This window comes from Entelurus aequoreus, linkage group LG26, assembly GCF_033978785.1.
Source record: "Entelurus aequoreus isolate RoL-2023_Sb linkage group LG26, RoL_Eaeq_v1.1, whole genome shotgun sequence".
In the NCBI taxonomy this organism is placed as follows: domain Eukaryota; kingdom Metazoa; phylum Chordata; class Actinopteri; order Syngnathiformes; family Syngnathidae; genus Entelurus; species Entelurus aequoreus.
Genome location: NC_084756.1, coordinates 16,947,109 through 17,008,056, shown reverse-complemented (window position 1 = coordinate 17,008,056; position 60,948 = coordinate 16,947,109). Strand labels below are relative to the sequence as shown.

General features: G+C 39.3%; 2 protein-coding genes across 2 annotated transcripts in view; both read left to right on the top strand.

The window, feature by feature from the left end:
- The first annotated feature begins 327 nt into the window (after positions 1-327).
- Positions 328-30,412, top strand: acad9 (acyl-CoA dehydrogenase family, member 9). The gene is made up of 18 exons (XM_062038324.1): positions 328-613; positions 914-1,007; positions 1,788-1,889; positions 3,520-3,626; positions 3,695-3,795; positions 8,174-8,252; positions 8,318-8,489; positions 8,605-8,678; positions 15,175-15,250; positions 15,639-15,709; positions 15,795-15,914; positions 18,919-19,047; positions 21,298-21,377; positions 22,578-22,704; positions 22,780-22,857; positions 26,051-26,179; positions 29,912-29,984; positions 30,141-30,412. Exons 1-18 carry the CDS (start codon positions 428-430, stop codon positions 30,239-30,241), a joined length of 1,899 nt encoding a protein of 632 aa, XP_061894308.1. The 5' UTR covers positions 328-427; the 3' UTR covers positions 30,242-30,412.
- A 6,653-nt stretch (positions 30,413-37,065) lies between these two features.
- The window catches only part of cfap57 (cilia and flagella associated protein 57), a 51,084-nt gene continuing 27,201 nt past the window's right edge, over positions 37,066-60,948 (top strand). The window contains exons 1-6 of the mRNA XM_062038290.1: positions 37,066-37,290; positions 41,302-41,615; positions 41,699-41,949; positions 55,034-55,208; positions 55,279-55,431; positions 56,977-57,116. Of these exons, the coding sequence (XP_061894274.1) occupies positions 37,137-37,290; positions 41,302-41,615; positions 41,699-41,949; positions 55,034-55,208; positions 55,279-55,431; positions 56,977-57,116 (1,187 nt within the window). The 5' untranslated portion in view covers positions 37,066-37,136. The remainder of the gene's footprint in view (positions 37,291-41,301; positions 41,616-41,698; positions 41,950-55,033; positions 55,209-55,278; positions 55,432-56,976; positions 57,117-60,948) is intronic.

The window sequence follows — 60,948 nt, the reverse complement described above, 5'->3', positions numbered from 1 at the left end:
AGCCAATGCTGCGTCTACTTATACGATGTCTATGGTGAAAACAGCCTACAATAAAACCACATAGAAACCAACAACTCGCCCTCGATCATTCTACAGCTGCCAGTTATTTATTCGTTTTTGGCTGTCATTTATCTAATAGTTTTCTGGATAAATATTTGATAAAAACTAGAGTATTTTGTACAACACGTGACAATTATTACTTAACTTAAAACACAAACAAAAAGTAAACATTAACACAATTTGTTTGTTTCCCTCACTAGTTTATGTATGCTGATGGAAATTATATTTGGACAGTAAGGCCGCAGTACACTTCCACTCCGCGCGGTTGCGGTAATGTACCGAGCAAGTTGATCGTTGCCACAAGAAGAAAAAAGACAAGGAAGTAGTAGTAGACGTCCGCAGTGTCTTGCTTGAAAAGCAAATAAAGATGAATTTAAGTAGAATACGCTTCCTAATTAATACTATTGGTAGTGTTCAAATGAGGAAACACTTATTGGACAGTAAAACATACCTAAGATACACAGTATGTTGTTTGCCGCTGCAGAGGTCAATTAAAAGTGACTCGGCAAAGCTCTCTTACGCAAAGGATTTATTTCTTGGTCAAGTCAACAAGGTAACTTTCTACTTCATATCATCATTTATTATTGTTCTCTTCGCCTTCTCTTTCAACCCACTAACGTCTAATTGAAGGAAACTAGAGGAAAATGAAACGCAGATATATGTTTTACATGATCATTTTGTTACAAACATGCTTAATTTAGTCTGTTGTTTCAATAAACAGTTGTATTCCTAAATAAAAACAAACAGTTAGTTTCGCTGTTCATATTTGGTCATGTATGTTCTATTTGTCCTTGACGGAATTATTACCTTTTCCATGTTCATATTTGGTCATGTATGTTTCTATTTGTTCTAGACGGAAGTATTCCCTTATCCACAAATAGAAAATGAAGAATTGGAAGAAATCAACCAGCTTGTTGCTCCTGTGGAAAAATTCTTCAAAGAGGAAGGTATTAATAAAATATATTCACACGTCTGTGCACTTAAGTTTACTTTTAGCCAGTTTTTTATCCCATTTTGTTCAAAGGGGACTGCACTTTTTTTAGTAGCTTTGCCTATCATTCACAATCAATATGCATGACAAGAGTACACATGTTTTTCTTTTTTGTTTGCATTGTTAACTAGTAAATAAATAAACTCTAGCAAAAGTCAGCTAAGTGGCTTCATTTTGCCTATAAAGCACTCTATAAAACCTCCAAAAACCTCCATCATCTTTAAACACTATATTGCCAACAGTATTTGGCCACCCATCCAAATGATCAGAATCAGGTGTCCTAATCACTTGGCCTGGCCACATGGATGAAAGAGTCTGGTGTGGATGAACTTGACTCGCCTGCACAGAGTCCTGACCTGAACCCGATGGAACACCTTTGGGATGAATTAGAACGGAGACTGAGAGCCAGGCCTTCTCGACCAACATCAGTGTGTGACCTCACCAATGCGCTTTTGGAAGATAGGTCGAAAATTTCTATAAACAAAAAGTGCAGTTTCCTTTTAAACATTCTGTGATCCACTCAGTTCGTAGAGGTTCGAAGAACAATAATATGTTGTATATAGAGCATGTAAGTTAAGGAGTTGTTAAGTTTCCAAAAACATTGTGTCAACTCTACTTATGTGGTCAATATTTGCTTCAAGGGAGGAACACACACGTACAAACACATATCATATTGTTTAGAATAAAATGGTCACATACCTTCAAAATTATGCCATCTTTTGTCTTGTCATGACAGTCGACTCGGCAAAAATTGACCGAGAAGCAAACATACCCACTGAGACGTTAAATGGGTTAAAAGAACTCGGACTGTTTGGAATCCAGATCCCCGAGGAGTATGGTAAGACTTTTCTGTCCCCACATCACATGCTTTCATTTAGTGATGTACCGATCAAGGTTTTATTCTGCCGATTTTGATACCAATCATCCAAGAGTGAGATCGACTATTACCAAGCACATTTAACTGTACATTTTAAAATGTATTTATGGTGAGTTCTATTGACAGTTTAATAATATCAACACATTATTTAAACTAGTTCCTTGTTCTCTTTTACCACATACAATTGTTTTGAGCAAAACAAAGTAATTAGTGCACAATAACTATCCACTACTCAATTAAATAATTTAGTTTTTGCCCCTAAGGTCCTTTTGTGTTCATGGAATTATTCCCTAAGTTTGTAAACATTACCAAAAACAACAAAATAATTATTTTAAGAAAATGAAAATCTTGATTTGATAACTGGAGTATTAATCCGTATCGGCACCTAATTAATGGATGGGTCTGACCCTCCTCTTACATGTCAGGTACAGACTGTGACAATGTTGACACACCAAGAAGTTGTTGTTCTATTAGCCCGTATCTAACACTTACTAATCTTTTTAAAGGGCACATAATATGCATAACCAACTTTCCTTACCTATTGGTACCTGTTTGTGTGTATTTGGGATCTGCATAAGTCCAAAAAATATGCAATGCAACCATGGAGGCATGGCGGAGATATTTATAATTTTGCCTTCTTTCACACTTCTTCCAGATTTTCCCCAAGTGTGACGTTTTTACCATTTGTGACGTCCTATGGTCCGGAAAATACGCTAATCATTTTGAAACAACGGTCACTTTTAATGTACCGTATTTTTCGGAGTATAAGTCGCTCCGGCCGAAAATGCATATTAAAGAAGGAAAAAAACATATATAAGTCGCACTGGAGTATAAGTCGCATTTTTTGGGGAAATTGATTTGATAAAACCCAACACCAAGAATAGACATTTGAAAGGCAATTTAAAATAAATAAAGAATAGTGAACAACAGGCTGAATAAGTGTACGTTATATGAGGCATAAATAACCAACTGAGAACGTGCCTGGTATGTTAACATAACATATTATGGTAAGAGTCATTCAAATAACTATAACATATAGAACATGCTTTACGTTTACCAAACAATCTGTCACTCCTAATCGCTAAATCCCATGAAATCTTATACGTCTAATCTCTTACGTGAATGAGCTAAATAATATTATTTGATATTTTACGGTAATGTGTTACTAATTTCACACATAAGTCGCTCCTGAGTATAAGTCGCACCCCCTATCAAAAAAACTGTGACTTATAGTCCGTAAATACGGTACATCAAACATCATCAGTCATTCATCACAACGTTACCAAGGGTGATTAGTAGAAAACTATTCATTAGGAGGGAAAACTTGTTAGCTACGTTAAAAAAATGTTTTATATTCAAGAATAACGTACAGATAAAATGGAACAACTTTAATATTTGTAGTGCCTCTTGGTGTGCAATAATAGTTTATTAAAAACATTTTGTTTGTATGTAGTTAAGTGTTTATCGTCGATTGGATAGTTTTTTTTTAATAGATGTAAAAACAATCCTCCTATTAGTTTTGTATTTGTGGTACGTGTGCATTTGATGCTGATTGTAAGGTTGAAGAGAAGTTGTTTTGTTTGCATGTTAGGAGGTCTTGGACTGTCCAACACCATGTATGCAAGACTCGCAGAGATCATCTCATTGGACGCATCCATTGCTGTCACACTGGCTGCTCATCAAGCCATCGGACTCAAAGTAAACATTCAATCCACACTCCTCAAGTGGAAACCTTATTTTTTCTTTACAGTTGTTTTTTGTCTTAGGGTATTCTTATCGCAGGGAATAAATCCCAGAAGAACAAGTATCTGCCCAAGCTTGCCACTGGAGAACATATTGCAGCTTTTTGCTTGACTGAACCTGGAAGGTACGAAATTCTCAATTCTTTCAACAATCACTACTACTACATCTTGTCAGCCTGCAATATTTGGGCGCCAATCATTGTCTAGTTGGGAGTTTCAGTCGTCTTGTTGTTGATGTGAGGTGAAGTTGTGAAGATAAAGTATTAGGAGTTAGTTCATAGTGGCATCCATCCACGCTGTACTACTGACAGCAAGACCAGGATCCACCATGATTGACAGCTCAATGTTCTTCTGCAAACATGTTCTTGTAATTGGGGTCAAATAACTCAAGCTTTGTCTCGTCTGAACATCAAACTTCTGTCCACAAGGTACTAGTACACGCCAGGTCTTGTCCATGTGGACAACTAATGTCAATCCTTCTTCCTGGTCAGCACCCCCTCAGTCCATGGTGACGTAAAAGTGTATTTAATGAGTTCGTGGTGACGTTAATGTTTATTTATTAATTGTGAACTATACTTTATGGTGACGTCATAGTTAGGGCTGCAACAACTAATCGATTAAAATCGATTATAAAAATAGTTGACGATTCATTTAGTCATCGATTCGTTGGATCTATGCTATGCGCATGCGCTGAGGCTACATTTTTTATTTTTTTTTTATTTTTTTTACCTTTATTTATAAACTGCAACATTTACAAACAGCTGAGAAACAATAATCAAAATAATAGGGGTGTAACGGTACGTGTATTTGTATCGAACCGTTTCGGTACGGGGGTTTCGGTTCGGTGCGTAGGTGTACCGAACGACTTTCCATACAGACATTAAGTAGCGTACTGCACGTTGTGTAAACAATACTCAAAATGCCGGACATTTGAGGCATTTAAGAAACTCCGCCCTGACAGCTCCGCAAAAGAGGACATGTCCGGTGAAAAGAGGACGTATGGTCAGTCTATCCTAGCCCGTTAGCTGCTAGAATGCTAGCAAAAGAGGACATGTCCGGTGATAGACTGACCATACGTCCTCTTTTCAACGGACATGTCCTCTTTTGCGGGGCTGTCCGGGCGGTGTTTCTTAAATGCCTCAAATGTCCTGCATTTTGAGTTATGGTTGCGTGTATTAACAATATACGTTCAGGGTTAAGAAGGGGTTAAAAACTAAACAAATTGTGTGCGCAGCAGTATTCGTGAGGGAGGGGCAGAGCGAGAGAGTTATGATAAACACGCATGCGTCGCCAGGCTCTGCTTTTTATTGATAGATTTATCAGATTTAATTTTTTATTATCTATAGCAAAAGTGTGCATTTTTGTAACATTTTCCTTGTTTATGTGGCAAGTTGAAAGAACATGGCACCAGTATGCTGTTTTTTTTCAATAAAATACTGGAAAGGATAGAAATGTAGTTGGTCTCTTTTATCCGATTATTAATCGATTAATCGAAGTAATAATCGACAGATTAATCGATTATCTAATTAATCGTTAGTTGCAGCCCTAGTCATAGTGTATTACAGTAATTGTGGACTACACTTCAAGGTGACATAAAAGTTTGATTATGGACTACACTTAAAGGCCTACTGAAATGATTTTTTTTAATTTAAACGGGAACAGCAGATCCATTCTATGTGTCATACTTGATCATTTCGCGATATTGGCATATTTTTGCTGAAAGGATTTAGTAGAGAAAATCGACGATAAAGTTCGCAACTTTTGCTCGCTGATAAAAAAAGCCTTGCCTGTACCGGAAGTAGCGTGACATCACAAGCGGTAGTGCTGCTCACAATTCCCCGTTGTTTACAATGGAGCTAGAGAGATTCGGACCGAGAAAGTGACGATTACCCCATTAATTTGAGCGAGGATGAAAGATTCGTAGATGAGGAACGTTACAGTGAAGGACTTGAGAGGCAGTGATGGACGTATCTTTTTTCGCTCTGACCGTAACTTAGGTACAAGCTGGCTCATTGGATTCCACACTCTCTCCTTTTTCTATTGTGCATCACAGATTTGTATTTTAAACCATCTCAGATACTATATCCTCTTGAAAATGAGAGTCGAGAACGCGAAATGGACATTCACAGTGACTGAACATGTAAATACACGATTAATAATTCAGCTTTGCGAAGCTAAAAAAATACAAGCTAACCTAGCTATGTAGCCAACGTGATAGCATCAGTCTCAAATGCAGATAGAAACTAAATTAAAAAAAAACCTGACTGGATGGATAGACAGAAGATCAATAATACTATTAAACCATGAACATGTAAATACACGATTAATAATATTCCGCTTGGCGAAGCTAAAAAAACAGAAGCTAACCTAGCTACGTAGCCAACGTGATAGCGTCAGTCTCAAATGCAGATAGAAACTAAATTTAAAAAAAACCTGACTGGATGGATAGACAGAAGATCAATAATACTATTAAACCATGAACATGTAAATACACGATTAATAATATTCTGCTTGGCGAAGCTAAAAAAACAGAAGCTAACTTAGATGCGGCAGCGGGCGTTGTACGCTTTTGACGACACCCCGGCCGCCATCAGAGTCGGCAAGAAACATATATTTCCCCAAAGTTACGTACGTCACATGCACATATCGACACGCACGTACGGGCAAGCGATCAAATGTTTGGAAGCCAAAGCTAGACTCACCGTAGTGCGTCTGTTATCCTGCTCAAAACACAACACAACCTCCTGGTGTTGGTGTTGCTGTAGTCCGCCGCTCCACCGATCGCACCTACAACTTTCTTATTTGGAGTCTCCATTGTCCATTAAACAAATTGCAAAAGATTCACCAACACAGATGTCCAGAATACTGTGGAATTTTGTCGAAGAAAACAAGAAGCTTTTCTATCGGGTCCGACGGGGTCCAACCACTTCCGTTGCTTTTGTGACGTCACGCGCATAAATCATATCCAAATGAGTTTTTCAACCGGAAGTGTGGCGGGAATTTTAAAATTGCACTTTATAAGTTAACCCGGCTGTATTGGCATGTGTTGCAATGTTAAGATTTCATCATTGATATATACACTATCAGACTGCGTGGTTGGTAGTAGTGGGTTTCAGTAGGCCTTTAAAGGTCACATAAAAGTGTATATAATCAGTTCATGGTGACGTAAACATGTATGTATTAATTGTGGACAACACTTCATGGTTACGTAATAATTTATTAATTGTGGAAAACACTTCTTGGTGACGTAAAAGTATATTTAATGAGTTCATTGTGACGTAAACGTGTATTTTCCTAATTTTGGACTAAACCGTTACATAAAAGTGTATTTGATGAGTTCATGGTGACGTAAAAATGTATTTATAATTGTGGACTACACTTCATGGTGACGTAATAGTTTATTTATTAATTATGGACTACACTTTATGGTGACGTAATAGTTTATTTATTAATTGAAGTATTTTTTACTTGATTGAAGTAAACTTGTATATATTATTCGCTGGGCCCGAGCTTATCTAAGATGGACTGATGCAAAGTGGAAATCTGTTCTGTGGTCTGACGTGTCCACATTTAAAATTGTTTTTGGAAACTGTTGACGTCGTGTCCTCCGGACCAAAGAGGAAAAGAACCTTTCGGATTGTTGTAGGGGCAACGTTCAAAAGTCAGCATCTGTGATGGTATGGGGGTGTATTAGTGCCCAAGGCATGGGTAACTTACACATCTGTGAAGGCACCATTAATGCTAAAAGGTACATACAGGTTTTGGAGCAACATACGTTGCCATCCAAGCATCGTCTTTTTCATGGACGCCCCTGCTTATTTCAGCAAGACAATGCCAAGCCACGTGTTACAACAGCGTGGCTTAGTAGTAAAAGAGTGCGGGTATTAGACCGGCCAGCCTTTAGTCCAGACCTGTCTCCCATTGAAAATGTGTGGCACAATATGAAGCCTAAAATACGACAGCGGAAACCCCGAACTGTTGAACAACTTAAACTGTACATCAAGCAAGAATGGGAAAGAATTCCACCTGAAAAGCTTCACAAATTGGTCTCCTTAGTTCCCAAACGTTTACTGAGTGTTGTTAGAAGGAAAGGCCATGTAACACAGTGGTAAAAATGCCACTGTGGCAACTTTTTTGCAATGTGTTGCTGCCATTAAATACTAAGTTAATGATTATTTGCTCAGTCTCTCACTTCAAAGATTAATTATCATGTCTTTACAGTCTATTCAATTGAATATACGTTTTGGATTTTGTAATATATAATTATTTTGTGTTATATTGCCACCAAGTCAGTTGTGGTTGCCTTTTCAGGTTTTTGATCAAGTAAACATCACACTTGGTGAATGTGTTTGTGACGGGTTTTTTTTACCACCAGAGGGGTGAAAAGGCGTTTGAAAATATCTATGTTAGTGTGGACATGCCGTGAATTGATGATTAAAAAATAAAAGCAAATCCAGGGCAGAATTCCACTTTCTTGTGAGCTGATTTGTCTTTCTGTTTCAGTGGAAGTGATGCAGCGTCCATTCAGACACGAGCAACATTGTCAGAGGATGGAAAACATTACTTAATTAATGGTTCCAAGGTAAGAACATTGTCCTCTTAAGTACAGTATATGTTTATATTTTAAGTCTGTTGGCTGTCCATCAGATCTGGATCTCAAACGGAGCAATGGCTGACATCATGACAGTGTTTGCGCGCACTGAGGTGGAAATAGAAGGCGTCAAGAAGGATAAGATTTCTGCTTTTATTGTTGAGAGATCTTTTGGAGGAGTCATCAGTGGAAAGCCTGAGGACAAACTTGGCATCCGAGGCTCGAACAGTAAATATGACTTCTTTGACATTTAAATTAATTTGTAAATTAATTTCTAACATAATTTCTAATCTATAATCTGATTCTAATTATTCACGGGTATGTTTCTATTCATCTTTTTCAGCTTGTGAAGTCACTTTCGACAATGTTCCAGTGCCGTTGGACAATATAATTGGACAATTAGGTGATGGCTTCAAGGTAATATTTCCTCTGCCTTACTTGACCAAACATTACTATTTTATACATTATATTTTTTTAATCTGACTATTTCAAACCTTGAACACCAAAGCTGGTGAGAGTGACAGGATTTGCAATGCTATATTGTAACTACCATTATTTTAGAGCAGTGTTGCCAACTCCTCAGGACGGAAAGTAGCTATTGGCTGTCCTAAAAGTGGCTAGATGACGTCATCGCCTCATTTACATATTTGATTGCAATGGACACTATGGGAGACATACAAAAGTGAGTTTAAAAAATATATTAATATATAAAATATATTATATATTAATAAATATGATTAGAACTGCCGATTAACGTTCTACTTTTGATTTCTAATTTTTAAATACATTTTGTTCTGCATTGTTAAATCTTCAATTTTGATCAAAAGAATGAAGGGTTGTTATATTCACTAACAAACCTAATTTAATGATTGGCTAATTGAACATGAACAGTGGCCTAGGGGTTAGAGCAGGGGTGGGCAATTAATTTTTACCGGGGGCCGCATGAGCTACCCGAGCACTGCTGGAGGGCCACATCGACAATATTTCAATTACATTTTGCTCAATATTATTTTTGATATATACCGTAAGATAAATAATAATAATAATAGTAATACTTCAACATAGTGTGTGTAACAGCATTCCATGACTAATATATATAAATTAACATTAATAATAAATGACAGTAAAATAAGCACACGTATGACTGAGGAGTCATAGTGTAACTTTGTGTGGTGTTTGAGTTGTCCGACTTTTTGTGTGGCCTTAAACGCACCAGTGGTTTAGTGCTATGCGTGTTGGTGACAGATGACAAGTTGGTTTTGGCCTGGTTTGTACGGCAGAAAATGACTAGTTTTTCGAGATAGAATTGTTTTACTCATGTTTTTGGTGTGGTTATGTCCGAATATAAACAGTTTTGTTCAATAAAGTGATCGATATAATTCCTGTCCTCGAAGCATCTCGATAGACGTTACAATAATTGAACGGTGTTCAATTGAACGGTGTTGACGAACACCGTTAGGGCCGCTGGTTGTCACTGTCACTCAAAGTTGCATTGCAAAATTCCATAGAATAAATATGTTTATTTTGTTTAGAATTCAGATGGGATTTGATTTGGTGCGCGGCATATACTTGCTGCGCGCAGCGGACGCTTGAGCAGTGCGCAATTGCGCAGGCACGCACCTTAGGTGAGGGGACGTTGCTTTGCAGTTCATGTGTTGTTGAAAACACGGCATTCCTCATCAACTTTTCTCTTTTTGGCGTCTCGGGTGTAAACCGTGCATCACTTGTCGCTGCATGTGCACCTTCACTCGCAGGTTACACACGGACACACGCCCATAAATAATACTTTTCAAAATAAAAGCAGCACAGTTGTATTGCGCGCAGGACATAGATGTTTTTTCAACTTTATTTTGTAATTGCAGTTGTTCACATTCACTCACAATCGCGCATACGTCCACACGGAAGTAATACAAATAACGATTTTCAAAACAAAAGCAGCACCGTTGTATTGCACACTCGACATAGATACTTTTTAAAATTTATTTTGTAATTTATAATTGGCCTCACGCGGGCCGGACAGGGACGCACAAAGGGCCGGATGCGGACCACGGGCCGCAGAATGCCCAGGTCTGGGTTAGAGTGTCTGCCCTGAGATCGGTAGGTTGTGAGTTCAAATCCTGGCCGAGTCATACCAAAGACTATAAAAATGGGACCCATTACCTCTGTGCTTGGCACTCAGCAACAAGGGTTGGAATTGGGGGTTAAATCACCAAAAATAATTCCCTCACCTCCCAGGCGTGATCAAGGGGATGGGTCAAATGCAGAGGACAAATTTCACCACACCTAGTGTGTGTGTGACAATCATTGGTACTTTAACTTTAACAATGGAATTGGGACGTTGCAGTGATTTATATTAGCTTGACATGACAGTGAAGAAATATTTACATTTACATCTCGCTTTGTAAACCAAGGCATAAAAAGTGGCAGCTTTGCACATGCGCATTACATTCGCAGTTAATGGGGGTCTCCTCTCTGCACTGACTGACATTGTACGAAAGCCAGATGTTCAACTTTTGTCACAGGGAGACACACAGTAACTTTCCCCCCTTGTAGGTGAGCAAGTTACTGAGGCTTTGTTCAGTAGGCAAATCAAATTCAGTGATGTATTTAAATGTGACAGTAAAGAAACATTTACATTTAAAATTCCAGTCAAAACATCCGGCAAGGAACTGGGAAATTCCGACGACCCACTACAAATGGAACGCACCATAAAAGTCCAGATGGCAAATGATTTGCTCATGCACGAACCGCTGCAATTTCAGCCCCGTGCAAGCAGCACCAGTTGACCGGCAGCACCCGTCACAGTGACAGCTCCGTGCTTTCAGCTCAGAATCTCCAAGACACACAAAGTTCCCAATATCACCGGAAAAAGTCGCTAGATTTGTCGCTAGTAGATGTTTACAAAAAATGTTGCCAAGAGGTTTGAAAAGTCGCCAGATTTAGCGACAAAGTTGCCAAATTGGCAACACTGATCTGTGCTTTCCCATGATACATGTCACTACGTTAATCACAGTGTCATTACGGTAATCTAAGCGTGATTTACAGTTATCTGAGTACTACAGTAATGAGAGTCTAATTATGGTAATCTAAGTAGTAATTCTAGTGTCATTAAGGTTATGCAAATATTACCGTAATCCAAGTGTCATCATGGTAATTAAGTATAATTACGGTAATACGAGCGCCTTTACGGTAATCCGAGTGTCATTACGGAAATCCAAGTATTACAATAATTCCAGTGTCATTACTGTGATACAAGTATTATGATAATCCGAGTTTCTTCATTGTAATCTAAGTGTCATTACGATAATCCCAGCATCATTACGATAATCCAAGTATTATTACATTTCTCTAAGTACTACAGTCATTAGGAAAATGCTGATTCCCGCAAAAGTTTAACGTTAAAAATGTGAATACAATACAAATTGATGCTTGGCCTCGCAGGCATCAAATATATTTCCGGGTGGTTTATCAAGTTCCTTCTCATATAATTTAGGTTCCCCGCAGTGTCACCAAACTTTTTTTTTTGTCCGCACTGCCGCATTTCCTACTTAAAACATGGACAACAAATCCATTTAAACCACGAGTTGATTCATTGTTATTGGAAAAAAATGTGAATTAAAACATCACAACTTCTGACTGGTTTTATGTATCGTCTTAGAAACACTCTAGACGAAAGCGGCGACATTGCCTTGCAGTATGTACACCAGGGGGGCCCATTATCTTGATGGCGAGCTACCGGTCGATGGGGGAGGGTGTGTCCGCCAGCCAGGCATTAAAAAAATAGACATAAAAATGAGCGATCATCAATCTTCACCAAGACGTCACTTTCGTCACTTGATTGACATTCTCTACACCCGAGGGTCTTGTGAGATGACGCTGGCTGCTGCAAGATAATTATTAAGAAAAAATGACCGACAGGAAGTCAACAAACACTTTTTATTCCAACAGACTCTCTGCCTTACCTGCTGTCAAAACTCTAAAGACCGACTGCACAGTTCCTACCTTCGCAAAAAAAACGGTGCTTCATCCTGCCTGCGCTAACAAAATAAGAGTCTCAGAAAGCTGGCGTGCACAAGCTAGCAAGCTACGGAGTTTGCCGCCAATGTATTTCTTGTAAAGCGTATAATAACAAGTATAGACGCTGGACAAATAAGATGGCAAAAACCAACCACTTTCATGTGGTATTGGACAGAAAGGAGGACTTTTTTTCTCCTCCATTTGAAAATGTGGATGTCATCAGCACTACTGTCTGATTCCAATTAAAGCAAGTCATCAGAATCAGGTAATACACCAACTTATATTCTTGTCTTCATGAAAGAAAGGAATCCATATGTGTTAAACATGCTTGTGTTATCATTAAACACCTTTAACTTGTTAACAAAAACGTCTCTTTCATGAATAAATAAATATAAATTATATATATTGGGGCGGCGTGGCGAAGTTGGTAGAGTGGCCGTGCCAGCAATCGGAGGGTTGCTGGTTACTGGGGTTCAATCCCCACCTTCTACCTTCCTAGTCATGTCCGTTGTGTCCTTGGGCAAGACACTTCACCCTTGCTCCTGATGGCTGCTGGTTAGCGCCTTGCATGGCAGCTCCCGCCATCAGTGTGTGAATGTGTGTGTGAATGGGTGAATGTGGAAATACTGTCAAAGCGCTTTGAGTACCTTGAAGGTAGAAAAGCGCTATACAAGTATAACCCATTTATCATTTATTATTTATATATATGAATGAGGTAGATCCCCTCGACTTGGTCAATTGAAAAGTAGCTCGCCTGCAGAAAAAGTGTGGGCACCCCTGATGTAGACCAAGAAGTTGTTTTCGCCAGGGTTTTTTCTGTCTGTCTGTTAGCAACATAACTCAAAAAGTTATGTATAGATTTTAATGAAAACATCCTTTCTCTCCTTTACGACCTCCCAGACACGCACCTCGCATACCAGCTACGCAGGGAATTGTGGGAGATTCCACACCGGCCAATTCAGAAGTGCCAGCAAAAAACTACATTGACCCAAGTTTTTTTATTTCCGTCAACACGTCACGGAATTATGGTGATGATTTTGATACTGATATACTGCAGTATTTATAGTACCGTTACACCCCTAGTAATCCAAGCATTACAGTAATCCTAATGTCATTATGGTGATACAGCTATTAGGGTAATCTAAATGTCATTACGGTAATCTAAGTGTGTTAACGCTAATCCAGGTGTCTACAATAATTCGGGTGGCATTACGGTAATATAAGTGGCATTATGTTTGAAGTAATCTGAGTGTCATCCAGATGATCCAAGTTTCAGTACCATTATTCAAGTGTCATTACGTTAATATAAGTTTCATTACGGTAACCCGGGTGTCTTTACGGTAATTCAAGTGGCATTACGGTCATATCACTGGCATTACAGTTGAAGTAATCAGAGTGTCATTACGGTAATTCAAATGTCACTACGGTAATTCAAGTGGAATTACAATAAACCACGTGTCATTACGATAATCCAAGTATTACACAAATCAATTTGTCATTATGGCGATTCAACTATTACAGTAATTACAGGGGTCTTTTCTTCTATTTTAGTCAAGTCATTAACAAAATGTAAACATTGTAGTCTGTTGGGTCCTAGGAGCTAGCAGCTACACAACAGATAAGCATTAATATGAGTAGCATTATGTTTGAAGTAATCTGAGTGTCATCAACATACTTGCCAACATTGAGACCTCCGAATTCGGGAGATATGGGGAGTTGCGGGGTTGGGGCGGTGGGGTTGAGGTGCAGGCAGCATACCCCTTCCCTTTCGAGCTTTTCTGGATGAAATGAAATTATTTTTTCCAATCATTTTGGAACTTGCAAGCGTATTTCTTCTTCTTACTCGTCGTCGCCTTGTCTCTTCTTCGTTCTTCTGCTTCGTCTCCTTCTTGTTGTGTGTGCAGTTGTGCACTGAGCTCCTCAAGCCGTAGATGTTATTGTAGCGTCCCGGAAGAGTTAGTGCTGCAAGGGATTCTGGATGTTTGTTCTGTTGTGTTTATGTTGTGTTACGGTGCGGATGTTCTCCCGAAATGTGTTTGTCATTCTTGTTTGGTGTGGGTTCACAGTGTGGCGCATATTTGTAACAGTGTTAAAGTTGTTTATACGGTCACCGTCATTGTGACCTGTATGGATGTTGACCAAGTATGCCTTGCGTTATCATTAAACCAGTTAATTGATCATACAACGTGTCAGCATTTCTTGACATCTTTGAGTAAAGATCATTGTTAAACCCGTCCAACGCTACATTATTATGTGACTGGGCCGGTACGTTGTTTATATGGAGGAAAAGCGGACGCCTGGACAGAATGCGGCTGTTAAGGGGTGAAGGTTTCAGGTGAGAGAGGATGTTAAAGGCAGTGTCTTTAAGGCACGTCCCCAATATTGTTGTCCGGGTGGAAATCGGGAGAAATTCGGGAGAATGGCTACCCCGGGAGATTTTCGGGAGGGGCACTGAAATTCGTGAGTCTCCCGGGAAAATCGGGAGGGTTGGCAAGTATGGTCATCAAGGTGATCCAAGTTTCATTACCATAATTCAAGTGTCATTATGTTAATCCAAAAATCATTACGGTAATCCGGGTGTTTTTACGGTAATTCAAGTGGCCTTATGGTAACATGACTAGCATCACGGTCGAAGTAATTCGAGTGTCATCCAGGTGATCCATGGTTCATTACGATAATACAACTCTAATTACGGTAAAGTGGCACTGCCGTATTTAAAGGGTCGTTACAGTAATACAAGAATTACGGTACTCCAAGTGTCACTACAGTTATAGAAGGGATTTCGTCACAGCAGCTCCCAGAAGACGAGGCTTTGATGCAAAGCAAAGAGCGGGAGTCTGCGTGATTGAAGATGCAGGTTGGTCTGGTTTGATGTTTTTATGCCTTTTTTTGACAGATCGCCATGAACATCCTCAACTCTGGAAGATTCAGCATGGGAAGTTCCTCAGCTGGAATGATTAAAAAACTGATCGGTAATAGTTTTCCTGAGGGAACTCTCCTGAAGGAATCAAAGTATCTATCTATCTATCTATCTATCTATCTATCTATCTATCTATCTATCTATCTATCTATCTATCTATCCATCCATCCATCCATCCATCCATCCATCCATCCATCCATCCATCCATCCATCCATCCATCCATCCATCCATCCATCCATCCATCTATCCATCTATCCATCTATCCATCTATCCATCTATCTATCTATCTATCTATCTATCTATCTATCTATCTATCTATCTATCTATCTATCTATCCATCCATCCATCCATCCATCTAGTGCTTGTGTAATTAAGGACTGATTGATATCAGTCAAGTTCAGGTACTGTTAATCATTTATAAATGTTTGTGTTGCTTTAGAACTGTCGTCTGAGTATGCTGCAACAAGGAAGCAGTTTAACAAAAGCCTGAGTGAATTTGGTATGATACAGGTACAGTATCATACATTATTATAATAATATCATTTTGATAGTATGACCAAAAGTGTCAAAGTTGCTGTTTGCTGTGTCCATGCAGGAGAAGTTTGCAATCATGGCCTTGAATGCTTTTGTAATGGAGAGCATGGCCTACCTGACTGCAGGTATGATGGACAGACCTGGACTTCCTGATTGTTCTTTGGAAGCTGCTATGGTCAAGGTTAGACAAATACTTATTTTCACCCAAAATAATCAATTACATTTCATATCAAGTGACGGAGGATATAACATTGTAAATAGTAATTTATATTAAGCATCTTGTGATACCTCGCCTACAAGTTTAATTGGTTCTTTGAAGAAGAAACTACAGTAGTGTTATGAAGCAATGTTTTAATAATGTACTGTAGGATCTCGATTTACAAACTTTTCAGTTTACAAAATTTTAGATCGTACCCAATATCCCTCTGTGTGCGAACCATGTCTCTGTGTACAAACGCTTCATTCCGGTGGGGAGGCTCGTAACACAATTTTTTTGCTAGGGATCTAAAGCTAAAAATTAACTGAGACAACTCGTATCCCCAAAAAACTTGTGAGCTGTGGCACTCATAAGCCGAGGTACCACTGTATGTGACATTGTTAATACATATATTTAAATGTATTCTTATATTGACACTTTAAGGGGAACTGCACATTTTGGGGGAATTTTACCTATCGTTCACAATCATTATGAAAGACATGACGACGGATGGATTTTTAAAAATACATTCTAAATGTTAAATAAACGTAATTAAAAGTCCGCTTACAGCTCCACTATTCTGCCCATAAAATCTGAAAAATAACCATTCAAAAAGTGCCAACAATACTCCCATTTACATTTTGTGACTTGAATAATAACCAAGTATTAGTGATATTAATAATATATGCGCTCAGCAGATGAACTATTTGTAGCGGCGCCATGATCACTTCCTGTGTGCCTATGTTTACATCATGGACTGGTCTGCTGCTTCCTTGCTCCCTGTAAGTTTATTCTAGATCATAAATCATGCATCTCACCTGGACTGAAGGTGGCTGTCCACATAACCCGACAAGTTGTGACACGTTGACAGCCATTTAGGATCTGAAACTGACGAGGATGACACAAAAAGCACTTGTTCCCGCACCTTGTTTCTTCGTGAGGATTATGAGACATTTTACATCTAAATGGGAATATACGAACATCTTAGCAGTAGGCATCCTAATGACAGCAGACCTTGCACAGTAAGTGATGTTTTATTATGGTTGTTGACTTTCATAAAGTCTGCAGTGATGAAAGAAGAAAAAAAAGCAAACTGTGTAATGCGTTTTTAAAATGAATGCGCTGCGTATGCTTAAAATGATCAAAATACGTAAATATTTAATGTTATTACAAATGTGCCCATTACTACATTACATATATACTTACATCATGTATATAAAACCCTAATGGAGGTTTTTTTAGGGGCTCTATAGGCAGAATTGAACGGCTCCCATAGACTCCCATTGTAAGCAGACTTTTGATCTAATTTATTTAATATTTAGAATGCATTAAAAAAATCCATCTGTTGTCATGTCTTTCATAATAATTGTGAATAGGCACAATTCCAAAAAAAGTGCAGTTCCCCTTTAAAGGCCTACTGAAATGAATTTTTTAAATTTAAACGGGGATAGCAGATCCATTCTATGTGTCATACTTGATCATTTCGCAATATTGCCATATTTTTGCTGAAAGGATTTAGTAGAGAACATCGACGATAAAGTTTGCAACTTTTGGTCGCTGATAAAAAAAGCCTTGCCTGTACCGGAAGTAGCGTGACGTCACAGGTTGAAAGGCTCCTCACATTTCCCCATTGTTTACACCATCAGCGAGAGCGATTCGGACCGAGAAAGCGACGATTACCCCATTAATTTGAGCCATGATGAAAGATTCGTGGATGAGGAACGTGAGAGTGAAGGACTAGAGTGCAGTGCAGGACGCATCTTTTTTCGCTCTGACTGTAACTTAGGTACAAGCTGGCTCATTGGATTCTACACTCTCTCCTTTTTCTATTCTGGATCACGGACTTGTATTTTAAACCACCTTGGATACTATATCCTCTTGAAAATGAGAGTCGAGAACGCGAAATGGACATTCACAGTGACTTTAATCTCCACGACAATACATCGGCGAAGCACTTTAGCTACGGAGCTAAAGTGATAGCATCGGGCTTAACTGCAGATAGAAACAAAATAAATAAACACCTGACTGGAAGGATAGACTGAAAATCAACAATACTATTAAACCATGGACATGTAACTACACGGTTAATGCTTTCCAGCCTGGCGAAGCTTAACAATGCTGTTGCTAACGACGCCATTGAAGCTAACTTAGCAACGGGACCTCACAGAGCTATGCTAAAAACATTAGCTATCCACCTACGCCAGCCAGCCCTCATCTGCTCATCAACACCCGTGCTGACCTGCGTTCCAGCCATCGACGGAGCAACGAAGGACTTCACCCGATCATAGATGTGGTCGGCGGCTAGCGCGTCTGCTATCCAAGTCAAAGTCCTCCTGGTTGTGTTGCTGCAGCCAGCCGCTAATACACCGATCCCACCTACAACTTTCTTCTTTGCAGTCTTCATTGTTCATTAAACAAATTGCAAAAGATTCACCAACACAGATGTCCAGAATACTGTGGAATTTTGCGATGAAAACCGAGCTTTTTGTATTGGATACAATGTGTCCGAATACTTCCGTTTCAACGATTGACGTCACGCACATACGTCATCATACATAGACGTTTTCAAACGGAAGATTAGCGGGAAATTTAAAATTGCACTTTATAAGTTAACCCGGCCGTATTGGCATGTGTTGCAATGTTAAGATTTCATCATTGATATATAAACTATCAGACTGCGTGGTCGGTAGTTGTGGGTTTCAGTAGGCCTTTAAGTTTAGTACAAATGCATTTTAAATAGAAAAATAACAAATATTTATGTAAAAATCATTGAGGGTCTTATCTTTGTTATTGTGGCGTCAGGTTTTCTATAGTAATTTTAATGCAAATAGTTTAAAATTTTACTGTTTTTTTTTTTTCTAAAAAATCATTGACGAAATCTAGTTGGATTGTAATATTTGACACACTGTCAGGGCATTACAATTGTTACATGCATTGAAATAATGAGCTAGTTTACATTTAACGTGATGTCATTGTGTGTCGTGTGAAGGTGTTCAGCTCCGAGGGAGGTTGGATTTGTGTGAGTGAAGCTCTTCAGGTGCTTGGCGGTCTGGGTTATACTAAGAACTACCCGTACGAGCGATACCTCAGGGACTGTCGCATCCTGCCAATATTCGAGGTAACCTTACTTTCAGAGGACATGAAGTTTCTTGCACAAGTGATCTCACATTTTAGCAAGCATTTTATTTTTATTTATTTTTTATTTATTTATTTATTTCAGGCAATGACATAAAAAAATAATATTTTTTTTAAAAAGTACAAAGTTGACAACACATAATAATATAAATTAATATAGTGCCAAAGGTAATGTATAGTATGTAATACATGATTGTCCAGTTTTGCCTGAAAGGGAGTGGGAAGAAGATAATTTATTTAATCCCACCCCCAGTTCTCCATTCAGTGATTATTCACATGAGTTTCACTGTTACTTTGTTTAAGGATTATAATACAAATGTTGTATCATAGTGGCATTACCACAGGTAACAATAATTATTACACTGTAACAATTTGTATCAACAATGTAGGAAGAATGAATATACCAACAATGGTAATAGACAAAATACCAACAATGGTAATAGACAACATAGCAATAATGGTAATAGACAACATAGCAATAATGGTAAGGAAACATTGAGCACATGATAACACTTTGAGACAGAGTACAACAGCAGGTTAAATTAAAGACCCTTATCTCTATATTTGAACCAGACCCAATGTTTGTATAATAGTTTAAAATCGATTAATAGTGTGGCATTGCGTGTGTTGTAAATCCAGTTTGTTCCATAGTTTTACTCCGCATACAGACACCAAAAACGTTTACAAGTGGTTTGAGCTCTCGGCAATGAGAAATATCCAAAGCCTCTCAAGTTATGAGCCTGCACTCGTCTTATAATAAAACGTCGTAGATTAGGCAGCAATAATTTGTTAAATGCTTTATATAAGATTATTAATGTATTATATTTAACAAGGTCATCAAATTTGAGCAACTTTGATTGCATAAACAGATTATGAGTATGTTCTAAATAACCAACGTTGTGAATGATCCGCACTGCTTTTTTCTGTAATATGATCGGAGGATGAATTGTGTTGTGGTAAGTATTCCCCCATACTTCAACGCAGTATGTAAGGTATGGGAGTACCAAGGTGCAGTATAGAGTACAGAGTGCATTTTCATTGAGGCATAGTTTTGCTTTGTTTATAATTGAGAGGCTTTTGGAGATTTTTGTTTTAATGTTTCTGACATGAGGTTTCCATGATAGTTTACTATCAATTATTACTCCCAAAAATGTATTCTCATTTACGATTTCAATTTGGGTACCATCAATACTTATTTACTGTTCAGACGTTATGTTGCGATTTCCAAACATCACTATCTTAATTTTATTTTTATTCAAAGATAATTTATTTGTGTCCATCCATTTCTTTACTATGTGTAGTTCTTTGTTTACTGTATTTATGAATTAATTATAGTCATCACTACTGTAGAATATATTTGTGTCATCTGCAAATAGTATAAATTTCAGTACTTTGGCTGTATTAAACATATCATTAATATATACATTAAACAGTTTTGGCCCCAACACGGACCCTTTGGGGACACCACAAGCAATGCCAAGAGTATCAGATAAAAATTGACCAATTTTTACAAACTGTACCCTCCCTGTTAAATAACTTTTAACCAGTCACCAGCCAGCCCCCTAATTCCATATATTTCAATTGTATCTAGTAGAATTGAATGATTAATGGTATCAAAGGCTTTCTTTAGATCTGTAGCATATATTTTATGCTACAGTGCATTAGTAATTTCTTCAATAGCTTCAGTTCTCGCCATTGAGGTTGTTCGTTTGGACCTAAAGCCATACTGACCGTCATTGATTATATGATGCTTCTCAAGAAAAGATTCAAGTTGAGAGTTAAATAGTTTCTCTAAGATTTTTGAGAACTATTGTTTATTTTGAAAACACAAATTAAACATGGAGTACAGTAGACTTACTATCAAAATGCAATCTTAATCTGCATATTGTTTTTGATATTTTATAGCGAATACACACCCACAGTTGGCAACTCAAAAACCTGTTGGCGGGTTTTGATAACAATTTCATGAATAGTCCGAAACAGGATAAAGAACAAGTGATTATATTTTGTAGGTGATCGAGATAACCATTTGGATTTTTTCAAATTATTCTTTACTATTGACAGGTGGAGGTCTGTGCTCTTCGAGCGCTTTTCTATTTCGTTCTTGTTTTACTGTCCAGTCATGATATAAAACTATGTCATTATGTTTGATATAGAAACCTTTCAGTGTTTGATAAGAAAACAATCACAGGTGTATTTATTTGCAGCAATTGATACGTTGTGTTCTTTTCAGGGTACCAATGAAATTCTCAGAATGTACATCGCTCTCACTGGAATGCAACATGCCGGCAAAATCCTCACGGAAAGAATCAAGTAGGTGAAAGAAATAGAGTAGTAACTGGCTTGGATACCAAAATTAGTTTTGGGCGTCGCCCATTGAAAATAATTTAGATTTATTTTAATTGTTGCTTGGCTCCCCAAAAACAACACAATTTCAACATATACAGTACAGACCAAAAGTTTGGACACACTTTCTCCTCATTCAATGCGTTTTCTTTATTTTCATGACTATTTACATTGTAGATTGTCACTGAAGGCATCAAAACTATGAATGAACACACGTGGAGTTACAGTATGTACTTAACAAAAAAAGGTGAAATAACTGAAAACATATTTTATATTCCAGTTTCTTCAAATAGCCACCCTTTGCTCTGATTACTGCTTTGCACACTCTTGGCATTCTCTCGATGAGCCTCAAGCACACCTGTGAAGTGAAAGCCATTTCAGGTGACTACCTCTTGAAGCTCATCGAGAGAATGCCAAGAGTGTGCAAAAAAGTAATCAGAGCTAAGGGTGGCTATTTTGAAGGAACTAGAATATAAAATATGTTTTCAGTTAGTTCACCTTTTTTTGTTAAGTACATAACTCCACATGTGTTCATTCATAGTTTTGATGCCTTCAGTGACAATCTACAATGTAAATAGTCATGAAAATAAAGAAAACGCATTGAATGAGAAGGTGTGTCCAAACTTTTGGCCTGTACTGTATATATCTTTTATAAATAAAAACAAACTAAGATTATATTGTATGAAAAACAATACAATAAAATGTAGTATAAACAACTACAGTCATTTTATGAAGTAATGTAATACACACACGCAATAAACACTTCAACTGCATCTCCATCCAGCTGCTTTTCTGTCAAACACACCATCAGCAGTTTTTCCATATTTTATAGCTAAATGCTTGCAACTTAGATATTATTTGAACATCCTTGGCTGGCATCATCGACTCATTCAGCAACACTTCATCTGCTTCGCAATGTTCGCTAGCTACACGCTTTGTCATGTTTTTGAAGATTTCTTTCTTTATTTCAATGACTTTAATGCACTTTTTCTCAGCACTGTCCTTTGTCTGCCCATCTGTAGCTATAAGCTAATGCTAGCGAGTAAGCGACATCCCTAATCACAATCATTAACCACTGCTTCACAAGGAGAGCACCCACACTGATTTACCTTCTGAAAAGTATCAATGCCTTTCTTTTTGTCCCGATTTCTTGTCTATTGTCCTCAGAGAGATAAAAAAAGGGAATGTGGGCACTGCTCTAGGAATGATGGGTAAGACGATCAAGGGCGTCTTTGGAAGTACCGCAGACTTGGGCCTTTGTGGAAAAAATGGAGTGGTTCATCCCAACTTAGAAGTCAGTGTTTCTTCTTCCTAAAAGTATCGTGTTGAAGTTGCTCTTTTCTTGCTTTCATGTGCTTTTTTCTTGCAGGACAGCGCTCGTAAGTTTGAAGAGAACGTCTTTTATTTTGCGTCCACCGTGGAAAGTCTGCTGTCCAGATTCGGAAAGGTCATATTTCATTTGTGTTTACCTCATGTCACTCTTCACTTCCTGATCCATGTTCAATAATCATACTTCTCCTTACACTGCTGGAAAAACAATATTTTAAAAGTACACAATAGAAACATGCTACCAATGTGTGGATCATAAACATTCTTTAATTCAAACATTTATCAATAAATAGATGAGGCAATTCCTGAAGGAAATGCATGTGAATGCTCCAATGCTGAAGTATAACTGAAATGCTGAAAGAATGTAAGAATAGTTTGAATGTTGGAATGGTTTGAATGTTGAAGAGTTTGAATTTCCAGGAAACCGGAATTTGGTTTGGAACTTGGGAAAGTGTTAGTTTGAATGTCCAGGATGAGTGAAATGGGTTGATGTTGGAATAGGTTGAAAAATTTAGGAATTGTGCAACTTGGAAAAATGTCCCATTCATTTCATTGGGAACTTCATGGACATTTGGGAATTTGGGGAAAAAAGGGATTTTTTATGAAAATGCTAAAAAATGTGAATGTTCTGAATGAGTTGGTGTTGGAATTTTTCAAATCGGTCAAGAAATGTTGAAGTAGTAACATTTTTAATTGAGAAATGGTATTACGGGATTTCATGAAAAACAGGAATTTTTCCAGTTCAAAGAACAACTTTGTTTTTTGTCCTGATTAAGAGGAACACTTGAAGTGGGTTGAAAAATGTGGAAAGTGTAGTCGCCAGAAAAAAGGGTGAAAATAGTGTTTGGAAAACCAGGAATTCTGGCAATTCCTGGAATTTTTTTGAACTTGGAAAAATTGTAGTTTGAATGTGCAGGATGAGTGGAATATGTTGAAGGTGGAATGGTTTGATCGGTTAAAAAATGGGAAAATGGTGGACGTTTGAAAAATGGCCAATTCATTTTCAATGGGGAAAATGTCCCCGGAAAACCTGGAATTTTTGGAATTCGTCAAGGGAAAGACTGCGATTCCCGAATAGGCTGAACAGTTTGAAGTTGGAATGGTTTGAATAGGATGAGCGTGCCAAATTATGGAGAAGAAGAAGAATAAATAGATTAATTTTGGTGTGGAAAACCATATGTGTGAATGCTTTGGAGTATTCACACATTAAGTACTACGCAACACGGGTATTATGATGTACAGTAGGCTAAGCTTTCATTACACAGATAGGAATATCATTTGTGGCGATGAAACACCCAAGAGTCCTGTCCCTTTAAGAAAGTAAAAAAATGTTTACAAAAGATAGTGTTAATTGACACACAAATGTTTCGGGTGAAACCCTTCCTCAGCGTGCATAAGCCTTAAGTCATTTAAGAAAGTACTCAAAATCTCCAATCATTATGTGTATAAAATACACTTGTCACACATTCAAACCTGTGTACCACCATGGGAAAGAGCACATCTGAGGGACCATATTGTAGCAGAGTCCAGTGTTGGATCAGCGCCTACATTAACAGTTTTTGTCAGATGGGAAAGGTAGCTTTCCTTAAAAATTAAGAAGTATGCAGGCGGCTGTTGGCTTTTGAATGTGGCTTCTTGCCAGCAGCGTGTTTTGCTTTTAATCTAGGAGTGTTCCGATCCGCTATTAATTTCAGTCCGATATCAGGAAAAAAGCATGGAAGTATATCGACTTGCATGTAAAATGTCAGATACAAGTAGTCCTGCAGTTGGACTGCCAGTTAACATCTAATTGTCCTCCAATAAGCACACAAAGTTGGTCTTCTATTTTAGTCAAGTCATTAACAAAAGGTAAACATTGTAGTCTGTTGGGGCCTAGGAGATGGCAGCTACGCAACAGCTAAGCATGCAATAGCACACAAGCTTATCATATGTAATAAGTGTCCTTAATTGAACAATATTGATGTCTAATACTGCACTTTTGTCAATATAAACAAGTATAAAATAATTTAGTAGTGGCAATTTGTCCAGGGTGTATCCCAGCAGCCGCTCTAATGCAGCTGGCATAGGCTCTTCAATGTGAGGGATATCAAAAAACGAGACATGAGACGTAGCATTACTGGGGCCCCATTTAATGCTGATAAGGCAGCTATCAGATGTCTAGTCAATGCTAGGTGGAGATGAACCTCATCTTTGATCTCATCAGCTCCACATGACATTGGTGAGCCATTGGCGTGAACGATATAAAATGACAACGTGAGATCCGCAATGCTAACAACACGGACGGACAGTTAACAACAAGCTAATGGTTGTAGCTGCAACTGTCAACCCAAGTTTTTGCAGAACAACTTACGCCCGTGGTGTTAGCACAAGTTCTAACTTAGAGGAATTACCCAGGATGTGATGAAGTATTTCCAGGTAGTGGCTGTGTTGTAGTGGCCGGGTGACAACCATAGCAATGACGCTTGTAGGATCCTCCTGGCTACCAGTGAGTACCGTAATCGACAGTATAACACACTCAAGGCTAATATATCGGTTGAAAGGAGTGTGAAGGTCACTATATGGATGTTATTTCATGTTTAGAGGTATCTAATTATGTTAAAGAAATATATTTAGAAGGTCGTACGACATAAAGGTTTTTTTATGCCAACTATAACAATATTCAAATTACTAATAATATTCCTACTTCGCTGAAATATGTTTGCAATGGTCAGACCTGGAACCAATTAGCAGCGATGAACGAGTGAAGACTGTACCACTCCACTTCAACGTAATGACAACATAAGTCCATTACAGATAGTTAATAATAAATAGTTTAATGTTTTTCACCATTGTTCTCTGTTTGACTAATGTCACTTGATCAAACCTTTTCTAACATTCAACTCTACAAAGTAAAGTACAAAGTATCGGCCAATACTGAAGGCTCTAATAACGGACGTGAAAAAGTTGTAGGGACAACCCTAGTTTAAACTGTTCTTGCGTTGCTACAGCATGATAAACATCACATTTTACTTGAGTAACAGGTTTTTTTAATCCATGACAGCATGACTGGTGCAGCAGTGGTTCATTTCACAGTCCCCAAAAGAGGCTGCTCTGAACAAGACTGTTTGAAGGGTGTCTTAATACGCTGTCATTCTTGATCTTTGTGCTATTTTTTAACCAAACAGTGTGGCAGACATGCTAATAAGACATACAGGAAGTGTTTGCATGTGAACACTTGGTTTGGAAAAGAAAGCAAAGCAGTCAGTAACAAAAACAAGTCTTCAATAGCAAGAAAATTAAAATCTTGAATTTTCTTTTCTTACCGCTGTTAGTCAATCGTGGATGAACAGCTGATCCTGAAGAGGGTAGCAGATGTGCTCATTAACCTCTACGCCATGACGGCTGTACTGTCCAGATGCAGCCGCTCCATAAGCCTGGGCCTGAGGAACCATGATCATGAGGTACACCTCTCACATCCTAACCTCACCAAGCACCAATGCTGGACTACCATACTTGCACATCCGAATGCCATCACACATACGCGAAATATTATAAACTATTTTAAAGACCTGTAAGCAGTTTGAATTTTACAGAAAAGTGAAAGTCATCAAGCTGTGCCACCTTTTGCATGAATTCCTCACACCTTGGTGGACAGTTTAATTAGTGGTTTCCCGATCCAAATTGATATTGGATATCGATTGGATATCAGCACAAAAAAAAATCAAGTGAGCCATTAAATCGGCTTGTGTACAAGTATTCCTGCAGTGTGTTTACTTGTGCAAAGTTGGACAGCCAGTTAACATCTACAAAAACCCAAAACCAGTGAAGTTGGCACGTTGTGTAATTCGTAAATAAAAACAGAATACAATGATTAGCAAAATTTTTTCAATTTATATTCAATTGAATAGACTGCAAAGACAAGATATTTAATGTTGGAACTGAGAAACTTAATTTTTTTTTGCAAATAATCATTAACTTAGAATTTAATGGCAGCAACACATTGCAAAAAAGTTGGCACAGGGGCATTTTTACCACTGTGTTACATGGTCTTTCCTTATAACAACACTCAGTAAACGTTTCTTTCTTTTCTTTCCCATTCTTGCTTGATTTACAGCTTAAGTTGTTCAACAGTCCAGGGTCTCCGTTGTGGTATTTTAGGCTTCATATTGTGAATGACTGAGCATTTCATGGAAGCTGCTTTTATACCTGGGTATCTGGGCTTGTATAAAGCCTCAGGAAGTTGAACGCCTCTGCCTTACATAGTTCCGGGTCACCCTTGGGCAAGGTGTAGCACCCGAATTCCCCCCCATCAGGGTTACGATACCCCCTATGAAACAAACTAAGAGAAGATGCGTTACCCGGCCCGGAGGAAGCCCGGGGCCCTACTCCGGAGCTAGGCCCGGAAGTGGGGCTTGTCAGCGAGCGCCTGGTGGCCGGACTAGCCACTGAGCCCGGCCGGGCACAGCCCGAAGAAGCTATGTGGGCCCACCACCCACGGTTGGAACCAGTGGGGTAGGGTGCGCTGCCAAGTGGATGGCAGTGAAAGTGGAGATTCCAGACGGACCAATTCGGGGCAGCAGAGGCTGACTTTTGGGACGTGGAACGTCTCTATGCTGGTGGGGAAGGAGCCTGAGCTGGTGCGGGAGGTGGAGCGCTACCGGTTGGATCTGGTGGGGCTTACCTCTACGCATAGCAAGGGCTCTGAAACCACACTCCTGGACAAGTGATGGACCTTGTTTACTTCTGGAGTTGCTGAGGGTGTGAGGGCCCAGGCGGGTGTGGGGATACTCACGAGTCCCTGGCTGAGTGCTGGTACGTTGGCGTTCACCCATAGTGGACAAGAGGGTCGTCTCCCTTCGCCTTGGGGTTGGAGGGGGGAAAACTCTGACTGTTGTTTGTGCGTACGCACCAAACAAGAGTTCAGAGTATTCAGCCTTCTTGGATACCTTGCATGGGGTCCTGGATGGGGCGCCGGCAGGGGATTCCATAGTCTTACTGGGGGACTTCAACGCGCACATGGGCAATGACAGTGATACTTGGACTGGCGTGATTGGGAGGAATGGTCTCCCTGATCTGAACCTGAGTGGTGGATTGTTATTGGATTTCTGTGCTAGTCATGGACTTGCGATAACAAACACCATGTTCAAGCATAAGGATGCTCATAGGTGTACCTGGTACCAGAGCACCATAGGCCAAAGATCAATGATCGATTTTGTAATCGTATCAGCTTATCTGAGGCCGTATGTTTTGGACACCCGGGTGAAGAGAGGGGCTGAACTGTCAACTGATCACCATCTGGTGGTGAGTTGGGTCAGATGGCGGGGTAAACCTCTGGACAGACCTGGCAAACCCAAGCGTGTAGTGCGGGTGAACTGGGAACGTTTGGAGGAGTCCTCTGTCCGGCGGGACTTCACTGCCATCCCTGTGGAGGTTGGGGACATTGAACAGGAATGGGCAATGGTCAAAGCCTCTATTGCTAAAGAGCTGTGGCCAGAAGGTCTTAGGTCCCTCAAGGGGCGGTAACCCTCGAACACACTGGTGGACAGCAGTGGTCAGGGAAGCCGTCCGACTGAAGAAGATCCCAGGGGACTCCAGAGGCAGTTGCAAGGTACCGACTGGCCCGAAGGGCAGCGGCTGTGGACGAGGCTAAGCAGAGGGTGTGGGAGCAGTTAGGGGAATCCATGGAGAAGGACAATCGGGCGGCACCAAAGCTGTTCTGGAAGACCATACGGCACCTCAGGAGGGGGAAGCAGGGAACCATCCAAACTGTTTACAACAAGGTTGGGACTCTATTGACTTCAAGTGAGGAAGTCGTAGGGCGTTGGAAAGAGCACTTTGAGTAACTCCTGAACCCAACTACATCAGTATCTCCCTGACAGGAGCGGAGCTTGAGGATGATGGGGGATCGACGTCGATCTCTCGGAGTGAAGTCACTAAGGTAGTTAGACAACTCCACAGTGGCAAAGCTCCGGGGGTTGACAAGATCCGTCCAGAAATGCTGAAGGCTCTGGGTGTTGAGGGGCTGTCTTGGTTGATACGCCTTTTCAACATTGCGTGGAAGTCTGGGACAGTGCTGAGGGAGTGGCAGCCTGGGGTGGTGGTTCCCCTATTCAAAAAGGGGAACCAGAGGGTGTGTGCTAATTACAGGGGTATCACACTACTCAGCCTCCCTGGGAAAGTTTACACCAAGGTACTGGAAAGGAGGGTCCGGCCGATAGTCGAACCTCAGATTCAAGAGGCGCAATGTGGATTCCGTCCTGGTCGTGGAACAACTGACAAGCTCTTTACTCTAGCGGTAATCCTGGAGAAGGCCTGGGAGTATGCCTATCCAGTCTACATGTGCTTTGTGGATTTGGAGAAGGCTGATGACCGGGTCCCCCGGGAGATCCTGTGGGAGGTGCTGAGGGAGTACGGGGTGAGGGGAACCCTGATCTCTGTACAACCAAAGCGAGAGTTGTGTCCGGGTGCTAGGGTGTAAGTCGAATCCGTTTCCAGTGGGGATTGGTCTCTGCCAGGGCTGCGCTCTGTCACCTATCCTGTTTGTGATTTTCATGGACAGGATTTCTAGGCAAAGTCGTGACCATGGCGGAGAGGGTATACGTCTCGGGGGGATAAAGGTTGCGTCACTGCTGTTTGCAGATGATGTGGTCCTGATGGCACCTTCGGTTTGTGACCTTGGATTAGAGCCGCTGCTCCTTCGCTTGGAAAGGATTCTGAATAAGCGGTTGAAGATGGATGGATGCTTTTATACCCAATCATGGCACCCTCCTGTTCCCAGTTAGCCTGTTCACCTGTGGGATGTTCCAAATGAGTATTTGAAGAGCATTCCACAACTTTCTCAGTCTTTTTTGCCACTTGTGCCAGCTTTTTTGAAACATGTTGCAGGCATCAAATTCCAAGTGAGCTAATTATTGCAAAAAATAACAAAGTTTCCTGTTCGAACGTTAAGTATCTTGTTTTTGCAGTGTATTCAATTGAATATAAGTTGAAAAGGATTTGCAAATCATTGTATTCTGTTTTTATTTACCATTTACACAACGTGCCAACTTCACTGGTTTTGGGGTTTGTAGTAGCAGTGACGCAAGGACCACAATGCCTACAATGTTTAGTGAAGCAGTTTGATTATTGTTACTTCCTGTGGGGTTGTGTGTTTGCTCTTCTCTTATATTTGATAAATCATATTTTTGTTGCAGGTGCTGCTCACAAACACCTTCTGCAATGACGCCTACTTCAAGAACAATTACCGGATCGTACAGTTGCAAAAACGTATGTTCACATTTCACATGAAAGGTTGCCATACATATATCACTTATATTATATACTATATATTGTATACTTATATTATATTCACACTTGACAGAATGTTTGACTTTTATGATCAGCGTTGATTATTCATTGCCATGGGAACTGTTTTTTGTGTAGACTCTCCTGAGAACGACGACGCCAGCCTCAAGAAGATTGCTCGCGAAGTGTTGGAGAACCGAGCGTACGTCTGCTCTCATCCTCTGGACAGAACCTTTTGACTTGTGTGAACAGTAAAGTTTTAGTAATAAATGGTACATGTTTGCAGTATTTTTGGCCATAACTTTGGTTGTTACTCCGATTAGAATGATTTTTTCTAAGAGGGTGTTTTTCCATGTTAGATTGTAATATTTTTATTTGAAATACTTTCATATATCAACAATAGACTGGGAATTCATTTTAGCTTAATAGAGTTGAGCTCATTGGACTAGATAGTACAATCCCTCAGATTGATCAGCACTTAGTGTTGAGTGGGGAAGTGGGGGGTTAGGGGCAAAAGCTTCACTGGGGTCTTCAGGTGGGCACCCTCCTTCATTGGTGTTTCGTTGATAGGCCCACAACACCTCCGCAGGGCTCAACGTCCCAGGTGTGCCCCCCTCTGCCTTTACCCCTAGATGTCATTTAGCAGCCCAGTTGGGGTCCTTTCTCTTAAACCATATCCATCTGCTACTTCGTTCAGCAGCATCCGACAGCAATTTGACAGCCTGCCGGAAGGCCTGACCTCTCAATCCCATTCTTTTCAGAAGCTTTGTTGTGGACGTAGCAACGAAGCCTCTACACCAGACTTCAACTGGAAGCACTCGGGCACGCCAGCCGCGCTGCTCTGCCTCGGCTGCTATGTTTGCGCTCATATACTTTACCAACTGCTGCTTCCCATGGTACAGTTAATTCAACAATGAACACAGTCTTCTGGGAGGTTGACCACAAGACCAGGTCCGGCCTGAAGCTGGTTGTAATGATCTCAGGTGGGAAGATGAGTTTCTGGTCCAAGTCAACCTGCATTTTCCAGTACCAGGCAGAGTCCAGAAGGGTTGCCTCCACTCTTGCAGATGGTTTTGCTGGGAGTTGTCCTTCTCTTACGAACGGAGTGGTGATTGAGTGACTAGGGATTGGGGGAGGGAGGGCTTTGTTGGTATTTCTCCTTTCCTCCAGGGTGATCGCCAGTTGTCTTAGGACCTGGTTGTGCCTCCAGGTGTAGCAGCCTTGAGACAAACTGATTTTGCAGCCGGTGAGGATGTGATTGAGTGTTGCAGGGGTTTGACAGAGTGCACAAGAAGGATCTTCTCCAAACCATTGGTTTAAGTTCTTGGGTGTGGGAAGAACATCGTAGGTGGCTCTGATGATGAAGCTGATTTGGCTCCCTTCCATTTCCCAAATATCCTTCCATGTGAGCTTACGATACTCCAGGCCAGGTGTAGCGGCCTTGAGACAAACTGATTTTGCAGCCGGTGAGGATGTGACTGTGTGTTGCAGGGGTTTGACAGAGTGCACAAGAAGGATCTTCTCCAAACCATTGGTTTAAGTTCTTGGGTGTGGGAAGAACATCGTAGGTGGCTCTGATGATGAAGCTGATTTGGCTCCCTTCCATTTCCCAAAGATCCTTCTATGTGAGCTTATGATGCTCCAGGTTTTCCCAGCTAGTCCACTGTCCCTGTTTGGACTGTGCCACTGCTGTTGCACATCTGACTGCTTCCTCTTGTTGTCGAACCTGATCAACCACCAGCTTTGGGCTGATGTTGCCTTGTGCCATGTGGGTCGACTAGCTCCAAGTCCAAACCCAACTCTTCCGTGCTGCACTTGTCCCACAATGTCTCCATGCCTGAGAGCAGATTTGGCTTGCTGCACGGCCTCAGATGGGATCCATTTCCTCCCGGTTGCCAGTCTGGGAGCAACCGCTCGGATCACCTCATCTTGAGACTAAGTCAGTGTCATGCTCAGCCTCACCTTAGTGCATTTAAACTCCTCTGTGAGGCTAGAGATGGGCAGTTCCAGGGCACCATGACCATATAGGCCGATGTTACTGAGGCACCGCGGGAGGCCAAGCCACTTCTTGATGTATGCACTGACTGTTCTCTCCAGCTTCTCGACTTTGGTCATGGGTATCTCGTAGACTGTTAGTGGCCACATCAAACGGGGGAGCAATCCAAACTGTAGACACCACAGTTTCAACTTGCCATGAAGTAAGGTCTTGTCTATGCGGACAAGGCCTTTGATGGTTTCTTCCCACAGCTGATCGCTCTGGTCCGAGTCTTTGAGACTTGCGTTGTACAATCGCCCTAGACTTTTGACTAGCAGCTCTGACACCAACGGAACGGGAGTATCCTTGATGTAGAACCTCTGGTCCGTGAGTTTCCCCTTGACGATGGATATGCTCTTGGACTTGCTTGGTTTAAACTTCATCCGTGCCCATGTAATGTTGGCATGAAGCTTTCCCAGCAGATGTTTAGTGCATGCTCGAATTATCACTTCCATTGCCATGGTGAAGGCTAGAGGGGAGATGGTACATCCAGCCATGATTAGTTAAAATGACTAAAAAGTCCTCCAGGAGTAAACGGTGTTTAAAAACATTTTGGATTCATATTTTTTTCTGCTTTTTCTACTCAGATCTTTTAATTAACGTTAGTCCTAAATAAAAATAGCAAACATCCATCCATCCATTTTCTACCGCTTTCTACTCTTTCTGGGTTGCGGGGGTGCAAACATGTCAAGTTTATTTTTTGTGCATGTAAGCATTGTCAACAAGCTAATAATAATAATAACTGCTATAGCGGCCGCAACATTAATGCTGCCACAACGATGACTCTTGCTGACCTACTGCCTTCGGTAATGGCACCATTCCCAAATTATGATATTGATAACCTCACTAACAACTTTGACGATGCCTTGCGCGAAATTATTGATAGTATAGCACCGCTAAAGCAAAAAAGGGCCCCTAAAAGGCGCACCCCATGGTTTACAGAAGAAATTAGAGCTCATAAATTATCATGTAGAAAACTGGAACGCAAATGGCGCGCGACTAAACTTGAGGTTTTCCATCAAGCATGGAGTGATAGTTTAATAACTTATAAACGCATGCTTACCTTAGCTAAAGCTAAATACTACTCAAATCTCATCCGCCTCAACAAAAACGATCCTAAATTTCTGTTTAGTACAGTAGCATCGCTAACCCAACAAGGGACTCCTCCCAGTAGCTCCACCCACTCGGCAGAGGATTTTATGAATTTCTTTAATAAGAAAATTGAACTCATTAGAAAGGAGATTAAAGACAACGCATCCCAGCTACAACTGGGTTCTATTAACACAAATACGACTGTATATACGACGGACACTGCCCTCCAAAATAGTCTCTCTATTGTTGATTAAATAACTTTAGAGGAATTATTACAGCGTGTAAGTGGGATAAAACAAACAACATGTTTACTTGACCCACTTCCTGGGAAACTTATCAAGGAACTGTTTGTATTATTAGGTCCATCAGTGTTAAATATTATAAACTTATCACTTTCCTCCGGCACTGTTCCCCTAGCATTCAAAAAAGCGGTTATTCATCCTCTGCTCAAAAGACCTAACCTCGATCCTGACCTCATGGTAAACTACCGACCGGTCTCCCACCTTCCGTTTATTTCCAAAATTCTCGAAAAAATTGTTGCACAGCAGCTAAATGAACACTTAGTGACTAACAATCTCTGTGAACCTTTTCAATCCGGTTTCAGGGCAAATCACTCTACGGAGACAGCCCTCGCAAAAATGACTAATGATCTATTGCTAACGATGGATTCTGATGCGTCATCTATGTTGCTGCTTCTTGATCTTAGCGCCGCTTTCGATACCGTCGATCCTAATATTTTATTAGAGCGTATCAAAACACGTATTGGTATGTCAGACTTAGCCTTGTCTTGGTTTAACTCTTATCTTACTGACAGGATGCAGTGCGTCTCCCATAACAATGTGACCTCGGACTATGTCAAGGTAACGTGCGGAGTTCCCCAGGGTTCGGTTCTTGGCCCTGCACTCTTTAGTATTTACATGCTGCCGCTAGGTGACATCATACGCAAGTACGGTGTTAGCTTTCACTGTTATGCTGATGACACTCAACTCTACATGCCCCTAAAGCTGACCAACACGCCGGACTGTAGTCAGCTGGAGGCGTGTCTTAATGAAATTAAACAATGGATGTCCGCTAACTTTTTGCAACTCAACGCTAAGAAAACGGAAATGCTGATTATCGGTCCTGCTAGACACCAACATCTATTTAATAATACCACCTTAACATTTGACAACCAAACAATTAAACAAGGCGACTCGGTAAAGAATCTGGGTATTATCTTCGACCCAACTCTCTCGTTTGAGTCACACATTAAGAGTGTTACTAAAACGGCCTTCTTTCATCTCCGTAATATCGCTAAAATTCGTTCCATCTTGTCCACTAGCGACGCTGAGATCATTATTCATGCGTTCGTTACGTCTCGTCTCGATTACTGTAACGTATTATTTTCGGGTCTCCCTATGTCTAGCATTAAAAGATTACAGTTGGTACAAAATGCGGCTGCAAGGCTTTTGACAAAAACAAGAAAGTTTGATCATATTACGCCTATACTGGCTCACTTGCACTGGCTTCCTGTGCACTTAAGATGCGACTTTAAGGTTTTACTACTTACGTATAAAATACTACACGGTTTAGCTCCAGCCTGTCTCGCCGATTGTATTGTACCATATGTCCCGACAAGAAATCTGCGTTCAAAGAACTCCGGCTTATTAGTGATTCCCAGAGCCAAAAAAAAGTCTGCGGGCTATAGAGCGTTTTCTATTCGGGCTCCAGTACTCTGGAATGCCCTCCCGGTAACAGTTAGAGATGCTACCTCAGTAGAAGCATTTAAGTCCCATCTTAAAACTCATTTGTATAATCTAGCCTTTAAATAGACCCCCCTTTTTTAGACCAGTTGATCTGCCGTTTCTTTTCTTCTCTCCTCTTCTCCCCTGTCCCTTGCGAGGGGGAGTTGCATAGGTCCGGTGGCCATGGATGAAGTGCTGGCTGTCCAGAGTCGGGACCCCGGGTGGACCACTAGCCTGTGCATCGGTTGGGGACATCTCTGCGCTGCTGACCCGTCTCCGCTCGGGATGGTTTCCTGTTGGCCCCGCTGTGGACTGGACTCCCGCTGATGTGTTGGATCCACTGTGGACTGGACTTTCACAATGTTATGTCAGACCCACTCGACATCCATTGCTTTCGGTCTCCCCTAGAGGGGGGGGTTACCCACATATGCGGTCCTCTCCAAGGTTTCTCATAGTCATTCACCGACGTCCCACTGGGGTGAGTTTTTCCTTGCCCGTATGTGGGCTCTGTACCGAGGATGTCGTTGTGGCTTGTACAGCCCTTTGAGACACTTGTGATTTAGGGCTATATAAATAAACATTGATTGATTGATTGAGTAAGGGGAGAAGTGGATCAGTCTTTCCAGTAACCTTTGCAGAACAATTTAAAAAAGTAAAACATGAAATGTTTGCTATTTTTATTTAAGACGGACGTTGAGAGATCTGAGCAAAAAAAGTAAATAAAAATATGAATCCAAATCCAAAAATTTTTTTATACGCTTAAACTCCCGATGGAATTTTTTGTCGTTTAGCTACACTGTCAATGAAGTAAAAGAATTCCCCAGGAAGTAAAACATTTTTTACATTTATACTAACATTATATGTGCCTTTGTGTCCAGACATTAGGGACTCCCTGTTCAACAATGTATTTGTTTATTTGACAATGATGTTAGTCAACATATAAAATGGGGTGAAATGAAGTAGGTGTTTTTCCTTTTTGTTAATAACTTTGGACTTGATGTTCTTTATCATAAATAACAGTGGACAAAGGGCATTTAACGAAAGTAATACTTTTAGGATTATCGTGTAAGAAAGATTAGCTGAGAAGATAAATTACGTTTAATATTTCCCACAGTGAAATCAATGTTTAATGCTAGGCCACCATGGGACAACGATATAACATTTTATCCCATTATTGAGACTAAATTATAATTAAACATTTTTGTATCATAATTTCGATTTTGTCTTATAATAAGGAATTTCTCTCATAATTTAAGCTGTTTACCTTATTTATGTCTTTCATATGTCATAATTATGACTTTTAATGTCATTTCGTTTTTTCATCTCATAATAATAGCTTTCTTACCTGATAATTATGACTTTGTGTATCATTATTTAGACTTTTATGTGATAATTTACATTGTACCTCATAATTGTGACTTTTGCATCTCAGAAATTCGTATTATGACTTCTTTTTACCTATTAATTTCACATTTGTATCTCAAAAACTCGATTTTTGTTAATCTCATTTCGATTTTTTGATTTCATAATGACAATTTTGTTTCTCCTGGTTATGATTTTTAATCTCTGCTCAATTATTAGATTTGTAATCTCATAATCATGACGTTTTATCTCACATTCGCCTTTCTATGTCATGATTATGACTACATATTTTTTTTCTTTCATCACAAAATTATCACTTATGGCTTTTTTTGTTTTATCATAATTTCGTTTTGTGCCTGTTTTTGTGTCATAGTGACTTTCTTCTCATATTGCTCTGTTTAATAATTTCGGTTTTTATCTCATAATTGTCTTGTGTCTCATAATTTCGATTTATCTCAAAATTTAGACTCTCTTACCTTATAATTTTTTTTTATTTCATAAATATACATGATCTCATAATTATGAATTTTTATCTCATAATTAGGGACCGATTGTCCCTTTGGGACAGAGGACCCTATTGAATTTCTATCGTTTTATTGTTATTATTTCTACTCTTATCTCGTAATTATGACATTAACAGTGGCAAAAACGGCCCTCCATACATATTTACTTTTTTTGCTTTAAAAATAAATTCTTAAAAGTGTTGATTATATCCATCTATTTTCTACCGCCTGTCTCTTACGGGGTGTGTTTGATAAATTGGACTAAAACATAATAATCCCTAAAAGAGCAACAAGATATGTTTACACATCTCGCGGGATTTGCAGCGAGATCTCCGTTGCCCGGGAAACTGTTGACTGTAGCTATAGTGACAATTCGCTTGCTACTTTGTATTGCTTTGGTTTGCTGCCAACAACAAAGATGGCGAATGTCCTTGCGCAGTCTTTCTTGTTTGGACTACAAACAGATGCATCAAACAACTTGCTTTTTTATGATGACCAAACAATTATCTTTCCGTGTGGGAAAACGTGTGTTTGCTACAACTTTGTACACCAACGTCAGACATTCATATCCGGTAAGTTTTCGTGAAACTTAAAACGCTTTTAAACGTGTTAAACTGTGCAATTTCACATTTCCAAGTGACGTATGAGAAACATTTAAAATGGTGTCATGTGACTGTCACGTGATTATCCCAAGGTACTCTCCAAGATGGCGGTGTGTCAGGTAAAATCGTTCATTCATATTTTTTACCATTAAAGTTCATTTTATGTCCATTGAGCAATTGAATTGGGGTGTCAATCCATCCATCCATTTTTTACCACTTGTCTAACTGTTACTATATTTTTGGTAAATTACAACTATCAGGCTTTTAGCCTCAAATTTGCTATTAAAGTGGGGGTGAAATATTTGTGTACATGGCAAAGATACACTAATAGAATCAATCCAACTTTATTTGTGGACTCCATAAGATATAGCTGAACCAAAATGCTGGACAACAGTGCAAGAAATATAAAGAGTATAAAACTAGGCTGACCATATTCTGAAATCCCCAAAAAATGACACATATATGCTTGCCAAGGCCGGGACTAGGTGAAAATTTGCCAATGATCCTCGAACTTGCTTTATAAATAATATATTTATTTAAATAAAGCATTTTTCTCCTCTGTTGACAGCAGTGTTGGTCCTAGGAATTTTCAAAATTGGGTCCCAGGGACCCCATCAAGTCCTAAAAATGGGGTACCACAGTAAATGTGTGGGGTCCCACTTTTTTGTAAGCGTTTTGAAAACAAATGACAAATGTATGCATTATTCTGTTATATCTCACATTCTATATTGTGTTTTGGAAAAAGGTTGTCATAAACGTTACTTAATTCATTTTAAAAAGATAATACAAAAGAAAAAACAAATGTGTATACATATGTAAATGTATTCAGTTATAAACATTCATTTCTTCTTTCCTTCATGGATCTAAACTTTACCACTGCTGGTAGTTTTTTCTATGTTTTTATTTAATAAGTTGTAGGTGTATTTATTTCAGTATAAAAGTGTAAAAAGTGTTTTGCTTGGGTCATGAAATGATGATAATGGTGTGCCAGGGCATACATACATTTTATGTTTAACGCTTACATCTCTGGAGTCTACATCAACTCCACATCTATCTCTCATTTCAAAATGTTTTAGTTTTTTTATGTTATTTTTTTGGTTTGTTTGTTTTCCGCCCTTTTTTGTCAAACAAAACTATGTTTTTTATGGCAAACACAAAATATGCTAAATCTTCCACCAAAAATAGTTTTCTTAGTGGAATATTTGATGTGAAGTAATCGGAACCTTGGATAGGTCAATAATTCATAATAACATTGATTTTGATTCAATATTATGTTTTGAGCAATGACATTTTGAATGAAAAAAAAACAGCTTTGTTTTATTAGTCAACATTGCAACTGTCTCTAAATTACATTTCACCTGTAAGCTTTTTTATTTCACTTTTGTTATGTTTTTGTTTATTTTAATAGTATTTTTAGAATGTGCCGTGGGCCTTTAAGACATTAGCTGTGGGCCGCTAATGGTAAAAAAAAAAAAAAAATCTGCGTCCTTTCTGATTTCAATGCGTTAAAAAGACACAAAAAGTGTGTTAACGCCAACACTGCTTGACTTGACAGTACAACAAAATAAGTCACACTTACATTCTGTAAACATTCACAGTTTTGGAAAAAAGTGCAGAGGTAGAAATATTCAAAATAACCTCTTGTATATAATCTAAACATAAATAATGCCTCAAAACAAGTTAATGAAATTTAAACAAAAAACAGCAGACGAGCTCTCGCCCTGCACAGCTGTTTTGTGCTTTGTAGTGTCGATATGGGCTTGTAGATCGTTGGCCCCTTTATTTGCCACAGATATATGTTCCTGCTTTGCACACAGTGCATTCTGCTTCCCATGTGTCACGGCCAGGACGAAAACACGAATACTTTTTCCGCAAATCCTCCGTGAAGTTGCATTTACGTTTCGGCATTTCTTGTTTTCATGTCTGTCTCTCCACTCTCTAGCTCTCTCGCTCTCTGTCTCTGCCCCTCCCTCACGAATGTTTCTGCGTGTGCATGCCTCCAGTTTGTTTTGTTTAACCCCTTCTTAACCCTGAACGTACATTGAAAATACACGCAACCCTAACTCAAAATGCCGGACATTTGAGGCATTTAAGAAACTCCGCCCGGACACCCCGGGCAGTCCTGCAAAAGAGGACATGTCTGGGGAAAAGAGGACATATGGTCAGCCTAATAGAACAACAACGGACAATGAATACAATAAAACCTTTTTATAAAAATGTCAATGTAATCTTAAAATGGAACTGCACTTTATTTAATTTTTTTTCCTATCGTTTACAATATGAAAGACATGACACAAATGTTTTTACTTTTTTTCCAATTAATTCCTAAATATTAAATTAATGCAATCAAAAGTCAGCTTACAATGGAGCCTATGGAAGTCCCTATAAAAGTCATCCATCCATTTTCTTCCGCTTATCCGAGGTCGGGTCGCAGGGGCAGCAGCCTAAGCAGAGAAGCCCAGACTTCCCTCTCCCCAGCCACTTTGTCCAGCTCCTCTTGGGGGATCCTGAGGCGTTCCCAGGACAGCCGGGAGACATAGTCTTCCCAATGTGTCCTGGGTCTTACCCGCGGTCTCCCACCGGTTGGACGTGCCCTAAACACCTCCCCAGGGAGATGTTCGGGTGGCATCCTGACCAGAAGCTTGAACCACCTCATCCGGCTACTCTCTACCTCATCTGGCTCCTCTCGATGTGGAGGAGCAGCGGCTTTACTCTGAGCACCTCCCGAATGACAGAGCTTCTCACCCTATCTCTATGGGAGAATGCCGCCACCCGGCGGAGGAAACTAATTTCTGCCGATTTTACCTGGGATCTTGTCCTTTCAGTCATAACCCAAAGATCATGACCATAGGTGAGGATGGGAACATACATCGACCGGTAAATTGAGAGCTTTGCCTTCCGGCTCAGCTCCTTCTTCACCACAACGGATTGATACAGCGTCCGCATTACTGAAGACACCGCACCGATCCGCCTATAGATCTCACGACCCACTCTTACTTTACTCGTGAACAAGACTCCGAGGTACTTGAACTCCTCCACTTGGGGCAAAATGTCTTCCCCAACCCGGAGATGGCACTCCTCCCTTTTCCGGGCGAGAACCATGGACTCGGACTTCGAGGTGCTGATTCTCATCCCAGTCGCTTCACACTCTGCTGCGAACCGAGAGCTGAAGATTCCGGACAGACGAAGCCATCAGGACCACATCATCTGCAAAAAGCAGAGGCATAATCCTGCAGCCACCAAACCGGATCCTGTCAACGTCCGGACTACGCCTAGAAATTCTGTCCATAAAATTTATGAAATGAGTCGGTGACAAAGGGCAGCCCTGGTGGAGTCCAACTCAATGCTACGCTGATGACATGCAGATCTACATTTTAACTTGTCCATCACCTACACCACCCTCACCAGCAACTCACTGATACAAATGCCTGGATGAACAACAATGTCCTCAAACTTAACCACAGCAAAACATAACTCCTAATCATTGGTCTTAAATCCCTTACTCATTCAGTCAAAGATAACTATCCTCCCCCTCCAACCTCGGTCTTAACTTGGACAATAAGTCCATGACCAACCAACAGCCTACCTCCTGCCCATCCCATCCTCTTTTTCTCCACCGCTGAAACATTAATTCATGCATTCATCACCTCCAGATTGGATTACTGCAACAGCATTTTTCATTCATCCCCTTTCTCTGGAACTCTCTTCCCTGACACGTCACAAGTCAGAATCCTGAAAACTTCAAAAGAAGTGTTGAAGAAAATGCGGAAAAAACCCAACTCTTAAACTGATGCTAAGGGCTATATAAATATTATTATTATTTAACACAACAATTAATTAGTATTTCACAAAAAACATCACAAATGTGTTCTATGTCTTGCATCATTTGTCTTCTTGGATCCAATATAAACAATAGAAATTAATCAGTTACATTTGATATGAATTTCCATTAATTTTTGCTGTATGTGTGTTTTGAAACAGCATCAGAGAAAAGCCAAGGCATTCGTGCAATGGCCATCAGTCCCAACAGACGTTTCTTGGCCGTTTCAGAGCGTGGCTACCAGGCCGCCATTACAGTGTTTGACCTGCAAGATGACAAAGGAAGAAAGAGAAAATTGTTGTCTTCAGAAGACATTGTTGGTGAAGAGTTTGTGTGCATGGCTTTCTCCCCTAATTCCAAGTATCTTTTGGCCCAAACGGGCGGACCAGAATGGATTCTTGTCTTGTGGCTTTGGGAAAAGCAGAACGTTGCGTCAACCAAGAAGATGACTAACGCAAATAACCCCGTCAACCAGGCGAGTCTCTCTCACTTGACCCGTGTAGCCCACGTCTCTTTTATGTCCTAACTCGTGTCTTACTTCATCTCTGTTGATTTCAGGTCAGCTTCAACCCGTACAACAACACCCACGTCTGTGTGACTGGAAGTGGAGTGTTTCAAGTCTTGTGCTACTCAGAGGGAACTCTTAAGCAGACCAGCTCCCCAAAGGTTGAGTCCATGGACTTTGTGTGTCACGCTTGGATCGCTGAGGATCAGGTGATGACCGCAACCAGCACTGGTAGGCTGCTGGTCTTTCAAAATGGAGACCTGCACTGGGAGATGGACATGGCTGCACTGGAAGTGCCTGACAGGTCAGACATTTAACCATTCACTTGTTCCACTATTTGCCATTTACAGCTTGGGGGAACAGAGGCGCAAATGTGCAGTGCATGACCTGTTCTGTATGAAAAATATTATATTCTGTTGCACCCATTAACCGTTCAACGAGTGTAACTACTGAGAATTGATGAACTCCAGACCACATGAAGTGTTGTGAGATTTAAATATGTGGACAAAGTTTTGAGCGCACGTGAGCCTGGTGGTGTGTTTATGCCATGATCTTTGTGGCAGCCAACAGCAAATATTAGGGGTGTCAAAAAAATGTTTTACTAGATAGATAGTACTTTATCGATTCCTTCAGGTGAGTTCCCTCAGGAACATTTTCAAATGAATCGCGATTCTTATTTGTAATGATTCTAAATCGATAAAAAATAATAATAATAAAGTAGTTTGAAAAAAAAAACTAACAAAAAAAACATTTTTTTTATATGTCCTGTCCAGCCACTTAGGAAACTCATATTGTTGATGTAGATGCCCATATCTGCAGTAAATATTTAGTGTTGGATAATTCTCTTGTTGCCCCATTTGTATTTGACTTTATTAAATGTTTAGGTAGAATTTTATTAAATAAAATCAGTTTTCTTTTAAGTAATATAGACATTTATCACAGCTGTTTATCTACTTTATAGAGGATTTTATTTAGTCCTAGAACTGGCACCCGATGTTATTAAAAAGTATTGATTATGAATTGAGAATCGTTTTGAATCGAAAATCGATTCTGGATTGAATCTTTACTTCCAATAATCGAATTGAATCGAATTGCATGGTACTTAAAGATTCACAGCCCTAGCGGATATTTAAAAATGTTTGTAAAATTTGTATTGATGCACAAATGTCAAAAATTTGTGATTTAGTTCCTGTCCCATTTAAATTGAGTCTGAGCCAACATTCTTTGTCGGAACATTATTCATGTGGATGCTCGCTCCTCCTGCCATGAGTTTTTGCTGCGTTCCAGCATTCCGTTTTGTTGTTTTGCAGCGTTTCAGTTTAATTTTTGCATAGCCTTTGTGGCGACTTGTCCAGGGTGTACCCCGCCTTCCGCCCGATTGTAGCTGAGATAGGCTCCAGCACCCCCCGCGACCCCGAAGGGAATAAGCGGTAGAAAAGGGATGGATGGATGTGTTTTTTACCTGCACATTGCCTCCTCTGCTTTTTTGCATCTTGGAAACACGGCAAGTATCGCCGTCGTGCAGTGGCGGGGCGTGCGTTTCCCACCTAGGCCTTCAGTGAATTCCGACTTCAATGATTACCTCTCAAAATACCATCATTGATGTCACCACATGACCATTGCTGGAGAAATACTATACAGAAACACATTTACACACTACTGGCCATTGTACAAAACGGGTTATTTTCTGGCGCATTTAAAAATCAATAAACCCGCATCAGCAATTAAAACATATCTTATGTGGTACTGTCGAAATTAAAATTACAAAAACATTTTAAACATGAAATAATAAAGAAATAAAATATCTCAGCTCACATTTCAGCTGAGCTAGCTTCCGGAGTTGGCCGAGATGGTCTCACAAGATGTAGTTTCTCTTTAAATATCCTTCTTGAAAATGGCCTTGCAAATATATGTGTTGTCTTGCCAAAATATAAAAGATGCAGACGAGGCGTGTTGGCCGAGTTCTTAAAGTTTACTCCACAGGTGCTCATTCAAAACATCCAGGCCGGCATGTCTACATTAAACAACCTAAACGGCGCTACTGCGCATGCTCCTTACTACTGTGGCATGCTGGGTAATGGAGTTCTTATGTTACCTGGCTCATAATATCACTATATATCTGCCTTAGGCCATCTAGAAGGCCTTACTGACAACAATGCGTGATCTGATTGGCTATTGCAACTGTTTATCACTGTATGTCCCCGTTCGTTTACAGTGCACGGATGCCCGCATTGCTGATTCTGAAGGCCTGTGGCAGATTTGGTACAGCATGGCAACATAAGCCAGCTGAATTCTGATTGGACAAAAACTCTATAACCTAAAAACAACAGCGCTGGAAGGAGCATAACATGACATGAAGAGAATATGAATACTTTTAGATATTTAGAGAAAGTAAATAAAAAATACTTTTATCTTTAATTATGATTATGATTTCTGGTTATGTTAGGCCAGCAGAGAAGGCCTTGCTGGCCCTGACGGCACACCACTGCCGTCATGTGACCCAAGCGTCACAATCAATGTGCATTCATTAGAAAAAAAGAATGAAGGTTATAGCAAGTAGAACATTTTTGTTAAAACTATTTTTGCTAAATTATGCATTGAAGATATCAAGTGTGTTTTATCCAATTACTCAATTAATCAAACAACCTAATCGATAGAGTACTTGATTACTAAAAAAATGAATAGCTTTAGCCCTAAAAGGTATCCTTAAATAATTTACGTGGTCATTTATCACATAAAATAAATACAATTTCCTCGACCTTATGATAAATTTAGGGATGTAAAGATTACTAGTATTACTGTTTTAAATGAAAATGATATTAAAACACAGATTCCGGAATTTTTTTTTGCTAAAATGTCGTAAGTTTTTTGTCGTACAAAAAATTCAAAAAAACGGATTTGCTTCGGCAGCAAAATTCTGGTGCTGGAGTTGTAGGAGATGTCTTAAAACGTCATCAGGTGTCCCGACAAAACCTAAAAATTGCAGAAAATGCTTTTTTTGGGAAAACTTTTTTTCACAAATTTTTTTTTCAAAAAACAGACTTGCTTCAGCAGCCCAATTCTGGTGCTGTAGTTGTAGGAGATGTCTCAAAACGTCACCAGGAGTCCCGACAAAACCCGTAAATGTAAGAAAATTTAAGAAAATGCATATTTTTTACAAAAAAAAATGTTTGCTAAAATGTCGTAAGGGGGGAGGGGCCATTACAAAAAATTTAAAAAACGGACTTGCCTGAGCAGCACAATTCTGGTGCTGTAGTTGTAGGAGATGTCTCAAAACGTCATCAGGAGTACCGACAAAACCCGAAAATGGAAGGAAATGGAAGAAAAAGCATATTTTACGAAAAAAAAATATTTTGCTAAAATGTCGTGAAAACGTTTAAAAAAAACTCACTTGTTTCAACAGCACAATTCTGGTGCTGTAGTTTTAGGAGATGTCTCAAAACGTCATCAGGAGTCCCGACAAAACCCGTAAATGTAAGAAAATGTAAGAAAATGCATATTTTACGAAAACAATTTTTTGCTAAAATGTCCTACGGAGGGTGGGGGGACCCTTACAAAAAATTTTAAAAAACGGACTTGCTTCAGCAGCACAATTATAGTGCTGTAGTTGTAGGAGATGTCTCAAAATGTCATTAGGAGTCCCGACAAAACCCGAAAATGGAAGAAAATGCATATTTTACGCAAAAAAAATATTTTGCTAAAATGTAGTAAAAAAATATACAAAAACACGGACTTTCTTCAACAGCACAATTCTGGTGCTGTAGTTGTAGGAGATGTCTCAAAACGTCATCAGGAGAAACCCGAAAATGGAAGAAAATGGAAGAAAATGCATATTTTACGGAAATATTTTTTTGCTAAAGGGGGGGACCCTTACAAAAAATTCAAAAAAACGGACTTCCTTTAGCAGCACAATTCTGGTGCTGTAGTTGTAGGGGATGTCTTAAAACGTTATCAGGAGTCCCGACGAAATCTAAAAATGGCAGAAAATTATTTTTTTGGGAAAACTTTTTTTCACAAAAAAAATTTCAAAAATCAGACTTGCTTCAGCAGCACAGTTCTGTTGCTGTAGTTGTAAGAGATGTCTCAAAACGTCATCAGGAGTCCCGAGAAAACCCGAAAATGGAAGAAATTAGAAGAAAATGCAAATTTATGAAAAAAAAATATTTTGATAAAATGTCGTAAAAAAATTCAAAAAAACGGACTTGCTTCAGCAGCACAATTCTGGTGCTGTAGTTGTAGATGTCTCAAAACGTCATCAGTAGTCCCGACTAAACCCGTAAATGTAAGAAAATGCATATTTTCCGAAAAAAAAAATTTGCAAAAATTTCGTAAGGGGGGACCCTTCCAAAAAATAAAAAAAAACAGACTTGCTTCAGCAGCACAATTCTGGTGCTGTAGTTGTAGGAGATGTCTCAAAACGTCATCAGGAGTCCCGACAAAACCCGAAAATGGAAGAAATTAGAAGAAAATGCATATTTTACGAAAAATAAATATTTTGCTAAAATGTCGTAAAAAAATTCAAAAAAACGGACTTGCTTCAGCAGCACAATTCTGGTGCTGTAGTTGTAGGAGATGTCTCAAAACGTCACCAGGAGTCCCGACTAAACCCGTTAATGTAAGAAAATGCATATTTTACGGAAAAAAAAATTGCTAAAATGTCGTAAGGGGGGACCCTTACAAAAAATTTAAAAAAAAGGACTGGCTTCAGCAGCACAATTCTGGTGCTGTATTTGTAGGAGATGTCTCAAAACGTCATCAGGAGTCCTGACTAAACCTGTAAATGTAAGAAAAACTAAGAAAATGTATATTTTACGAAAAAAAAATTTTGCTAAAATGTCGTGAGGACCCTTACAAAAAATTCAAAAAAACGGACTTGCTTCAGCAGCACAATTCTGGTGCTGTAGTTGAAGGAGATGTCTCAAAACGTCATCAGGAGTCCCGACTAAACCTGAAAATGGAAGAAAATGCATATTTTCCGGAAAATTGTTTTTGCAAAAATTTCGTAAGGGGGGACCCTTCCAAAAAATAAAAAAAAACAGACTTGCTTCAGCAGCACAATTCTGGTGCTGTAGTTGTAGGAGATGTCTCAAAACGTCATCAGGAGTCCCGACTAAACCCGTAAATGTAAGAAAATGCATATTTTATGGGAAAAAAAATGTTTGCTAAAATGTCGTAAGGGGGGGAGGGACCCTTCCAAAAAATTTTAAAAAACAAACTTGCTTCAGCAGCACAATTCTGGTGCTTTAGTTGTAGAAAATGTCTCAAAAGGTCATCAGGAGTCCCGACAAAACCTGAAAATGGAAGAAATTAGAAGAAAATGCATATTTTACGGAAAAAAAATATTTTGCTAAAATGTCGTAAAAAAATTAAAAAAACAGACTTGCTTCAGCAGCACAATTCTGGTGCTGTAGTTGTAGGAAATTTCTCAAAACGTCATCAGGAATCCCGACTAAACCCGTAAATGTAAGAAAATGTAAGAAAATGCATATTTTACGAAAAAAAATTTTTGCTAAAATGTCGTAAAAAAAATTTAAAAAACGGACTTGCTTCATCAGCAAAATTATGGTGCTGTAGTTGTAGGAGATGTCTCAAAAGGTCATCAGGAGTCCCGACAAAACCCGAAAATGGAAGAAATTAGAAGAAAATGCATATTTTACAGAAAAAAAATATTTTGCTAAAATGTCGTAAAAAAATTAAATAAACGGACTTGCTTCAGCAGCACAATTCTGGTGCTTTAGTTGTAGAAAATGTCTCAAAACGTCATCAGGAGTCCCGACAAAACCCGAAAATGGAAGAAATTAGAAGAAAATGCATATTTTACGAAAAAAAAATATTTTGTTAAAATGTCGTAAAAAAAACCCCAAAAAATGAATTGCTTCAGCAGCACAATTCTGGTGCTGTAGTTGTAGGAGATGTCGCAAAACGTCATCAGGAGTCCCGACTAAACCCGTAAATGTAAGAAAATGCATATTTTACGAAAAAAATGTTTTGCATAAATTTCGTGAGGGGGGACCCTTCCAAAAAATAAAAAAAAACAGACTTGCTTCAGCAGCACAATTCTGGTGCTGTAGTTGTAGGAGATGTCTCAAAACGTCATCAGGAGTCCCGACTAAACCCGTAAATGTAAGAAAATGCATATTTTACGGGAAAAAAAATGTTTGCTAAAATGTCGTAAGGGGGGGAGGGACCCTTACAAAAAATTCAAAAAAACGGACTTGCTTCAGCAGCACAATTCTGGTGCTGTAGTTGAAGGAGATGTCTCAAAACGTCATCAGGAGTCCCGACTAAACCTGAAAATGGAAGAAAATGCATATTTTCCGGAAAATTGTTTTTGCAAAAATTTCGTAAGGGGGGACCCTTCCAAAAAATTAAAAAAAACAGACTTGCTTCAGCAGCACAATTCTGGTGCTGTAGTTGTAGGAGATGTCTCAAAACGTCATCAGGAGTCCCGACTAAACCCGTAAATGTAAGAAAATGCATATTTTACGGGAAAAAAAATGTTTTCTAAAATGTCGTAAGGGGGGGAGGGACCCTTCCAAAAAATTAAAAAAAACAGACTTGCTTCAGCAGCACAATTCTGGTGCTTTAGTTGTAGAAAATGTCTCAAAAGGTCATCAGGAGTCCCGACAAAACCCGAAAATGGAAGAAATTAGAAGAAAATGCATATTTTACGGAAAAAAAATATTTTGCTAAAATGTCGTAAAAAAATTTAAAAAACAGACTTGCTTCAGCAGCACAATTCTGGTGCTGTAGTTGTAGGAAATTTCTCAAAATGTCATCAGGAATCCCGACTAAACCCGTAAATGTAAGAAAATGTGAGAAAATGCATATTTTACGAAAAAAAAATTTTGCTAAAATGTTGTAAGGGGGGACCCTTACAAAAAATTCAAAAAAACGGACTTGCTTCAGCAGCACAATTCTGGTGCTTTAGTTGTAGAAAATGTCTCAAAATGTCATCAGGAGTCCCGACAAAACCCGAAAATGGAAGAAATTAGAAGAAAATGCATATTTTACGAAAAAAAAATATTTTGTTAAAATGTCGTAAAAAAAATTTAAAAAACGGACTTGCTTCATCAGCAAAATTATGGTGCTGTAGTTGTAGGAGATGTCTCAAAACGTCATCAGGAGTCCCGACAAAACCCGAAAATGGAAGAAATTAGAAGAAAATGCATATTTTACAGAAAAAAAATATTTTGCTAAAATGTCGTAAAAAAATTAAATAAACGGACTTGCTTCAGCAGCACAATTCTGGTGCTGTAGTTGTAGGAGATGTCTCAAAACGTCATCAGGAGTCCCGACTAAACCCGAAAATGTAAGAAAATGCATATTTTACGAAAAAAAATGTTTGCTAAAATGTCGTAAGGGGGGGAGGGACCCTTACAAAAAAACTCAAAAAAATGGACTTGCTTCAGCAGCACAATTCTGGTGCTGTAGTTGTAGGAGATGTCTCAAAACGTTATCAGGAGTCCCGACAAAACCCAAAAATGGAAGAAATTAGAAGAAAATGCATATTTTACCAAAAAAAAATATTTTGCTAAAATATCGTAAAAAAAAAAAAAAAAACGACTTGCTTCAGCAGCACAATTCTGGTGCTGTAGTTTATAGGAGATGTCTCAAAACGTCATCAGGAGTCCCGACAAAACCCGAAAATGGATGAAATTAGAAGAAAATGCATATTTTACGAAAAAAAAATATTTTCCTAAAATGGCGTAAAAAAATTCAAAAAAACGGACTTGCTTCAGCAGCACAATTCTGGTGCTGTAGTTGTAGGAGATGTCTCAAAACGTTATCAGGAGTCCCGACTAAACCCGTAAATGTAAGAAAATGCATATTTTACGAAAAAAAATGTTTGCTAAAATGTCCTAAGGGGGGACCTTACAAAAAATTCAAAAAAACTGACTTGCTTCAGCAGCAAAATTCTGGTGCTGTAGTTTATAGGAGATGTCTCAAAACGTTATCAGGAGTCCCGACAAAACCCGAAAATGGAAGAAATTAGAAGAAAATGCATATTTTACGAAAAAAAAATTTTTTCCTAAAATGGCGTAAAAATGTTTTAAAAAACGGACTTGCTTCAGCAGCACAATTCTGGTGCTGTAGTTGTAGGAGATGTCTCAAAACGTCATCAGGAGTCCCGACAAAACCCGAAAATGGAAGAAATTAGAAGAAAATGCATATTTTACGAAAAAAAAATATTTTCCAAAAATGGCGTAAAAAAATTAAAAAAAACGGACTTGCTTCAGCAGCACAATTCTGGTGCTGTAGTTGTAGGAGATGTCTCAAAACGTCATCAGGAGTCCCGACAAAACCCGTAAATGGAAGAAAATGGAAGAAAATGCATATTTTAAGAAAACATTTTTTTGCAAAAAAGTCGTAAGGGGGGACCTTACAAAAAATTTTAAAAAACGGACTTGCTTCAGTAGCACAATTCTGGTGCTGTAGTTGTAGGAGATGTCTCAAAACGTCATCAGGAGTCCCGACAAAACCCGTAAATGTAAGAAAATGGAAGAAAATGCATATCTTAAGAAATTTTTTTTGCAAAAAAGTCGTAAGGGGGGACCCTTACAAAAAATTAAAAAAAAACAGATTTGCTTCAGCAGCACAATTCTGGTGCTGTTGTTGTAGGAGATGTCTTAAAACGTCATCAGGAGTCCCGACAAAACCCGTAAATGTAAGAAAATAGAAGAAAATGCATATTTTAAGAAAACATTTTTTTGCAAAAAAGTCATAAGGGGGGACCCTTGCAAAAAATTCAAAAAAACGGATTTGCTTCAGCAAAACAATTCTGGTGCTGTAGTTGTAGGAGATGTCTTAAAACGTCATCAGGAGTCCCGACAAAACCCGTAAATGTAAGAAAATGGAAGAAAATGCATATTTTAAGAAAACATTTTTTTGCAAAAAAGTCGTAAGGGGGGACCCTTACAAAAAATTCAAAAAAACGGACTTGCTTCACCAGCACAATTTTGGTGCTGTAGTTGTAGGAGATGTCTTAAAACGTCATCAGGAGTCCCGACAAAACCTAAAAATAGCAGAAAATGCTTTTTTTGGGAAAACCTTTTTTCACAAAAAAAAATTCAAAAAACAGACTTGCTTCAGCAGCACAATTCTGGTGCTGTAGTTGTAGGAGATGTCTCAAAACGTCATCAGGAGTCCCGACAAAACCCGTAAATGTAAGAAAATGGAAGAAAATGCATATTTTACAAAAAAAAATTTTTTGCAAAAAAGTCTTAAGGGGGGACCCTTACAAAAAATTCAAAAAAACGGACTTGCTTCAGCAGCACAATTCTGGTGCTGTAGTTGTAGGAGATGTCTTAAAACGTCATCAGGAGTCCCGACAAAACCTAAAAATGGCAGAAAATGCTTTTTTTGGGAAAACCTTTTTTCACAAAAAAAAATTCAAAAAACAGACTTGCTTCAGCAGCACAATTCTGGTGCTGTAGTTGTAGGAGATGTTTCAAAACGTCATCAGGAGTCCTGACAAAACCCGTAAATGTAAGAAAATAGAAGAAAATGCACATTTTACAAAAACAAAAATTTGTAAAAAAGTCGTAAGGGGGGACCCTTACAAAAAATTCAAAAAAACGGACTTGCTTCAGCAGCACAATTCTGGTGCTGTAGTTGTAGGAGATGTCTCAAAACGTCATCAGGAGTCCCGACAAAACCCGTAAATGTAAGAAAATGGAAGAAAATGCATATTTTAAGAACATTTTTTTGCAAAAAAGTCGTAAGGGGGGACTATTACAAAAAATTCAAAAAAACGGATTTGCTTCAGCAGCACAATTCTGGTGCTGTTGTTGTAGGAGATGTCTCAAAACGTCATCAGGAGTCCCGACAAAACCCGTAAATGTAAGAAAATAGAAGAAAATGCATATTTTAAAAAAACATTTTTTTGCAAAAAAGTCGTAAGGGGGGACCCTTACAAAAAATTCAAAAAAACGGATTTGCTTCAGCAAAACAATTCTGGTGCTGTAGTTGTAGGAGATGTCTTAAAACGTCATCAGGAGTCCCGACAAAACCTAAAAATGGCAAAAAATGCTTTTTTGGGGAAAACTTTTTTTCACAAAAAATGTTTCAAAAAACAGACTTGCTCCAGCAGCACAATTCTGGTGCTGTTGTTGTAGGAGATGTCTCAAAACGTCATCAAGAGTCCCGACAAAACCCGTAAATGTAAGAAAATGGAAGAAAATGCATATTTTAAGAAAACATTTTTTTGCAAAAAAGTCGTAAGGGGGAACCCTTACAAAAAATTAAAAAAAACGGATTTGCTTCAGCAGCACAATTTTGGTGCTGTAGTTGTAGGAGATGTCTTAAAACGTCATCAGGAGTCCCGACAAAACCCGTAAATGTAAGAAAATGGAAGAAAATGCATATTTTAAGAAAACATTTTCTTTCCAAAAAGTCGTAAGGGCCCTTACAAAAAATTTAAAAAAACGGATTTGCTTCAGCAGCACAATTTTGGTGCTGTAGTTGAAGGAAATGTCTTAAAACGTCATCAGGAGTCTCAAAAAACCTAAAAATGGCAGAAAATGCTTTTTTTGGGAAAACTTTTTTTCACAAAAAAATATTCAAAAAACAGACTTGCTTCAGCAGCACAATTCTGGTAATGTAGTTGTAGGAGATGTCTCAAAACGTCATCAGGAGTCCCGACTAAACCTGAAAATAGAAGAAAATGCATATTTTCCGGAAAATTGTTTTTGCTAAAATGTCGTAAGGGGGGACCCTTAAACAAAATTCAAAAAAACTGACTTGCTTCAGCAGCACAATTCTGGTGCTGTAGTTGTAGGAGATGTCTCAAAACGTCATCAGGAGTCCCGACAAACCCCGAAAATGGAAGAAATTAGAAGAAAATGCATATTTTGCGGAAAAAAATATTTTGCTAAAATGCCGTAAAAAAAAAAAACTTCATCAGGAATCCCGACTAAACCCGTAAATGTAAGAAAATGTAAGAAAATGCATATTTTCCGAAAAAAAATGTTTGCTAAAATGTCGTAAGGGGGGACCCTTACAAAAAATTCAAAAAAACGGACTTGCTTCAGCAGCACAATTCTGGTGCTGTAGTTGTAGGAGATGTCTCAAAACGTCATCAGGAGTCCCGACTAAACCTGTTAATATAAGAAAATGTAAGAAAATGCATATTTTATTTTTCTGGTGCTGTAGTTGTAGGAGATGTCTCAAAACGTCTTTAGGAGTCCCGACAAAATCCGAAAATGGAAGAAATTATAAGAAAATGCATATTTTACGGAAAAAAAAATTTGCTAAAATGTCGTAAGGGGGGACCCTTACAAAAAATTAAAAAAACGGATTTGCTTCAGCAGCACAATTTTGGTGCTGTAGTTGTAGGAGATGTCTTAAAACGTCATCAGGAGTCCCGACAAAACCCGTAAATGTAAGAAAATGGAAGAAAATGCATATTTTAAGAAAACATTTTCTTTCCAAAAAGTACAAAAAATTTTAAAAAACGGACTGGCTTCAGCAGCACAATTCTGGTGCTGTAGTTGTAGGAGATGTCTCAAAACGTCATCAGGAGTCCCGACAAAACCCGTGAATGTAAGAAAATGTAACAAAATGCATATTTTTCGAAATTTTTTTATTGCTAAAACGTTTTAAGGGGCACCCCTACAAAAAATTCCAAAAAACGGACTTGTTTTAGCAGCACAATTCTGGTGCTGTAGTTGTAGGAGATGTCTGAAAACGTCATCAGGAGTCCCGACTAAACCTGAAAATGGAAGAAAATGCATATTTCCTGGAAAAATTTTTTTGCTAAAATGTCGTAAGGGGGGAGGGACCCTTACAAAAAATTTTAAAAAACAGACTTGCTTCTGCAGCACAATTCTGGTGCTGTGGTTATAAATAAATGATAAATGGGTTATAATTGTATAGCGCTTTTCTACCTTCTACCCGACTAAACCTGAAAATGGAAGAAAATGCATATTTTCCGGAACATTTTTTTTGCTCAAATGTCATAAGGGGGGACCCTTGTTGTAGGAGATGTCTTAAAACGTCATCAGGAGTCCCGAGAAAACCTAAAAATGGCAGAAAATGGGGAATGGGAAAACCTTTTTTCACAAAAAAAATTTCAAAAAACGGACTTGCTTCAGCAGCACAATTCTGGTGCTGTAGTTGTAGGAGATGTCTCAAAACGTCATCAGGAGTCCCGACAAAACCCGTAAATGTAAGAAAATGCATATTTTACGAAAATAATTTTTTACAAAAAATTAAAAAAAACGGACTTGCTTCAGCAGCACAATTCTGGTGCTGTAGTTGTAGGAGATGTCTCAAAACGTCTCCTACAACTCTACAACTTTAAGTTAATCGAAGAACGGTTGTTCTTCGATTAACTTCAACTAGTGATTCTGCTCAAGTGGTCATTTCCTGTTGAAGCAACGTTCCTTCACTAGCACTTTTTACGATGGCGCTTCTACAAAGTGCTGATAATTGACTGTTTTACTTATTTTTTGTATGAAAATAAAAGCATACATAATAGAAAAAGAGAACAATAAAAAAAATCACACCTGAATTCCAAGTTAGTTTTTATTAAATGTCCATTTTAGTTTGTTTTTTTTGAGGCAGTTCACTTAAACCTATATCTACAACCTAATTCAAAAATTACAATTTCGCGATTGTGTTGTGAATTCATGTATTTTATGTAAATTAGGTAGTAAAGTAGTTAAAAGATTGATCGCTTTGTCATTTGTGTAATTATAAGCTGCTAAGCAATGTATGGGCATTCTTGTTTCCCTGCGGATCAGGTGGGTAATGGCGGTCGATTATCACCATGGTGAAATTTTTTTGAAAGATTGTATTCTTGATTTAGAATGTTTATTTTGTATATAATGTTTTATATGACTAAGTTTTTTAAATAAAAATGATTAAAAAATTAAACCATGGGAACGTAACTGCCGTAAAACAGGCCGACAGTGAGTAACGCAGTCTTTGCGCATGTGTGGACCGATTGTGTCTTCCGGTGCCAATTGTGTAGTGACAGTGCTGCTAATCGCTAGCTCGCAGCTCAGGCCCCATACCGCCGGTAGTCGCTAGATAGTAGTTATGATAATAATTATAGTGATAATTTTGGTCATAATAAACATTTTTATATTTTTACATCTCTACCTCATTTAGCTTCACGAGAGTGACAAAAATCCCCACTAGTACAAACCACAAGCAGAATATTCATATTATCACCTCTCTGATCAATCCAAACTAGGCTGTAATTTTTGTTTTGTTTTATGTGTTAATATGAGTAAAATATTTTAAATCTAATTAATGTCACATAATCCAGAACAAGTAATAAGAAAACAATTAAGCATAGCCATCTATTTTTATGCAATAATTCATCTTTATGTTGTCAACGTTGACTGTAAAAAGAAATAATGCATGTCTTTTCTGCCTAGACAAGTAGAGATGAAGAAGACCAGAGGCAGAGATGTCAACCAGGGCCCCGCGTTGTTTCCAATCACGGCTCTTGTAAAATACTCCAAAGGTTTCGCATGCTCGACAGGACCCGATGCCGTCTGTCTTTATGAAAAGACCGCAAAGAACACGTACAGAAAGAGCAAAGAGATACTGGTAAATGTCGACTCATTTCCAGCTAATGACAACAATGTACATTCTAAATGTTTGCATGTGCGTGTGTCAGATCCCACGCCATCGTTACGGTGGTGACGCGCCTTCTGTAGACTGTCAGCAGATCACCAGGATGTGCATGAGTCCATCAGAGGAAACTCTGGCAGTCAGCACGGACAGAGGACAATTGTATGGCGTCAACATGTCCTCTGTGCTCATGAACAAGGTACCCTGACAAAAGGAATAATACAAGTTGATATCATACATGTTTCCATTCCCGGTGCCTTCATGTCACCTCATGTCAAATGTGCTGACTTGCACTTATGCACAAACATAGAAGGGTGGGTTTTGATTGAAATGACGTAGTCCAAGTGGCTCTTATTGTCAGTGTCCAACATATAGGGCCATTAAACTACTAACTAGTTTTTGGGGGTCACATTTCCAGAAAGCTAAGGACCGGGGGCCTAGTGGAGTGTCCGCCCTGAGGTTGTGAGTTCAAACCACGGCCGAGTCATATCAAAGACTATAAAAATGGGACCCATTGCCTCCCTGCTTGGCACTCAGCATCAATGGTTGGAATTGGGGATTAAATCACCAAAAATGATTCCTGGGCGCGGCCACCGCTGCTGCCCACTACTCCCCTCACTTCCCAGGGGGTGGAACAGGGGGATGGGTCAAATGCAGAGGACAAATTTCACCACACCTAGTGTGTGTGTGACAATCATTGGTACTTTAACTAACTTAACTTTGCTTCCTTCTTATTTTGTATATTCCTAAGAACCACATTGTCATTATGGGGTATTGTATGTAGAATTTTGAGGACAAAAATGAAGTTACCACAGTGTTTTATGTTTGCCAGCAATAATAACATTTCAATGCAATGATCTGCCAATCAAGTACCTCGGAATCTTGTTCTTGTGAGGGAAGAGTGGATCGGGAGATCGACAGGCGGATCGGTGCGGCGTCTTCAGTAATGCGGACGCTGTATCGATCCGTTGTGATGAAGAAGGAGCTGAGCCGGAAGGCAAAGCTCTCAATTTACCGGTCGATCTACGGTCCGATCCTCACTTATGGTCATGAGCTTTGGGTCATGACCGAAAGGACAAGATCATGGGTACAAGTGGCAGAAATGAGTTTCCTCCGCCGGGTGGCGGGGCTCTCCCTTAGAGATAGGGTGAGAAGCTCTTTCATCCGGGAGGAGCTCAAAGTAAAGCCGCTGCTCCTCCACATCGAGAGGAGCCAGATGAGGTGGTTCGGGCATCTGGTCAGGATGCCACCCGAACGCCTCCCTAGGAAGGTGTTTCGGGCACGTCCGACCGGTAGGAGGCCACGGGGAAGACCCAGGACCCGTTGGGAAGATTATCTCTCCCGGCTGGCCTGGGAACGCCTCGGGATCCCCCGGGAGGAGCTGGACTAAGTGGCTGGGGAGAGGGAAGTCTGGGCTTCCCTGCTTAGGCTGCTGCCCCCGCGACCCGACCTCTGATAAGCGGAAGAAGATGGATGGATGGATGGATGGATCTGCCAATCTGTTTACAATGGTCCAAGTTGCTCTATAAAACAGGAGCACTCTCGTGTTTTTAGGAAATCGCTGCAAAAATGTTTGTCTCCTAAGTTTTTAACTGAACTCGGGAGCTGGTATGGTGGATTTGGCCCGCAGACCGCTGGTTGAATAGCCCTGCAATAGAATATGTAAAAAAAAAAAAAAATCAAACGAAAATGTGTGTGTACTTGTCTTAAGACTGACTTTGCAGTACTCTACTTCATCCACTAGGACAGAAGACTACATTTTGAGGTTTTGTCGCTGCCCTTCCACTCAAAATCTATCACTGATGTGTCTGTCTGCACCTGGAAGCCAATTGTAGCCACCAGCTCTCTGGACCATTCAGTCTGCATCTGGAACTATGAAACCAAGTAAGAATGAAACCCTTTCATGCTGCGTCATCATCCTAATTGGAGCTTCACAATTATTTTGGCTCCATTTTCCACTTGCCATTTGAAATATGTATGTTTCTACATGCATATATATAAGTTTAACAACTCTGTGAGGATGTGTAAACAAAATATCTTCCTAGAAATGGTCTATGCTTGAATAACTCTGTGAGGATGCAAATAAAATGATCTAGATCAGGGGTGGGCAATTAATTTTTACCGGGGGCCGCATGAGCTACCCGAGCACTGCTGGAGGGCCACATCGACAATATTTCAATTAAATTTTGCTCAATATTATTTTTGATATATACCGTAAGATAAATAATAATAATAATAATAATAATAATAGTAATACTTCAACATAGTGTGTGTAACAGCATTCCATGACTAATATATATAAATTAACATTAATAATAAATGACAGTAAAATAAGCACACGTATGACTGAGGAGTCATAGTGTAACTTTGTGTGGTGTTTGAGTTGTCCGACTTTTTGTGTGGCCTTAAACGCACCAGTGGTTTAGTGCTATGCGTGTTGGTGACAGATGACAAGTTGGTTTTGGCCTGGTTTGTACGGCAGAAAATGACTAGTTTTTCGAGATAGAATTGTTTTACTCATGTTTTTGGTGTGGTTATGTCCGAATATAAACAGTTTTGTTCAATAAAGTGATCGATATAATTCCTGTCCTCGAAGCATCTCGATAGACGTTACAATAATTGAACGGTGTTCAATTGAACGGTGTTGACGAACACCGTTAGGGCCGCTTGTTGTCACTGTCACTCAAAGTTGCATTGCAAAATTCCATAGAATAAATATGTTTATTTTGTTTATAATTCAGATGGGATTTGATTTGGTGCGCGGCATATATTTGCTGCGCGCAGCAGACGCTTGAGCAGTGCGCAATTGCGCAGGCACGCACCTTAGGTGAGGGGACGTTGCTTTGCAGTTCATGTGTTGTTGGAAACACGCCATTCCTCATCAACTTTTCTCTTTTTGGCGTCTCGGGTGTAAACCGTGCATCACTTGTCGCTGCATGTGCACCTTCACTCGCAGGTTACACACGGACACACGCCCATAAATAATACTTTTCAAAATAAAAGCAGCACAGTTGTATTGCGCGCAGGACATAGATGTTTTTTCAACTTTATTTTGTAATTGCAGTTGTTCACATTCACTCACAATCACGCATACGTCCACACGGAAGTAATACAAATAACGATTTTCAAAACAAAAGCAGCACCGTTGTATTGCACACTCGACATAGATACTTTTTTAAATGTATTTTGTAATTTATAATTGGCCTCACGCGGGCCGGACAGGGACGCACAAAGGGCTGGATGCGGCCCGCGGGCCGCAGAATGCCCAGGTCTGATCTAGATGAATATGTTCTATGCTACAAGAAGGAAGATCATACACAACTTTAACAGGACTTCAACTCAAAACACACCTCACTAAAAAGTTGTTAGAGGTTGTGTTTGTGAAGTAGACATACGAGTGCTGCTAGCAGAGATTATGTTTGTAATGTAGATGTATTAATGCTCAGTATTTCTGCAGAGGTTGTTTGTGAAGTGGATGCATTAGTGCTGCCAGCATTCCTGTTGAACTTGTGTTTGTTAAATAGACGTATGAGTGCTGCCAGCATTCATGCAGAAGTCGTGTTTTTCAAATAGATGTATGAGTGCTGCCAGCATTGATGTAAAGGTTGTTTGTAAAATAGACCTATGAGTGCTGCCAGCATTCCTGTCAAACTTTTTTTTTTAAATTTACATATGAGTGCTGCCAGCATTCATGCAGAAGTCGTGTTTTTGAAATACATGCATGTATGAGTGCTGCCAGCATTGCTGCAGAGTTTGTGTTTCTAAAATAGACGTATGAGTGTTTCTAACATTTCTGCAGAGGTTGTGGTTGTAAAATAGACATATGGATGCTGCAAGCACAGTTGCAGAAGTTGTGTTTGTAAAATAGATGTATTAGTGCTGCCGCTCAGTACATCACATTGGTAAGGAGATAAAGTTATTTGCTTCAGATAGGGTCAAGTGTCTGTGGTGACAACAAGGTGAGTAGTACAAAGAAAGGTGGGTCTTGTATACAATCAAGATGGAGTTGAGATTGTCATGGTCTGGGGCTGCATGAGTACTGCTGGCACAGGGGGTAGGGGGGGCTACAGTTCATTGAGGGAAACATGTACGCTAACGTGTACTGTGACGTACTAAAGCAGAGAAATGACCACAGGGTAGTATTCTACACACGTCCAAGACCACCACTGGGTAAAGCTGAGGGAACTGTAGATGTGCTGTAGTGCCGTGTTTCTTAACCATTGGGCCGCGAGCGCCCTCTTGAGGGACACATAAAAATATCTGTTTATAAGGTGTGGTCCGTATGAGGCGCAGCGGTACTCAGTTGTAATACACTTTTCCACCACTTGTGGCAGTAATGACAGTATCAAACAAACAAGAAGTCTGGAGCTAAAGTCATGCACAAATTTCTTAAGCGAAAAATGTATGCACTTTATTTCTATTGACAGTTTAGTTAAGAAACATATTAATTATTACTTTACTTTATTTATTTTAGCACTACATATTTGTATGTAAATGCATTTTTCACCAGTTATTAATGAGTCCCATTTGATGCAGTGTATTTGGTTAGTATGTACTTATTTTTCCAATCAGCCTTCCCTACAGTAAACCTTGATAATAACATTTGTGATTAACACATGGTTTCATGTCAGTTGTATAAAATATGTTAGTTAACAACCTAACAAATTTTATATAATTGACCTGCAAGTAGGTTGATATAATTAATGAATACGATTAAAATCAATCCAATCCAATCCACTTTATTTATATAGCACATTTAAACAACAAAAATGTTTCCAAAGTGCTGCACAACAATATTAAAAACAATATTCAAATATTACGATTTTAAAGGGTAAAACCAATTAAAACAATAAATACAAATCAAAATTTATTAAAAAAACACAGAGGACAGAGGACCACACAACTCACGTAGTGTTAAAAGCCAAAGAATAAAAGTGGGTCTTAAGACGAGACTTAAAACACTCCACTGTGGGAGCAGTTTGAACATGGAGGGGCAGAGTGTTCCAGAGCTTAGGGCCGACCACAGAGAAGGCCCTGTCTCCCCTGGATTTAAGTCTGGTCTTGGGCACCACGAGCTGGAGCTGGCTCTCAGACCTCAGATCGCGCGCAGGAGTAAGATTACTAATTCAGTGTTAAAATTTTAGTATGGCCCCTATAGTAGAAAAGTTGGGCCCTAAAGTTAAAAAAAATAAGAACCCCTGATTTAGTGGACAAGCATGAGTCCAGACCTTAACCCTTTTGAGCATCCTGAAAGTGAAATTGGAGGAGAGCAAGGTTTCTAACATCCATCATCTCTGTGACGTTGTCATGGAGGGGTTACTGTGACGTTCAAGTGAACTTCATGCCCAGGAGAATTAAAGCAGTACTGAAACATAATAATACGTTTGTACATTTTCACTTAGGCGTGTACTTACTTTTAGTACCAGCGGTTTAGACTTTGATGGATGTGTGTTGACTTATTTTGAGTAAAGAGTAAATGTCCTGTTATCCAAGCAGTACACTAAAAACTCTATGTTGTATCAATTGTTCTGTGTTGTCATAATGAAAAGATGTCAAAGATATTTGCAGAAATGTGAGGGTTGTACTCAAAAAAGTACTATTAACATGTCAGATTTAAGACCCATGATTTTAAGACTCCATCTTGGAGTCTTGGAAGCCTCAAAATAATGCACATGATAGCTGTCAAGAACAGCTCCTAACTCACTGATGATTTGTG

Coding starts and splice junctions, on each gene's coding strand:
- acad9 (XM_062038324.1), top strand. CDS start 428: ATGAATTTAAGTAGAATACGCTTCCTAATTAATACTATTGGTAGTGTT. Junction 1,008..1,787: donor AAAATTCTTCAAAGAGGAAG/GTATTAATAAAA, acceptor TTGTCATGACAG/TCGACTCGGCAAAAATTGAC. Junction 8,679..15,174: donor AATTAGGTGATGGCTTCAAG/GTAATATTTCCT, acceptor TTTTTTTGACAG/ATCGCCATGAACATCCTCAA.